At 36.4% G+C, this 60,948-nt stretch overlaps 5 protein-coding genes across 8 annotated transcripts; 2 read left to right on the top strand and 3 right to left on the bottom strand.

The window, feature by feature from the left end:
• Positions 1-3,631: 3,631 nt before the first annotated feature.
• On the bottom strand, positions 3,632-12,460 carry LOC113080364 (ubiquitin-associated domain-containing protein 1-like). The gene is made up of 10 exons (XM_026252533.1): positions 11,823-12,460; positions 10,868-10,988; positions 10,120-10,193; positions 9,900-10,007; positions 9,702-9,804; positions 9,260-9,368; positions 8,205-8,463; positions 7,586-7,672; positions 7,268-7,406; positions 3,632-6,249 (listed from the first exon to the last, which is right to left on the bottom strand). Exons 1-10 carry the CDS (start codon positions 11,958-11,960, stop codon positions 6,134-6,136), a joined length of 1,254 nt encoding a protein of 417 aa, XP_026108318.1. The 5' UTR covers positions 11,961-12,460; the 3' UTR covers positions 3,632-6,133.
• A 1,267-nt stretch (positions 12,461-13,727) lies between these two features.
• Positions 13,728-26,415, top strand: LOC113080357 (snRNA-activating protein complex subunit 4-like). The gene is made up of 24 exons (XM_026252523.1): positions 13,728-13,890; positions 14,454-14,594; positions 14,945-14,985; positions 15,106-15,193; positions 15,365-15,387; positions 15,486-15,632; positions 15,755-15,880; positions 15,971-16,049; positions 16,417-16,498; positions 16,794-16,895; positions 17,385-17,457; positions 17,567-17,731; positions 17,889-18,039; positions 18,359-18,465; positions 18,633-18,727; positions 20,335-20,429; positions 21,475-21,557; positions 21,650-22,144; positions 22,260-22,346; positions 22,580-22,727; positions 23,692-23,762; positions 23,845-23,910; positions 24,044-24,074; positions 24,208-26,415. The coding sequence occupies exons 2-24, from the start codon at positions 14,471-14,473 to the stop codon at positions 26,052-26,054; spliced, it is 4,326 nt and encodes a 1,441-aa protein (XP_026108308.1). The 5' UTR covers positions 13,728-13,890; positions 14,454-14,470; the 3' UTR covers positions 26,055-26,415.
• A 645-nt stretch (positions 26,416-27,060) lies between these two features.
• On the top strand, positions 27,061-32,230 carry LOC113080339 (caspase recruitment domain-containing protein 9-like). Of its 3 annotated transcripts, none has more exons than XR_003281844.1 (12): positions 27,061-27,362; positions 27,541-27,678; positions 28,104-28,429; positions 29,362-29,541; positions 29,618-29,761; positions 30,256-30,381; positions 30,590-30,778; positions 31,048-31,083; positions 31,246-31,294; positions 31,385-31,417; positions 31,505-31,584; positions 31,711-32,230. XR_003281844.1 is itself a non-coding variant. In XM_026252508.1 (12 exons), the coding sequence occupies exons 1-12, from the start codon at positions 27,161-27,163 to the stop codon at positions 31,802-31,804; spliced, it is 1,608 nt and encodes a 535-aa protein (XP_026108293.1). In that variant the 5' UTR covers positions 27,061-27,160; the 3' UTR covers positions 31,805-32,230. The 3 variants fall into 3 exon arrangements, 1 of the variants encoding a protein (XP_026108293.1); XM_026252508.1 differs by having other exon boundaries at positions 31,385-31,428; XR_003281845.1 differs by lacking the exon at positions 31,385-31,417.
• Positions 32,231-37,173: 4,943 nt separating this feature from the next.
• Positions 37,174-48,181, bottom strand: LOC113080327 (protein-O-mannosyltransferase 1). Its single transcript, XM_026252500.1, has 20 exons — positions 47,920-48,181; positions 47,657-47,780; positions 47,441-47,547; positions 47,293-47,343; positions 46,675-46,821; positions 45,016-45,121; positions 44,825-44,884; positions 44,599-44,692; positions 44,371-44,526; positions 44,003-44,133; positions 43,805-43,900; positions 41,710-41,802; positions 41,415-41,511; positions 41,230-41,322; positions 40,890-41,010; positions 40,716-40,813; positions 38,787-38,900; positions 38,554-38,680; positions 38,277-38,454; positions 37,174-38,004 (listed from the first exon to the last, which is right to left on the bottom strand). The coding sequence occupies exons 2-20, from the start codon at positions 47,773-47,775 to the stop codon at positions 37,827-37,829; spliced, it is 2,166 nt and encodes a 721-aa protein (XP_026108285.1). The 5' UTR covers positions 47,776-47,780; positions 47,920-48,181; the 3' UTR covers positions 37,174-37,826.
• An 8,913-nt stretch (positions 48,182-57,094) lies between these two features.
• Positions 57,095-59,786, bottom strand: LOC113080302 (beta-1,3-galactosyl-O-glycosyl-glycoprotein beta-1,6-N-acetylglucosaminyltransferase 4-like). Of its 2 annotated transcripts, XM_026252498.1 has the most exons (3): positions 59,400-59,778; positions 59,024-59,077; positions 57,095-58,895 (listed from the first exon to the last, which is right to left on the bottom strand). In XM_026252498.1, the coding sequence occupies exon 3, from the start codon at positions 58,892-58,894 to the stop codon at positions 57,590-57,592; it is 1,305 nt and encodes a 434-aa protein (XP_026108283.1). In that variant the 5' UTR covers position 58,895; positions 59,024-59,077; positions 59,400-59,778; the 3' UTR covers positions 57,095-57,589. The 2 variants fall into 2 exon arrangements, with proteins under 2 accessions (XP_026108283.1, XP_026108284.1); XM_026252499.1 differs by lacking the exon at positions 59,024-59,077 and having other exon boundaries at positions 59,400-59,786.
• Between the last annotated feature and the right edge of the window lie 1,162 nt (positions 59,787-60,948).

Genomic DNA, 60,948 nt, shown 5'->3' with positions numbered 1-60,948 from the left:
GCTACACCTGAAGTTAGGACTCCAGTCTCTTTAAGCATTGCCTCAAAGATTTCCCTTTGATAGCAAGCAGTGTAGGCAACAAACTTTGCTACCGTTTAAGAAGTATGTTATATGCAGAATGAATGAAATCTGGACACACTACACACTACTTGCTGGGTAGATTACTGCTTACAAATAGTAATCCATTTACATTACATGACAAAAATTATAGACAGATAGGTTTGTAATGCATTACATTACACATTTAGGTAATATAATCAGACAACTAGCTGTTTTCAGATGTGTTTCAGAAGAAACTTTGGATGGTCTGATCACCAGGGTGAACAAATATAACCCTGATTTGTCAAAGAAATGTTACCTGTGATTCCAAACGATAACAATCACAAGGAGAGGAAGAAAACAAGAACTGACGAGTGAGTATTCAGCATGTGGTTTGCATGTATTTTTTCTGCTCTCAGCCAACTGACTCATCCTACACGCAACAACACTAGAGAGTGTATAAAGAGCTGTCTGAAGAAAAGATTATATAGACATGTTCATCAGTTTAAAGTTCTGCCAATATGACAGTCAATGTGCTTCTGACTGCTTTGGAAATGTGAAAATGTGAATTTGTCTTAATTGGACAAATTTTACTCCAGTCCTATGGGAAATCCAAGGATAACAAAGTAACACATTTGTTCCTATTGGTCTAAGACTTTATCGAGGAGAAATGTGTTTGGGTCAGCCAACATAAGCTGTTAAGCGGTCTCAGATGTACACATAGCCCTGCTGGGTTTTGGGATGATTTTTGCAGGATTCTTCTTTGCAGGTTGCTCTAACTCCAACAAGTGCTGGGACTAGATACCATAGCATCACAAGAAAATCCCCAGGTCTAACCTTAAGAATTTTGTTTTACAGCACAACAATATGATCCTGTATCAGTGAAAAGCTGTATCCAGCACTTTATAAGCACTAGCACCAGCTCAGCCTTTATGATTTCCATCCATTCTACTTTGCTATGTTGAGCAACCTTTCTACATGTGGCCACAGGCATTGAAACAATTTCTGTCTGGAACTTTAAAGGAAGTTTGAATTAAACTAAAAGCCTTGAAGCATTTAATCATGTTGCTAAAGCGGAAACATACGTATGAAGGACCAAAACATGTATTATTTTAAATGTTTGAATGTTCCCATAGCAGGCAATGAAACATGATGTCAGTTATTATAGTCTTTTACTGACATCTAGTGGTGACTGTCAACAATTGCTAGTCACTTTGAGCTGCAAAGCATAATAGCATGATACATCGAAATTATTTGAGAGCATCGATGAGACAGCAAATATGTTTTCTGCCATACGAGAGGGTTTTTTTAATTATGAGGTGGCATAATAAAGTGATCTTAAAATAGTATTTTTGTATTAAGTTGGCAAGGAAGTTATTTAGTTCTTTAGGGGATGATATATAATTAGGAGTACAACCTCCAAACACTCTCTGTAGGCACAGTTTAGAAGAATGCTTACATTTTAAGGAAAAAAAAAATGAAGAACAGATAAAAAAAATCAGACAATAAAATTAGTTCAAGTAAATGCATCAGTTACATGGCTAGTATTTTCTACCATGTTCACTAAATTATAATAGTGCTGAATCTGTTGATTCTTTCAGTTACCTGATTAATTGGATAAAACATTATTTTCTGAAAAAGAAAAGTATTCAATAAAATCTGTTCATCTTTTCCTTCAAACAATGTGCACACTGAAGGACAATGGCATAGGGATTGGATCTATGTAGTCCACACTTTGCATCCTTCTATCCTATCCATTATGTGCAACAAATTTTAAAAAAAAGCTTAACATCATCAAAAACTTTTTCAGTTGTTTTGATGCAGAAAAGCAGTTTAAATGTATATTTTTGTACACAAACTAATTATTTAATGTCAATACAATAAAGGTAGTTGACCCCAAAATTAAAACTTTCTTTGAATTACTGTTCTATATATGTATTTTTAATTAATTAAATCTGTTCATCACATAAAATGATTGTGATTTGGATTAAAGTGCACAATTCATATGGAAAATTTTTGTTACAGTAGAAACTTTTTGTAGGCCTTTCATTGAGAGGACAGTTTTGATGAAGAATGATTAAGGATAAAAAGACTGGGTTTAAAAAAAAAAGTGTAATGGAAGTATTTTGAGGAATAATAATGATGGATAATGATTTTCAGTGAGTATCTTTTTTAGATTTTACTCAGATTCTGCTTTATGGTTTAAAATATGCTTATGTGCAAACAGTAATGTTGAAATATCCTGTGAAAGTTCTGGAAAGGCCAATAATTAGACAAATGGCAGCCCTAACAGGGAGGCTGCTTAAACAAATGCATGTTATCTGATCTCCATGTACTGTTCCTATAGAGGAGTGTATATGGTCTTGGTTCTTCTGAACTGTTTTTGACCACAGTATTCTTAGCAAACTAACTAAAGAAAAACTCCTGAAAACAGAAAAAGTAAAAACAGCAGCAGCTACAATGGCTGTTCTGAAAAAAAAAAAAAAAAACAGAACAACATCAACGACATTCCTCCATCAGATAACCTCTTCTAAAAGAGCACAGGTTTAAAATTCAATCGGTGTTGCTTTGAAACAGCAAACGCTTTGTGCAAGAGATGCATATTTAACTTGAAATGTTGACATGACAGCATACTATGAGAGGAGGGCAGATTATTTCCAGAGTAAGCAAGCTGTGTCTGTCCTGCATGTAAAGTCTTCTTTTCTTTCTTCTTTTTTTACTTTCTTTCTTTCACTTTCTTCTTTTCTTTCTTTCTTTTCACTTTCTTTTCTTTCACTTCCTTTTTTCTTTTCTTTCTTTCACTTTCACTCACTTTCTTTCTTTCTTTCACCTTTCTTCTGCCCTCGAGCCGTCCGTCTGGGCATTTGATCCCATGCTGGTCAGTTGGTTGAGATTTATTGCACACTTGTAAAGAATCTGCTGATAGTTATCTGAGTGCTGGACCTCTTGAAGGATTTGGATGCAAGCACACTTTTGGCACTTGTATACATTTTACAGTATTAACTGATTATTTACATCTGGCCCACAGCAAAAAGACTTGAATGAAAATGAAATGTTGCCTTAGCACCCAGTTAAAGTACTAAAATACTAAAACAGAAATCAATTATTGAAATATAAAATACACTTTAATTCAAAATGTTAAATAAACACTATAACGTGTGTGTGTGTGTGCATTATTCTGTTGGGATTTGTCTCTACTAAATTTGCACATGTAAACTTTGTAATATTTGCTCTTGCACCCTTCTTTGCAGCGCTGCTTGAGTTCAGTTCAATTTGATGGTAAGTGTTTGTGGACTGCAGTCTTCAGGTCACTCCACAGATCTTCAGTACATACAGTCTGACAAGTGCAATACTTAAGGATGCACAGTGCGAGTCAGGCTTTTTTGTTGTCTGACATGTTGGTGTTATCTTTTACTTGGATGTTACTTGGAGCTAGATAAAAAAAAACAGTTTGTCTTCATTTCAGCCTGCAAAGCAACAACGTGATTATTTTAAAGAGGAGTGATACTTTTCAGCGTAGAAATAAGCTGGGAAAGATTTGAATTCTCCACAAGTGCTCATACGGAGAATAAAAACATTAATTAGAGAAAACTGGATTTTTAAAAAACTTTTTTATTATGTCTCATGAAAGGCTTTTCAACAAATGGAGAAAAGTTACATTTCAGCTCGGAGACTGTAGGGTCTCTATGTGAAACTGACCTTGTAGACAAACCAAGGACACAAAAGTAAAATGGAAACAAGAGCAACAAACCTTCACAATATTTCATCATAATTTCTGTTACCTGATAACCTTTTTGAAAAGAAGGATACAAAATCTGTAACCTAGCATTTGATCACTGATCATTTTAAGGTTTTCAGCACACTGGTGTTAGGAAAATGAAACTTCAACCATATAAGCAGTACCATAAATTAATGAACACCAAACTTTTTAAAATACTGAAATAACTTTCAACTTTACAGAGCTTACCCATGATGAAACCAAAATTTGATTCCAGATCAAAAATAATATATGATATGAAAGTGCACATCAATTACTCAATACTACAAATGCAGCATGATACTGAAACCTGTTGTTTTTCTGTTGAGGCAACAAAAAAAATGAATTGCATAGAAGCCTGTTCTCTCTAGTCCCCCAAAACAATACAAGCTACATTTCTTCAGACCAAAAACTTGTTCTCAAGACAATGAAGGAGATGGTCTGGATTCAAATGCTGAATGTGTTAAACATAACCCTTAAGTACATCTGAAGCCACTCAGACAGTGAAATGAACATGACATACCATTTAATATGCTCGGTCTTCTAAAATGATATTATAATGACATAATCTCTCAAGGGATGATTTCATGATTGATTATATTTGGCCTGAAAATAAATATCACACGAGGATAGTAAGTTTTTGTTTGAAGCTTTCAGATATATTCATAGTGTTCTCTGATAATGCAATCACTAATCTACTGTTATTTGCATTGATAAAGTAGGCATTAGCAGATATTTGCCCAATATGGCTAAGAAACCCCTGAGCACATACTTCACACCAACACGATTCAAATATTGAATGGAAACACTCCACGCTTGGCCAAAAAAAACAACAACAACACCACCACATATTTCATCCTCTACTTTACACAATTATCAATGGATCTACAATTAGTGTTTGCTATGACCACATTCTTTATAATATATCTATCTGATACAAATAAAAAAAAAAAAATATCGAAACCATACAAATAACGTTATTCAACTTAAGTCTTACTGAAAACGTACTAATTTCTTCCTGAAATCCCAGCACAGGTATTTGAAACAGAGCATACAAATATAGGTCTCTACAGCAAACATGCTTCAATTTCAATCCAAGCATTTCAAATAAAAGAGTACATGTTGTGTGCAATGAATGCTGTCTAAATTTCCCATGCAAACTACTAAGTGCATTGTAAAAAGTGACATAAGATAACTGTGATGACACTGACAGCACATTTATTTCATCATTATTATTAAACACAACCAACTTGAGCAAACATACCGTGTAAAAGAACCAGTCCATAAAAGAAAAGTCATTTTATTTGAGTTGGTACAAACTAAAGTCTGTCCAGCCTCCTGTAAGCCTCACATTACACGTGTGCAGGGATGCGAGCGAGATCATGATAATAGTGGACAAATGTACTGTAATACTTGAAAACCCCTGATGCAGGACCTACTGGAAAAAAAACAGTACTCGATTATACCATCTTTGTTCTAAACTGACTTGTGTCTATTTGAACAGATTATATCTGAATAGATCAGAAGAATGAAAGAGATGAGGGGATCAGGTTCGATTTCAATATCCGTCACTTATCTATGTCTGTAAGGGGCTGCAGATTGCTATTGTGTCATCACATCATCACAGAAATGTCTGTAGTGTTAATGAAACCACAAAGCTTGAATAATCTTCAAATGAGGAGTTGCCAAAAACTGCTGGTGCTTGCATGGCTTTCCCTAAATTTTACGTAGGTTCACTGGATGTTTTTGGAAGAAACTTATAATCGAATACATAAAAAGATTTCATTTTTGAACCGATAATAAAAATAACTGAACACACACTGTCCATCTCCCTGTAGAAACAATATGACAAATGTACCATTTGAAGTGTTAAATAATTAATCAGGTTGTAATTTGATCTTTGAGCACACCAAATAAAAAAAAAAAAACTGAACATTTTTTTTTTTTTTTAGATGTCCAATTGAACAAATATATAGAGAAATTATATAAAATAATGTGCTTACTATAATTAAAAACAGATCTTATTAAAACATAAAAAAAACAAATAATGAAGTTATCTATTTATCATTAAGCTACTGCTTACATTGTATTTGTACAAGTGTTGTGTAGTTATAGATAAATAGATATTTTGCTCTGTATAACATGATGTGAAAATGTCCTCATCGTATGTTTACATTCATCTTCAGGACTTCTCCACTTAAAACAGTTAGTTATGCCAGATACACGCGCACATGCACACACATAACCTACACACACACACACATACACACACACACTGATTGACCTTTTTCTCTAAGCTAGACTGTGGTTCTGGCCGCTCCACAGGTGAGGTGTGCTTTACGTGCGGTTGAGTGTCTGGAAGATTCTGGAGATCTGGAGCATGACGGGGCCTGTCTCAGGATCATTCATCCACTGCGTGCTGTTCAGCGGGTTCTCCAGCATGTCCTCAAACGCTGTAATGCCAAGAAAAACATGTCTCAGCCACATTAGACCAGCAACTGACACACACTGGACTGAAAATACAGTTCATACAAAATCTACTTGCAAATACAGTTTAGTCTGTTTCAACAGTGGTCTTGAACTCCAATGCAAAACATATTTAATAACCCTAAAAAACGCACACATTAAATATGATAACAAATAAAATAAGAAATATTTACGAGTCCTGGTTATTGCACATGGTTATTGGTTCTATTCCCAGAACACATACTGATAATAATTGCATGCTTGGCTTGAGAGAAGTCACTTATGCTCACCAAGGTCGCATTTATTCAACATTTTTCAAAACTTTCAGCCATTAGTGTAAATAAAATAATAATTATATATATTAAATACAACATCCCACCAGTTGTGTGTGGTAATGGAGGTAAAAAAAAAAGAAAGAAAATATATTAAAATATTACATTATCAATAAGCGAATTATTACACAGTGTAGTAGACACTTTAAAGTTCAAGTCAGCTTAGCAAATGGGGCAACCAGATAAAATGTGAAAATTTACATTTGAAAATTAGACTTCCAAGATTAAATCCTTTTTGTAACCCTGGCTAGAAGGAAGGCAACTTCCAAGCAAGTCCAAGATAATTCTGGATATTGTGAAAACCCTGGTGACAGAAGATGAAAGGCTTTGGGAGTAACTGCTGTGGTCTGATGAAGTGAAGATTGAGCTCTATGGCCTGAAAGCAAAGTTTTGTATTTATCACAAACCACACAGAGCCCAACACCCAGATAAGGTCAAGCATGGTGCTGGCTGCATCATTAATCTGGGTTACTGTTCAACTGGAAGTGGAAAACTCACAGGCATAACAGGCCAAATGATAGAATCAAATAAACACTTGAAAACCTTGAAATAACATATTTTGCTCAGCCAGAAATGTACTTTTCCAACAGAAAAGTAGAAAAAACAGCAGAAACAATCATATATTTGACTGTTTTTAAGGACCCTTGAGTATACAGGGGGGAGAAAAACTCACCAAGAAGAGTCTTGGGGTTTGTGAGACCAAGCTGTACGACGGGATTCTCCAAGATGGCCTGAAACAGGGGACTGCTGGTATCAATGCCCTTGTCCAGATCCTCAGGGGTGGGCTTTCTGTCACCCAGCAGCCATTCACACTGTTTGGGAATAGAAGTTACAAAACAAGGATATGGAATAAAAATCTGATCTTAATAAATGCTGTTTAACTCAACAAAACAAAAATATCTTACAGAACACCAAAAAGCTCATTTAATCTTAATCGATTGTTGAAATAACTCAATATACATGATTTATGATCCTGTGAATGTTTACATACAGCTGCACCCTGTTGATTATTATTGACGCGGAGGGCATCAATCACCTCCTTCTCATCGAAGCCCATCTCCATCAGAGCAAGCACTGCCTGCACACAAACAGAGATACGAGATGATGCATCTAAAAAGATTCCACAGCAAGACAGAAGTAGCTATTTTATGTGAATTACTGCAGGATTTTACGACAAAAATAAATTTTATAGTGGCATTTGCCTGTGGAAAAAGTCACTTTTCATGAGTGATTTAATGGTTTTTAGCTTGTTGCTATCAGTCATTGTAAAACGTAAAAAAAAGTTTTTGTAAATTAAAAAAAAAAAAGATAAATAAATTAAAATATAAATACATGAATACTGTAAAAAAAAAAAGGTTTATGGCATCAAGCTGATGGTCATTTCTATGGTAAATTAACCAAACTGAAGAAATGGATCTGTTTTCATTCAAATTGTATTGTCCTACATAGTTTTGGGCAAAATAAAATAAAAAACAGCAGAAACGCATTTATTCAATCTGAATCTGGCTAAACCACTGAAGCTATTATCACAGTATGTCAGTGTCATCATGTTTGAGTTTAAAAATGAGCTCTTCTTCTCCTGTTTCTCCCGACACCCACATGACACTGACCTGTGAGTCAGGCCTGAACTCTCTTTTCCTTCTGATCCGTTTGAAGATCTCCGTCAGTTCATCTTGTTTGGCCTCTTCTAGGCTAGCCTGGGATGACAGACGGGCCCGGGCTCCTGAAGCAGAGGCAGAGGGAGCTGGGGCAGGAGCAGGGGCCGCAGCGGCCGGCACCCCTGGGCTGTCCTGTCCAGGGAGAGGCGTGTCAACCATGGGGTCATCCACATGCTCAATCAGCCATTCCATAGCCTGGGTCACAGACATGCTGCAGAAAGAGTGATTAGTTATTAATGACCTTTATTTAATCAAGTGTGAGTTGGGTCACTTACATTAATAATGCACCAAAACATCATGTCTGCTCATTTGATTATTCTTATTTAGAAATATTTTACCATATGTTCATGTAACAACTGAATTGACACTTAAAGGGTGTACGAAGTAAATTTGTTTGTTTACAGTATGTTCCACAGACCAATAGTCTTGGACTGTACACTGCCACCCAGAAATGCACTATTCACAGCCACATTTGTTAACTATGAACTGACCAGGAACCCTACAGTTCAAAATTTGCGATCAGTAAGATTTAAGACACTGAAGACTGGAGTAATAAAAAAAAACAATTATTTTAAATTGTACTAATATAATCACAATGTTACTGTTTTACTGCAGTTTTCATCAAATAAACGCAGCCTTTGTGAGCATTAGAGACTTCTTTCAAAAACATGACCTCAAACATTTAAACAGTGTTGCAGTCAACAACTGAAAGTGTCTATTAATGAGAATATCACAAAAACAATATAGAAGTTACATACAGCTGGTCAACCTCATATAGAATAACATTACTTTTGGAAAAAATAATGTTACTTTTTGTTTTACCTTTAAAGGAGTAGTTCACTTCCAGGATGAAAATTCTGTCATCTTTTACTAATTTTAATATCTTATTCTTGTGTTCAATAGAAGAAAGAAACTCATACAGCTTTGGAACAAGTGGAGGTGAGTAAAAAATGACTGAATTTTCATCCACTTTTGATTATTTAAGAAAAAAAAGTGAGAGTACTCACTGGTTTAAGCGTAGAGCCTTCACAGCACGACTCTCAGGGAAACCCATCTCAGTCAGCTGCTGCAGGGCCGCTTCATCCACACCATCCTCCTCATCCTCATCCAGCATGGCTGCCAGAGAGGGAAAACACCAAGAATAACCATTCACCATCATTTGCTAAGAGAGCAAAATCATATTTACACCTGCACACTGACCAGTCAGACATGTCCTGTGAGAACGGTACTGAGTGGTTATCAGAGATCAAAAATAAAGCAGCTTAATAATTATCTCTTAAGAAAATTACTGTGGCTGTACTATTGTACAGCAATATTACTCTATGGTACTTTAATAAGAAGTCAGATTAATTAATAATATGTCAGAAAAACCTATGGTAGATGGTAATTAATTGTTTCACCAAGGCTTAAATTGATTTAAATCCATTCTGGTCTCTATCCATAGCTTACCATTGGCCTTTTTGAAGAGCTCAACAGCATCTGGATTCATAGCCAGCAGCTTCTGAGCCACCTCAATAAGTGAGACCAGAATCTTCCTCAGCTCTGTTTGAAACTGAAGGAGACAAAAGAAATTAGGAAAATGGAAACATTATATTCTGAACCACTGCAATGCAGAAAGGTCTAACTGTATGAACTGCAAGCACCCACATCTCTGATACTGTGTTGAGTTACAGTGCGGTCAGTGTTGCGAGTGGTCAGGTTTGCTGTGGCTTTGAGGATGGCGTCCTTATCTGGCGCTTTGCTCTCTTGCTTCTTCTGCCAACAAGCACAGACACTGTTCAGTTTTGCAGAATCACAGAGCTTAGAGGTGTAATGCATAGCATTAATTAAGAAGAGTTCACCCAAAAAGAAAACGGTCACCAGATACCTTCTCTTCAGAAGATATGTCAGTCATTTTTGGCGGAGCCTGCGGAGGTCTTTTCTTTATCAATAATAAGCAGTCTAGAAAATAAACAAAAATGAATGAGGATTCATGTCTGTCAGAATCTGATTTTAAATACAAAGAAAATATGCAAACCATGACTACACTCTAGATCAGTGGTCCTTAACCAGGAATGGGACTGAATAGAGGGCCTTAGCAAAAAAAAAAAAAAAAAGGGCCCTCAAGATGACTTAAATGATTAAAATTCAGCATGAAAGGAAATTGCGTTCATCTTTTTCTTTATTGTGATGTATATATCTGAGAGGAATGGCTTCTCAAACAACAAAAAAGTTAATGTATTTGATTAAAGATTACAAGATCACACACACACACACACAAAAATGTGAATGGATAAATAAATAATAAACACTTAAAAAGAAGAAAATTGTCCATTTTAATTTAATGGTGAATGGAGACAAAAAAAGTATTTAAGAACAACTAAAACAATAAAAAATATATATATATATTTCTTAGTTCAATTCACTCCCTCAACAAAATGTATTTTTAAAATATTCAATCTGGTAGATATTGCGAGAACAAACAATTAAAAAAATATACTTATCCTTAATCCTTACCCAGTAAAGTAACAAACTGGAAAAAATCATGGGGGCCTTTTTGAATATTGTCATGAAAAACGCAGGGCCTTAGAGTCAAAAATGTTTAAACCACCAGATGAACCAGAAAGTTTGAATACCTTTGTCTTTAAGATTTTCCTCAGCAACAGTTTTGGATTCGGTGAGAATTCTTTCAGTGGCAGCATGAATGAGTTTGTGATGTGTAAGAGTTTTAGGATCCTCTAGACTTCCATGGACACACTGTAAGAGAAGAAGAACACAAATTAAGTGTATTTAACTACTATGTACTGACGTTTAATTATATAATAAATTTTTACGCACATACATGTACCGATATTTGAAAAATACCAGCATGTAGAAACACATACTACAGAAATACACTGTCGCCCCTACACTTACACCACAACCCACCTTTAACCCTAACTAAATCCCACCTCAGCAGCAGCTAAATTTACAGTGGAGTCCAGTACTGTGGTAGTACTATGGTACACTTGGCAATGATTGCTACCATGTAACCTGGTACTGCATAATTAATGTATGCTGCTCTTTACATGATACTCTCCGAGGCACTTCGAAGAACACCACGGTATTGTCATTATAGAAGTCCATAAAACTTGATAGAATTGTGACATTATGTCATCAAGCACAGGGTAATGCCATGGTACTTTTCAGCCTGAATTGCACCTTTTAGCTAGAACATGTCTTGACTTACAGTCAAGTGATTGCAAACACATTCACAACCTTAAAGCCATTAAGTGTGCAAAACAAATCCTCACAGAAAACATGAATGGGTGTCAAGGTGAGTTGAGCTGCACGGATCTGAGTACCTGACAGATATATTGTGAACAGAAAAAGGCTGTCAACAAGTTAATGTCAGTTCTACACTGTAAACCAAGCAGGGTAGTTACAGTACAGCCACAGAGTTGGAGGTGACTGTCCAGCTTGCTAAATTATAAATAGCACCGTCGACTCGTCTGCTAGTTACTAAAAATACTTGGCAATGACTCTGAGAATCCAGCGGGCCTGTCCTGTCCGGGTCGGCTAACAATGCCAGCTAACCGATGGCAGACCTACATGCTTTAAGCACTTCTCCTTGAGTTTCTCTATAGTGGTGTCTTCCGTGACTTCCTCCAGCCACTCGGTACCCTCCATTGTACAGACATGGACTTTCAAGACTTTGCCTACAAAGATCTTCTCTTCCTGAACAAACATTGTAGCAGCAACAGTGACGGCGGCGGCAGGACCGCAGCGCTCCCCGCTGAAGACGCTCCGCGAGCCCGCTGTCTACAGTCAGGAAAGCCGCCCTTTTCCCCGCTTAAACCTGCCCGGACAACAGATACGAGCTCATTCGATCATTTTCAGGCCGGACGATCTGTTCTGCGCGCCCGCTCAGTAGCACTGATATATTTTCGACGGGACGGATAGATTTCCTCACTCGCAGCTGCAGCAGGGACTCTGGCTCTGTTGACACCTGCGGTGCGAGAGCGAGAGCGACGGTACGGTGCAGCGGTGCGCATGCGTGAGGTCGCGGACTGTGATTGGCGGAAGTACGCATACAGTCAGACGCGTCGTCCTGCAAACTCTCAAAACAGCCTCGGATGGGAGCGGCGATGCCTAAAGCTGGAGCACAGCTCTGCTGTTGAAAACAACAGTACTTTAAGAAAAGCATACCAAAAATTCAGATTCCTGTAAAACTTTCTGTCGCCCAGCCGCTTCCAGTTATCTACCGACCTACAGGACGCTTAAAAAAAGTGTGATACCCGTATAATACTACAATTTAAGTAAATGTCAAATTGTGATTATAAACCACATATAAGAAAACTGACTGTAACTGACACAGACAATAATTTAGAAAGAAAGAAAGAAAGAAAGAAAGTGAATAATGTAAACGTTAATGTAACTCCTAATTTTTTTCCAAAAAGTTGTAAAATAAATGTTCTTGTTTACTTGAGTGTATGCTTTACGCTTATACATGTGAAGTTTCATAAGTTAATCAATATTATTTGCATTCAGGTAAAATAATAATTAAAGAGTCCGTTTTTAATGCTGCATTATTTGTGTATTTAGGTTTGCAAATTTCGTTAATTCGTGTTGAATTTACATAACAATGTAAAATGTCGACAAGGTCATTAAAATTACATTATTAGTTATTATTTAAAAAGCATTTCCAATAACTAAACACCAGCCATCAGGGGCGTAGCACCAAATTTTGGGCCCTGGTACAAACCATCTTGCTGGGCCCCCTTACCAAATACCATAGTGATACCAATGGGTGGGATATTTTGAAGAAAGTCGGTAACCAAACGACTGATGGACCCCATTGACTTCCATAGTAGGAAAAAAAAATACTATGGAAGTCAATGAGGACCAGCAACTGTTTAATTGCCAACCTTCTTTAAATTATCTTCTTTTGTGTTTAGCAGGAGAAAGGAAACCATACAGGTTTGGAACAACTTGAGGGAGAGTAAATGATGACAGAATTTTCATTTTTGGGTGAACTGCCCCTTTAAAGTTTAAATGTGTACAATAACAATGTACCCATTTTGCTTATTTCCTCTTAACACTTAATTACTAATTACCAAGTGTTAAAACAGGCAATTCCGCTAAAAGCTCACCTTGTCTCACTGTCACATCCACCTCACTGTCACTGCTTTCACCTGGCCATGATGAGGGGCCTGCTTCTGCAGGGTCTGAAACTGAAATATATGGCTTCAAATGGTTGCTAAAATATCCTTTATTGTCATAATACCTTTTTTGATGATAGATGAAAAAACTATTTTATTTATCTATTTTTTAACATACACAGTAACTATGCTAAACATTAAAGTAATATGTATAAATGTAATGTTAATTTACTAACGTAGTAATGAACATATTAAAACCTAATTCTTTGATAGCTGAGAAGCACTGGGACTTTTATTATGAAGTGTGAGTGAAGATGACGCTCTATTTCCGCGCCTTTCACGTGTGTAACTACGGTTTGTACACACATGACGTTGCATGAGCGTAGAGTAGTTTCACCAGGGAGGAATTATTCTTGACAGTTAAAGTACGGTTTATGTAAATATTTGTTTGCAGACAGCCATCAAAAGAACGACTTTAGTTTATCGTGCAATACTTGTAAATCTAGTTAGCAAAGTCCGTAAGTGTACTCTTTGTAAACTTGCTGCTGTCAAGGGAAATTTGAATGGGTCAAAAGTGCATATATATATATATATATATATATATATATATATATATATATATATATATATATATAATAAACTATTACATTTCATTGGACTTAAGAACTGTATGTAAAATGAAATCAAGAGACATTGTAAACCAACCTTTTACATTTTCTCAGTGTTTTAAATATGTAACCAACACCTTTTATGTAACTTTTTTTAACATTTTAAATTCAGCGGTAGTCTGTCTTTGGTGAAAACATTGCTGTAGATTCAAAATGATGCATGATCAAATGACAGAGGTTTCATTGATTGTTTTATGGAAAGTAAAACTAAAATTGACAGGAGAATAAAGCAGACTTTGTTGTGTAGTTAAAGGAACCTCTTAAGACCAGTGAGATATGCCAAAAATAATATTAATAAAATATATTAATATAATAATATCTTAATAATAATATTTATGCACTTTACACGCCTGCAAATGAGTAAGATCGCATTGGCAAAGTGTACAGTGTTGTAACCTGTCAAATGTTTTCAGATCGCTCCTGGTCTTACATGGAATCGAATGAGTTACTTGAGAAAAGGGATAAAATCCAGAGGGAGATTTTGGCTCTTGAGAGTACTCTGGGTGCAGACAGCAGCATCACAGACCTTCTGTCATCTGACAGCAGCAGTAATGGTGAGAGAGAGAGATATATATATAATCTAACTGTGAGAGAGAGGCCCGTCTCTCCTCTGTCTTTTGGGCATCCCATTGCACTAATTTACCAGTGAGTGAATTAAGTGAATCATGAATCAACTTAATCATAAATGAATAATTATTTTAGATCAAATGTGTTCACAAAATTTTCTGAATGATTCAGTAGTGATCTAAAAATAAATTGATGAAATCTTTACTCACCATTCCCAAATGACTGGAATGGTGATGGAAAAGTTACAGAATTGCTTTGGCCAAAAAGTGTAGGAGCCTTGTTTTTGACTTGTGCTCTGTGCTTTACATTAAAGTAATATATAATGTTTCTGTGACAGATGGTGAATCTGATAACAGTGGACCTGAAGTTGAAGGAGGGGTAAGAATCTAAAAAGCCAAATGGTCACTATAGAAATGAAGCACACTATAGAAATAAAATGTAATAATCTTCTTGCAATGTTTTTTTTTTCATTGTTATATTGCTTGTAATTGCCTCTAGGAGCGTGGTGACTTGGAGGCAGAGCGCCTGCGGATACAGAAGGAGATTGAAGAGTTAGAGAATACACTTGGTGCTAGTGTATTGGAAGGTAAATAATATCTTATTGTCTATATCAATTTTCAACAGCCTGAAAAACGTACTTTTAAATATATGATGCATAATCTGAAAAGTCAGTTGCAATTTATTATTGGGTGTTGGGTCTGCTGTTTCAGCTATACAAATAATTAATATTATATGTATTTTATTTTTTGCAAAACAGAGAGTGAACATGACAATGATTCTGTGAGTTACCACTTTGTTCCTTTGATACATGCTTTAATTATATTTTCCCATTATTGTTTTAAAATGCTTATAATACAGTAATGTTCTGCTCTTATTAGAGTTATGAAGACAGTGATGATGATGATGGTTTGGATCTTCCTCAAAATGTGGAGACTTGCCTGCAAATGAATTTGGTCTATCAGGAGGTGTTGAAAGAGAAGCTAGCTTTCCTGGAACAAGTCCTCAGTGAGAATCATCAGCAGCAGGTGAACAACAAACATCAGGGCTGTAGTTCACTGAAACGGAGTCTTCATGCCTTCATGATTGCATGAGTTTAATTACAGCAGAAGTATTTTAAAACTTTTGATTTTAAACTGTGCCTCCAAAGAAAGAGATTGAGGCCCAGATCTCTGCCTCAAGCTCTTCTAGCTGCTCCTTACCAGGAGTTCCCCCTCAGAAACAATTTCTTGGATACTTCATGAAGCCTTACTTCAAAGACAAACTCACCGGTCTGGTATGTTACGATCTTGCATCCCAGAATTATCATTGTTAAGATTTGTTTATTTATTTGTATATCATTTTTTTCCCTTTGTTTGCTTTCTAGGGCCCTCCAGCAAATGAAGAAACCAAAGCAAAGCTGAGTCATGGTACCAGACCCATTGAGGAGCTGAAAATAAAAAGATGTATGTTTTGTGACAGCATGGTTTTATATATATATATATATATATATATATATATATATATATATATATATATATATATATATATATATATATATAAATTTGTATCTTAGTGATTTTATATATATAAATATATATATATATATAAATATATATATATATATATATATATATATATATATATATATATATATATATATATATATATATATATATATATTATATATATATATATATATATATATATATAAAATCACTAAGATACAAATTTATATATATATATATATATATATATATATATATATATATATATATAACTTGTATCTAAGTGATTTTTGTATAAAAATTAAATGCTGGTTATTTCTTTCAGGGGATGGTTGGCAGAAAACGTTGCTGACCAATGCAGTTGCCAAAGACACTATGAAACGGATGCTACAGCCCAAATTATCCAAGTGAGTTCTGGACAACAGAAAACCATACCTAAACATCTTCCCTGTCTGTTCTATTTGGGCACAAAGAAGTTATTTAGATATGCAAGTTTGCTTTCTCAGTAAATGTAAGCGTTATTATTATTACCTTTATTTAACCAGAATAAAACTCATTGAGATTAAAAATCTCTTTTCCAAAAGCGTCCTGGCCATGACGTGTATATTTTATAAGTTATGTGTATGGGTTATGTGTGTATTTTTGTCGAAAATGGCTGTTTTTAGAAATGTTGAGTTTGAGATGTTTCATTTGTATTCATAGGCTGGACTATCTGAGTGCCAAGATGTCTCAAGCTGATGATGAGAGAAAAGAAGAACTGAAAAAACAAATGGATTTAATTGAGAAAGAAATTGTAGAAATAAGGTAACCATAGTTTAAGCACCTTAAGATTGAGTTATTTGTGTATTTACTGAAATAATTATATGCAGTTATAATCTAATAAAAGATTTCGAATTCAAATAAATGATGTTCTTTTGAAATTCCTATTTGTCAAAGGATCCTAAAAAAAAGGCATATTAAACTGTTTACAACATTGATAATTATCAGAAATGTTTCTTGAACATCGAATCAGCATATTGGATTTCTAAAGGATCGTGTGACACTGTATACTAGAGTAATAGTTGCTGAAAATTCAGCTTGGCCATCACTGGAATAAATCAGATTTAAAAATATATTCACATCGAAATCAGTTGAATTATAATAGTATTTCTCAGTATTACTGTTTTAATAGCCTTGGGGAGCATAAGAGACTTCTTTCAAAAGCATTAAAAACCTCACAGACCCCCAAACCTTTGAATGGTTGTGTAATTGGTGTGCAATAAAATGTGTAATCAGACTTTATAATATCATCAGTGCCCTGAAAGACGATCAGCTATTGGGTAATCGCCATGACGATCATGACTGGGAGAAAATATCAAATATTGACGTAAGTGATGTCGTTATTTTATTAAGATGCATCCATATAAATCTTGTTTTGTCTTATAACGTCAGTTTTCAATTTCAAAAGCATGAGAGAACTTGTTTGTGTCTGATAGTTTGAAGGTTTGCGACAGGCTGAGGATTTGAAAAGGTTCTGGCAGAACTATTTACACCCCTCCATTGACAAGTCAGTGTGGAAACAGGACGAGATTGACAAACTGAAAGGAATTGTAGAAAAGTACAATTGCTGCCGTTGGGACAAAATCGCAGAGGCTCTTGGGGTAAGGGAAGAGAAATTCAAGCACTTTCAAAACAGATGCTGATGTTAACATGGTTAACAACAGGTTTTTAATATGTTTAACAATACTGCCTTCACCTCGTGTGTATATGTATACTTTTTACATATATATATGTAATGTTTTGTTTTTGTTTTTCCAGACAAACAGAACGGCTTTCATGTGCTTCCAGACTTACCAGCGCTACATTTCAAAGACCTTCAGAAGGAGAGAGTGGACAAAAGAGGAAGATGAGATCCTCAGAAAACTGGTTGAAAAAATGAGATTTGGCAACTACATTCCCTACATACAGAGTGAGACATATGGGTCTTCTTGAGCTCTTGTGCTGAATGTTGCACATTTGTTTCTGAAATCGATGTTTCAGACTCTGCAATCAGCTTGGATAAGCCAAATTAATATATAATAGCTGATATATAATATAGTTAGAAACAAAATCAAGGGAACAGCAAGATATTGATCACACAAAATGTGTACTTGCATCTGACTGCACTTTTAAATGCTTTAAATGCAAGAATATGTCCTTTATGACAGGTTTCATTTACTTCAGTTGTGCTTTGGAAATAAGTATGTATCATAGGGGCTATTTATTTGTATTATTTATTATCTCCACAGTGTCATACTTCATGGAGGGCCGTGATGGATCACAGCTGGCATATCGCTGGACGTCCGTTTTGAATCCTTCTATAAAGAAAGGCCCCTGGTCCAAAGAGGAGGACCAAGTATGGAGCTGACTTAATTATTGATATTGTAATCTCTTACAATAAATGTGAAACTGATTTAATGCATTGCCTTTTTTTTGTCAGTGAAGACACAATGTTTTCAAATCTGTTGCATGCCAAATTTGACTAATCAGTTTCACTAATTTGACGAACTGCTTTCATATCAGTTGTTGCGGAATGCTGTCGCAAAATATGGCATCAAAGAATGGGGGAAAGTCAGACTGGAAGTGCCGGGCAGGATTGACAGTGCTTGTCGTGACAGGTAAAGTATGACGCATTTTAAGAAAAGTAAATGTACAGGTGCTTCTCAATAAATTAGAATGTCGAGGAAAAGTTCATTTATTTCAGTAGTTTAACTTGTGTATTAAATAAATTCAATGCACACAGACTGAAGTAGTTTAAGTCTTTGGTTCTTTTAATTGTGATGATTTTGGCTCACATTCAACAAAAACCCACCAATTAACGGTCAACAAATTAGAATACTTCATAAGACCAAAAAAAAACATTTAGTGAATTGTTGGCCTTCTGGGAAGTATGTTCATTTACTGTACATGTACTCAATACTTGGTAGGGGCTCCTTTTGCTTTAACTACTGCCTCAATTCGGCATGACATGGAGGTGATCAGTTTTTGGCACTGCTGCGGTTGTATGGAAGCTCAGGTTTCTTTGATAGTGTCCTTCAGCTCATCTGCATTTTCTGGTCTCTTGTTTCTCATCTTCCTCTTGGCAATAATCCATAGATTCTCTGTGGGGTTTATGTCTGGTTAGTTTGCTGGCCAGTCAAGCACATCAACACCATGGTCATTTAACCAACTTTTGGTGCTTTTGGCAGTGTGGGCAGGTGCCAAATCCTGCTGGAAAAAAGCTGTTCAGTAGAAGGAAGCACGAAGTGCTCCAAGATTTTTTGGTAAACGGGTGCAGTGACTTTCAAAAAACACAATGGACCAACACCAGCAGATGACATTGCACCCCAAATCATCACAGACTGTGGAAACTTAACACTGGACTTCAAGCAACTTTTGCTTTGAGTTTCTCCACCCTTCGTCCAGACTTGCTTTCCAAATGAAAAACAAAACTTGTTCTCATCTGAAAAAAGGACTTTGGACCAATGGCAACAGTCCATTTCTTCTTATCCTTAACCCAGGTAAGATGCTTCTGACATTATCTGTGGTACAGGAGTGGCTTAACAAGAGGAAAACGACAACCATAGCCAAATCTCTTGACACGTCTGTGTGTGGTGGCTCTTGATGCCTTGACCCCACCCTCGTTCCATTCCTTGTGAAGGACACTCAAATTCTTGAACCCATTTTGCTTGACAATCTTCATAAGGCTGCGATTCTCTCAGTTGGTTGTGCATATTTTTATCCCACACTTTTTCGTTCCACTCAACTTTCTGTTAACATGCTTGGATACAGCACTCAGTGAACAGCCAGCTTGTTGGCAATGCATTTTTGTTACTTACACTCCTTGTGAAGGGCGTCAATGATTGTCAGAGACCATTTTGAAGTCTCAGGAAACCTTTGCAGGTTTTTTGAGTTGATTAGCTGATTGGCTTCTAATATTTTAATTTGTTGAGATAGTAAATTGGTAGCTTTTGTGAAATGTGAGCCAAATCATCACAATTAAAAGAAAAAAAGACTTGATCTACTTCAGTCTGTGTGAATTGAATTTATGTAATACATGAGTTTCACAATTTGAGCTGAATTACTGAAATAACTTTTCCTCGACATTCTAATTTATTAAAAAGCACCTGTATGCTCTGCAACTAATCTTTCATAATAACATCCCTGAAATAATTTGAACACCCAAATCAATCTGGCTGGATCGACTAGTGCTAGATACGTAAATATAAACAATTTTGCATCTTAGGTATTTGGATTGTCTTCAGGAACATGTGAAAAAGGGGCCTTGGAGCGAAGACGAGGTGGAACTACTAAAAGAAAAGGTTAAGAAATATGGTGTTGGTAAGTGAAATCTCAAATTAGCATTAATAAGTCTTAAAATAGGCAGAAACAATATCTAGTATGCATTTAAATTTGGGGCTGCACAATTAATCAAATTTCCAATCATAATTATGATTACAGATACCACAATTATGTAAAAAATAGAAAAAAAAAGTCCATGTTTATTTTCTTTCTACAGGTTATCCTAAGGGTTTATCCATTGTTTAAATTTTTGTTTTAGAATAAAATTATAATAACATGCATATTTTCTTTTTTAATTTAAAGAAGAAAACAAAACCATGTATAGCTGACATTTGAGTCTTAATGCCATAGAAAAGCAATACTTTTTTTTCAGGAAGAGTGTTTTCAAAATGCTTATTTACATATAAATTAATATAGCACATAGTTGCTTCAAACTATGATATAAAGCTATTCAAGCGTTCAGTTGTGATAATCATAATTTATCATCACAGTTTCAGAACAATCAAATAAAAATATTTTATAAAACTGTTTTACTGTATTTTATCAAATACTGTATATACAGCCTGGGTGAGCATAAGAGACTTTAAAAACATGAATAATTCTAAATAACACTCTTTTAAGTGGTAGTGTATTTAAATAACTAATGACCATTATGTCAAGGCCAACTCATGATGTTACTTTAGAGAGGAGATAGTTCATCATGAAACATTGAAATAATTTTTGTTATATATATATATATATATATATATATATATATATATATATATATATATATATATATATATATATATATGGAGAAAATCTAACAAAAGGAATAGTTTCACTGTTCAACTTCTTGAAATGACGTACAAAAATTCTTAAACCAACAGATTTTATTTTCATTTTACTTTTACTCAGAGCTCATAGTTTCATGGTAAGTATAATATACTATAATATAGTATAGTATAATAACATAATTTACATTTTTGATGCATTATTTAAATTATTTTACATTTTACTTTTTTTGGCCATTGGTCCTCAGTCAAGTTAGATTTTTGGCCCTTCGTATTAAAATGTTTGGGCACATCTGCTCATTAATTTCCAGGCAAGTGGAGTAAGATTGCCTCTGAGATCCCAACCCGGATTGACTGTCAGTGCCTAAGCAAGTGGAAATTACTAACACAAGCTGTAAGTTCATTCTTCAGTAAATCTTGCATCCTTCAAAAAGATTAAATGTCAAAAATAAACATAAACATTCTGTGGTTGTTGTTTTCCTTCAGAGTGAGAGTAAAGAGCATCGGAGTAAAGGCATAAAAAGAAAAAGGACAACAGTGCCACAAAAAAGTAAAAGACAAAAAGTATTGAAAAGAAACATTAAACAAGAGATTATCACCAGCTCCGAGGACGAAAACCAGATAATAAATAATATGGACAGTGATGTTGAATCAGATGTTCCCAAACATCTGGAAATACCTCAAAAACAGGAAATACCACGAAAGGACTACGTACAGCCAGATATGAAGGAATGGATACCTGTCAATGCAAACACAGCAGTTCATTCTCTAGGAACTGTCAGGACTGTGTGGGTCTGTCCTCCAACCATCGAGGATGAGCTAGATGAATCCTCTACAAAATCTGTCTTCGACCGCATTCGATCAGAGAAGAGCAAATGTCCAAAAGTCATGCTCAGTTTCGTGCGCAATACTGTCCTGAACCACTGTGGAAACCTGGAAAGAACTTACGTAGGTTTAAAACCTACTGTCCTGCAGAGTCAGGTAAGATGTTTTCTTTCTCTTTTTAGGTCAGACCCATTTTTAGTTATTTTTTTTATTTTATATATATGTTCTGCAATGCTTCTGTGTAAAAATGAATTTAATTTCATGCATGCAGACTGACGATGAGAATGCCATGCTCAAGGTGTCCCTGAGTGACATTAAACTCTTCCTACAGTGCAAGGGAGCCTCTGTTAGTAAGAAGGTACGGTTAACACAGATGATACTCGATGTAACATTTATAGTACATAACATAAGACCATTATTATTAAGTATGTTAGAAAATAGTTGCCACTTTCTAAGAGCTTATAAGATTTAAAACTATATTCTCTATAGACTATTAAGGCAGTATTGTCTTTATAATATCATGCTTGCTATATAATAATACACTTACTTTACATTGATTGTATGCATTTTTCCTTTCAAAATGACCTAAAGGAGAAAACGACAAGTCCAATGAATATAAAGAAAAAAAGGCCAGCTCGGAACATGGCTAGTCTTACTAATGACCTCCTTAAAGCCATCACCCCATGGATTGGTAATGTGATCCTGCCTGCTCCAGTGAATGAAAATACATTTTGCCAAGGTATAGACCCTTGTTTCACTTCAGACAAAACCCCTTAACATTTGTGGGTTCTTGTGGTACTGAAGCAATGTTTTAGCAACCTCACACATCAGACAGTTAATTACATGCCACTGTAAATGGCAATAGGACCACTGGGAGGAGCCAGAGGAGCTTGATTTTTTTCACAGATTATCTGTCTCATATTCTACTGTCAGGACATAATGACAGGTTTAACAAATATGTAAAAAATATATTTTTACAAATGTTCCCTACTGCAGCTTTAACTGAAGATACATTTACAAAATTAAGTTTATGCTTAAAACAAGAACAAATATCTGTCAACAGTATATATGAAGATTTCCATTTTAATAAAGTATATTTGTTCATGTTTAAAATCTAAATACATTTTACTGGTAACAAGTAAGTAGATGTATCATGATTAAAGACATGATTCCAGACATTTGCACTGGAACAAAAAGTTAACAAAGCTATTTCCATTCTAGTTCTAGTGTTTGGGAGGAGACATATTCAAGCCTTAAGCAATTATTGTTCTATATTTTATGTAAAATGAATTACAAAATAATGGAGATGCGCCCTCCAGAAACTTGTGTTCTGCAAGTTTGCAACCTCCCAATCTCAATTTGAATATCTGAGACTTTACTCATTTAAAAAAAAACATCTTAAGACTCATCTTTTTAACCAGCACTGGACCAACTAACACTAGCAATTACCTTTTCTTGTCTAAAAGCGTTTGCTAAATGATTAAATGTAAAAGACATTTTATCTAGAAAATATTGTTTTACATATTAAAACAATTTATAAAACCAGTAGAAACCCCATGGACGTAAAATTAGTTGCAACTACAATTCACACTGACTTTAAGCAATAGGTTCAGTTTATAGGACTCTAGTGTGCAGATATAATTCAAGTAAAAAATTCAAGGCATTATTTTTTTTTCAATAATTAATCAATTATCTTTTTACAGGTGATATTGTTGGAATGAAAGCAGCAGACATCACTCTTCCAAAAACATCAGTGTTGTCATTTTTCCTCAAAGTAAGCCTACTAACTTTGTGAACCCTTACGATTAAATAAAATAAATAAAGATGTTTCACGTGGTTGTGTTTTCTTAACACAGGCTTTTCAAATAGATATCAAGGGTTGCAGGAATGTCTTTGAAATTCAGCAAAAGTTCAACATTAAGGTATTTTTCAATCCAGCATCATAAGTTATTTAGCCTAGTCATCATAATTTGTTGCAGATGTGCATATGAGTATGCAGTATTTCTTAAAAGAAAGTAATACTCCTAAGATTAGTGTTGTCTTGTCTTTTTTCAGAAGCCAATCGCTCAATCAAAACCGAGAACAGGTATGTCAGTTTATATTTATCCATTTTAAATTCTTGAAATGCAACAAATAATGCACTTATCTGATTCTTTCTGCCATAATATGCTTAATGTGAATGTTTCCTTTCTATGGTTATTTGGCTCTTCCTCAAAAAGTGTCAGCAATTATTAAAGAGGCAAACCAGAAAGCAGAGTACGAGAAACCTGCAGAACCTCCTCAACGTCCACCTCCCCTGCAGCCGGTGGTTTTTAACCCTCCCCAGCAGCCAGTCAGGCAGATGACAACCCCTGCTTTGATTCATCCCAGAACTCTTGTCATTACACAGCCATACAAACAGAGGACAGTACTACCACAGTCACCACCACAAGCTGTATCACAGATTCCTCTACCACTAATACAGCAGACAACACCTGCCCAACCAGTTATGGCCTCAACCCCCAAATCACCAAGTGTAGAGGCCTCAAACCGCATTGAATCTACAAAACAAATCCACAAACCTACTGAGAAAGTCCAAGCCCTAAAGGAAGAGTCGCTGAAACGAAACCAAAGCAAACCGAATGTTGTTTTTCAGACCATCACATTGCAGACGCAGCCAGTAAACTGGATTCTTGCCCCCACCAATTTGGTACAAGTAACCGGTCCGCTTTCTGCTAATATCCCAAGCAACCAGACACTAACTGTGCCAAACATTTCCCCCGTGAATAACCGTATTCGTCCATGCATCTCAACCAGTCTATACCCATCATCATCTACCTTTGTTGTTGCTGCTTCCTCTGACAATCCTGCCCTTATATATTCTCCAGTCTCTAATGCCTCCAGAGATACCCTGAAGACTTCCTCCTCTGTGAACATTAGCCCCAAAGGCATCCAGGTGCCTCTTTCACCTACTTCGACCTTAGTACAGAGCAAAAGTGTGCTACATAGTGTTCAGATGTTATCTCCAACACCTAAAGAGGACCAGAAAAGTGCACACATTGAAGCTATGAAGAACTCCTCAGACTCCTCTTCTGATGAATCCATTGTAAAGCAATATCAGACCTCTACACCAACTGGTTCCAGAGTATCTCCTGCTGTTTTCAGCATTCTTCCAGTTCCCTTGACTGTGGCACCTCCGGCTAATCCACCAGTCCCATCCAAGCCAACAAATAATTCTGCAGTGGCAAAGTCTCCTGGTGTTAATGAAAATGGCTACGTTCCTGTAAGAACTATTCAGCTGCCAACCTTCATCCAACAGAAATGTTCACCCCACACAATATTGAGCCCCCTTTCTACTTCTAGAAGACTGCTCCAACCAATTGCTCCTTCACCTCAGTTTATAGCTCAATATCCTCATATTGTGGCTCCATTAGCTCAGATTATGGCTCCATCACCTCAGATAGGGGCTCCACCAGCTCACATTGTTGCTCCATCAACTCAGTTTGTTGATCCATTACCTTGGATTGTGGCTTCATCACCTCAGATTGCGGCTCCATTAGAAGTACCTCAAATCATAACATCAAGTGAACCATTGCTCCCTTTTCCTGATATTCCCTCTGATGTTGTTAGCTTTAATCCTCACTTGATATTCCCTGAGCAGTCATCTGAAGTAGATGACTGGATGAATGGAAAAGGTGGAATTACTCTACCTCATCTGGAGCTGTCTTTGCCTTACCTTCCACCGTCTGCCGCCAGCATCAAAACACTGACTTCTTTGCTCAAAGTTAAACAATCTCTGCTTGCAGCTGCAGTGAATATCCTGCCAGATGAATATCAAAATCACAGAGAGGAAGAAGACCAAGTCGCTGCCATCTGCAAAATGATTGCTGAAAGGTTTGCCTCAAATCCAGCATACCAGCTTTTGAAGGCTCGTTTCTTGTCATGCTTCACCCTACCAGCCCTTTTGGCCTCTATAAACCCTTCTGAGAAATGTCAGTCGCCTACAGATGACAATAGTGATGATGCTGAGGTCTTGTATTTACAAAAGAGAGAGAAAAGGATTCAGCCACCAGCTACAGTAAGTTGAAATGAAAATGAAGCAGCAGCAAAACATTTTTCAGGAATCGGGACAAAAAGGCAAACGAGTCGCTGTTGAGTTACATAAGATTCATCAGCTGAATGAATGCCAGCAGCTTCAGATTTTGTATAGTTCAAGATGAATGTAGACAAGTGTACCACTACAAAAAATTCAATATTAGAGTTCAAGGGACCAATCTGATATTAATTGCACTCATTTATTTTACTCGATCCATATGCTTTAAGAACATTTAGTGTGTCCTAACAAGTTTCTTGAAAAATAAAAAATAAAGACTTTTGCACTGAATTATTATGTACTTTAATTTTGTTAATGTTACTGCTTTTTGAATAAATTGTTCTGTTGAATTGTGAAATGTTGTCATTTTTTGGGTTCTTTGTGTTTTTATATTATAAGCATTTACATTTTGTATGCTTTTATGTTACATAATCATGATGTGCAACCCACACCTGAATCAAAAAGTTTGTGAAATAAAAATAAAAAAATCATACATTTATAAATTATTTTATATATTCAATACCACTTGGTAAAAGTAAGGAATTTCCTGGGTTTTTAAACTAAACTAATTTCACGTGAGATTAGAAGATTAGTATCTTATTAGTAGCTGTTGTATTTTACATGAAGCTGGAAGCCTAACAAGGAATGCCAAGTTGTGATCACAGAGACACCCTATTAATAATTAGATTAGATTCAACTTTATTGTCTTTGAACATGTAAGGTACAAGGCAATTAAATGCAGTTAGCATCTAACCAGAAGTGCAATAAGCAGTAAGCACAGAATATACAAGGTCTATTGTATATGATGGTTGACTATACATTTTCTTCAGAAAATGTAAAAAAAAAAGAAAAGAAAAAAATTGTATGTACTCATTCTGCGACCAAATACCGCCGAAAGTGCATTGCATCTCAAAATTTTTGTTGTGAAATAGAGGGAAATAAAAAAATAAAAAAACTGCAATGACACCTGGAAAAAGGGAACTCCGTGAACTTCATTTCCTTTTTCAGTTTACAGACCAGCTGAATGTGTAACGCACGCTTAGGCTTAAAACCTGCCATCAAACAACTATTTTCAAGCCAACATAGAGCTAGTGTCAGTCATGTCCGACGGTCCAGGGGGTTTTGAGATGGAGGAGGATGATGAGTGCTGGGCACGGCTGGAAGACTACAGAATGCTGCTTATCAAGACCATTGAGCCCTCAAGGATAACACCTTATCTGAGACAGTGTAAAGTGCTGAGCAGCGAGGATGAAGAACAGATCTATAACGACCCCAGTCTGGTTATCAGACGCCGAAAAGTTGGTAAGTGTCTTTCTAGACCACCTAAAGTTTAACTGTTTTAAAACATTAATTATGCAGCAAATATTGTTGAAAGAAATAGTTACTGTATAATGTGAAGCGTTCTATCTTATTTTCTAAGTATGTTTATATGAAGTGGTATCTAGATGTGGTTCAGAAATGACTTTTTATCCACTTATAGGGGTGCTGCTGGACATATTACAAAGAACTGGCATCAAAGGATATGAGGCCTTTCTAGAGAGTTTGGAGCTAGACTACCCAGATGTATACCGCAAAATCACCGGCAAAGAGCCTGCTAGGGTCTTCTCCGTACTTATTGGTAAGCTGTAGGCCAACAGCAGTTGATTTGTATACCTTAAAAAAATATAAAATAAATGTTAAGCATAAAATACCTTAGTCACAACTTTTAAGTGAATAAAAATCATAATTGCTCTAAAAACTGCTATCATCATAGGCTAAAGGAGAACAGACGTTAAATATGGCCACAGGATTTTTGACCAGGTGGCCGTAAGGGTAGGCTACTAAAAAGGGTCCTTAGAGAGGATATATTAATAAACTGTACTAATATTAAGCTAATATTTAAAATGATAGTATAATAATAAGTTATTATATTGTGTTAGAGAAACAATTTTTGCTTTTTATGAGAGTCCAGAAGCATAGCTAGAAATGCTGAGCCTATTGACAGTATTGTGCCATGGGTCTGTATGCAAACTGGTTTCTAGAAGTCTCTGTCTGTTCACCCAGACACTGCCGGTGAGTGTGGCCTCACTCAGTTCCTCATGAGCGAGGTCGCTCGCCTACAGAAGCTCGCACAGGACGAACGGAGGAAGCGACTCGAAGTGTCTGCGCAGGCGGCGGAGCAGCTGGACGCCATCCGCCAGCTGCAGCTGTGTGAGAGCGAGCTGCACAAACAGCAGGACCGCGTGCAGCGCATCCGAGAGGAGCGCGAGCGCACGTGCGAGGAAGCGCGCAAACTGAGAGACGAGAATTACCGATTGATGCACGACTTGACCCGATTAAGCGAGGAGAAGAACTGCGCGCTCATGTGTAACAGAGACCTCCAGCTCGAGGTGATCAGTCAGTCCACCAGGAAAACATGTCCTGGTCATAGTTCACAACTACGTCCAAAGATAGAAATAAGAAATTAAATGCATTTATTTGTTTGCAGTTATGGTAATAATTGTAATGGAGTACTGCAGTGATTGTTTTTTTTTTCTCGTATAGACCAACCTAGAAGTTACATCTCCCTGGTGCCCTCAACGAGATCTATATAAGATTATTTATTTACTTTTGAATTGTTGCTGAAAATAAGCTTTGTGACCTGCAACAAACAAAAGTGTATGATTCTTATGTGTTTTATCATACTCTTCAGAAATGAACTACATTTTTATGAATTTTGAAGTTTAAATGGAAGCTAGCAAAACGTAGGCTTTAAACAATACAACACAGTCGCATTACGTAAACGAGAGTCTCGAGACCATCAGTTCCGGCAGCTCTTTTAGTGTTTATTTAAAAACATTTTCTCTGAAAGTCTGAGTAAGAATAGTTTGCATGAACGTAATTCTGAACATAATGAGGCTGTAAAGAATTTGATAAAAGAAGACAGCGAGTAACGCTAGATGAGTTTTTCTGTTTGCCGTGAAGACTTTTAATTTCCCTGACAACCTCTGCAGTCCCAATTAGCCACATCTTAACCAAAACCCTTTTTCAAGAAAAGTAAATGCTTTATAAAATATTTTCATAAAATAAATTGGGCTTATGCTTGCATGCTTTATTTTAGGCAGTTAGCCAAATGCCCGAAAAAAACTATTGATGTAAGAACCGTAAGTCCTATAATTGCTAATTCTTTCTGAGTTTTGGCCTACAGAAATACGTCATGCCCGTTACATGTCTATGAATGCCACACGTCAAATATTGTTAATATTAAACGTTTTTCTCTTTAAATTTGATCTTTTCTCTTTGTGTATTTTCTTTTCCCCATATTTTTGTTCCTTTCTATAAGATTGAGAAATTGAAACACAGCTTAATGAATGCAGAAAGTGACTCAAAGATCCAACGGAAAAAGACAATAACCTTGAAAAATGCCATGGAGCAGAGGCCAAGTCCAGAGCTGATCTGGCAGATGCAGAGAGAAAAGGACATCCTTACAGCTCGTATACAAGAGCTCGAGAGTGCTTGCAAGGTAAATCAGTCTCACTTAGACTACACTAATCAAAATATGAACAAGAATGCCTAATACTCACAATTCATTGACACAGGTCCAAACTCTGGAGCACGAAAAGCTTGATTCACAGTCATTAGAGGAATTCAAGCAACAAATTCAGGCACAACACCAAGAACTGGTGAATGATCTCTACAATCTAAGGAGAGACCTACATGGCACAGAAAAGTTGCGTGATAAGGTAACCTGCATGTGTTTAATTATACATGTAAACTGGATGCAAAGTTAATTTTACTTTGTTTTTTATTATGCATATCATACTGCGAGAAAAACAAACAAAGCTATTTGACTTTCAGCTGTGATGAGCTGTGGTCATTTTGATTTGCTCAGCAAAAGAGTTTTCCTGGAGCATTTCAGTCCTTGGTAGGCCATTAAAAATCCCATGATGTCCTTTGAAAAAGGGTAGGGGTGAAACCCTGGAATCTTAGCTAAATTCTCTAATTGGCCTCCTAATCATCCCCCATATACTGATTGACTACTTCACTCCGTCTCCTCTACACCAGCGCAATATTGCTGCCATAACATCATCCAGGTGGATGCTGCATATTGGTGGTGGCTGAGGAGATTCCCCCCTTCCATTTAAAGTTCTTTGAGAACCCAGAAAAGGGCTAAATGTAACAAATTATTAATTTTTATTATTATTATTATATATATAATTTTGGTTTTATATTTAAGTATCGAGAGGAGAAGGATGAGTTGGAACTGAAGTGCGCAATGCTAAAAAAGGACTCCAAAATGTACCGTGACCGAATGGAAGACATTCTGAAGCAGCTGGAAGAGGTCATCAAAGAAAGAGACAAGGTATCACATTTTCATAGTTGAATATAATGCAACATTTACTTTTGGTCCATGGCCCTAAATCTAGCTTGATTTTTACACTTAATAGTAAAAAGATTGGACATGTCTATATTAGATGAAGAAAGGCCAATCTCTACTCAAATATATTCAATGTATTTGTTGTATGCATCACATTAACCACAGCAGTTGTATGGCACTGCCCTATTGATAGGCTATTTGTACAAGAGAGGAGTATCATTTGGAGAACTCCAAAAATCTCCAAGACAAAGACCAGTACCGCAAACAGATCCGGGAGATGGGCGAGCGTTATGATGAACTTCAAGTCCAGTTGTTTCGAACTCAAGGAGAAGTTCTTGCTCTCCATTCAAAGCTTCGCAAACAGAAAACCCCAATTCAAGTGGTATGTACACTTGAAACTTCTGCTACACAGAGTGAGCGTGACGTGTGAATGAAACATTAGTGATGAATCATTAGTCAGTTCAAAGGGTTAGGCTTCCTGTTATGTCAATCTGATGTAAGCACGTTATCTTTAGATACATAATGTATCATATATATATATATATATATATATATATATATATATATATATATATATATATATATATATATATATATATATATATATATATATAAAATAGTATGTTTATTATGATTTGTTTTATTCCTCAGAACTCAGAAGAATGCTCCTTGCTGAGTTCATTTGAGGTAATTTTAATAGATGCTCTATTAATCATTTAAATGCAAACACTATTAAGAAATAAGATATTTCTGTAATGTCTTTTTCATTTTAAAGTGACATTGTCCTCCACAGCATTTGGTTTGTATTCTTTTTAGTCATTAACAGGGTTGCTTACATTTTGTCCACAGATGAAAAGTCAGACTAGCGAGGAGGAGTCCAGGGAAATGTGTGAAAAGGGTAACACTCAATGTTTTTCTCCACCAGATCTCATGCTCGTAAAACAGACTGTTCTTGTTTTTTAAACCTTGTTCCTGTTTTCTCACAAAGATATGAGCGAAGAGTCTCAGAGCCAAACATCTGGCGAGTACAATGTTGGTATCTTTGGTGTGGATGTTTATGCATGCAGTTATAGTCGCTTCATTTTTTATGCATATTTCATATTTGCAGTATTCCGAGAGGATGTTCTCTGAGGAGGAGAAATCAGCTAACTGCAGACTTAAAGGAAAATGCAACTTTTATTATAGGAGGTTGGTTTTATTGTATTCTTTCATAACTACAATTTAACCATTGAAGCAGAGCTACTACTATATTTCAGATTTTAATTAAACCGACTGATTGGTTTCTAAGCAAACTCCTAATGTGGTCTTGAACAGGAAACGTGCTTTAAGAACCAAAAAAATCACAGACAAAGAGAGTGCGCAGTGCATCCTGGACAACACTTCTGGGAGTGATACAGACGGGATGTGACATACAGCTTTGCACAAGGAGATGAAATGTGGCCTTCTTTGACACTATATTAAAATACAATTTAATGACAATCCAACATGTTTTGCATCCAGTGACCCATAAAACCTGATTAACATTATATCAATGTAATCGTGTTCACTGTCAAAGTATGTCCAGTCAATCACTTATGTTATCATGAGTCTGATCTGCCACATTTCCTGTTATCTATTAATATACATACAACTTTTCATGTAAATCTTGTTCTCTTTTTTTGTTACAGAAACTGATGTTTAAAAATAAACACACCCAAAACATATTCACTGAACTTACTGTATAAGTCTGACATTGATCCCTTTCTAATGGGGGCATGAATTATACTATATGAACCTTTGTGAATGGGATATTCAAATTTTATTTTATTTTATTTTTTTGTTGTTGAAATTGAATTGTAAAATAAAAGTGGCTGAATATATTTGATCAAAAATACAATAAAACATAAAACAAGTGTAATTTGTTTCTGTGATGACAAAGCACTTCTTCAGTGTCTTCAGTGTCACATAAATCTTTGTTATGCATATCCTAGTTCAACAACAGACAAGCATATCTTAATATACATTTTTGCAATCAATTTAGCTGCGTAATATTTTTGTGGAAAACATTTTTTTTCAAGATTGTTAGATGAATAGAAAGTTCAAAAGAACAGCATTTAGATTATCATTTAAAATATTTTGTTACATTAATGAATGTCTTTACTGTCACTGTGTCCTTGCTACTTGAAAATATTATTAATAAAAACCTAATAATTAAAAAGAATCTTACTGTCCCCAAAATTTTGAATGGTAATGTATGTAAAAACACAAACATTTGTTCAAACAGCATTTGTTAATTTTCAGTCAAAGAAACAATAAAGAAACTCAAAAAGACAAAGAAATGCTTTGGCCAAACTGTGTTTAAATTTGATGGAGAAACATTTGCAGATTTCCAAAAGCTGAGATGGGAGGAAGAGCTCCAAAATTGGACAATAATAAAACTTAACAATGCAGTTACCCAGTTCAAGTGTGTGTGTGTGTGTGTGTGTGTATATATATATATATATATATATATATATATATATATATATATATATATATATATATATATATATTTTTTTTTTTTTTTTTTTTTTTTTTTTTTTTTTTTTTAAACTGTGAAAATTCCCTTGCCATAAAAGTAATGCCATGTTGTTTACCAACAAAGTGCATGATTTGTCAGATGACTGTAGCTGCATGGTAATGAAAGTTTTGAAGGTTCTGGCAGGGCCAGCATAATATTATACAGGGGACTTACCTAAAATACACATACTTATTTTCTTCCTGCAGTGACATTATGAACAGGCCTCACATTCAGAGTCCTAAAAACATTCAAGATACTCTGAGCATTTTGAAGTCAGATCAGAAAACACAGAGTGAGAAACCCATCCATCTTATTCAAGATTATGTGTGGGGCAGCTCAGTGGGAGATCCACTACGCAGGCTTGTTGAACAGAAAACAGCAGCTATAAAATTCACTGGAGTCCCTCAGTCAAGTCCATGACCAAGAGAACCAGGCACAATTGTGTTAATTGTTTTATGCAATACCTTTGAAAGACATTTCTCATAAATAATGCTTTAATACTAAACCTTTTTTGGCTATATTTTGTAACATTTCACACCTTGGTATGTGTGCTGAACATGGATATAAGCTGTCAAATGTTTTCAACAATCAAGGAAGCTTAACATTCAGCTCATCCAGTGCAGTGGTAATGACACATACACTTGCCCCTTTTATTCTGTGTCTGCTTAAATATTGAATTTCCTCTTTATTCGTAGGATGATCAAGATTTTAAGGCATTCGAATTTTCAGTTTCTCAAACCAGAGAGACTCTCACTACTGTAAAAGGCCATGTGTACAACTGCTAAGGGTTTCACACTACCCATGAAGAGGAACTGGAGACAGACCTTAAGAAAACCAAGCTGGTTTTGTACCCAAAGGCTCTCATTGTTGAATTTCTGAAACAGTATGTGAACAGCAGAAATGATAGGATGGAATAATGCTTTGGTTATTCATGGTGATGTCTGCCTTCTGTTCTTCCACTATTTATTCATAGTACAAGAAAACAGCATAAGTGAAGGAATTTGAATTGGAAATGAAAACTGTGCAATAAAAAACTCCATCTTCTCTTTTCTATGAGTTATTCATTTACTTCTGCTTGCAGTTCTTTCGGTTTACGACAAAACAAACATACACAAACATCTTTGAGACACCCCACAGAGAGGAGGTGCAGGAAACACCTCTCACATATGTTATCAGTTCTTTCTCATCCCCTTCCTCACCCATCCTCCCTCCACTGGGTTAATGCAAATTCCAATAGTTTGTCCATGCCTCCATTTGGGGCATGTTTTATCTTGGTTTTGAATTTAAAAGACTGCAGCAAAATTACATTGATTTTATTTTGTTTTAGTCTGTAATTATTGTGTAGATTATGTTGTATCCTTGTTAGGGACATGAGCACCCAAATGAATGAGTAAGCTACATATAAAATAAAGAGTTTAACTAGAATATTCAAATGTCAGAAGAATACTATTTGGAAACAGACGTACAACCAATTTGCATTCCAACCTAAATTCGAGGTCATAATAAAATGGAGTCAGATTAAATAATAAAATGGAGTCATATTTGAGTTTAACTAAACTGAATAACTCTACGCACTGAAAAGACCGAACACGCAGGAGACCTTCAGCCAGCACCGGATACCTTCCTTGGACCGAGTGCACGGACCTTACAGAACATAACAATGTAAATTAATATTAAAAAACCTCTGTCGTGTTGCTCCATTGCTTAGTGTAAGAGAAACATTTTTTTAGCCATCTGGAAGAGAGGATTCATATAACTCCACTATGACTGTTGTGGAAGCCAAAAAGGAGAAACTGAAAGCTGAGCTGGAACTTCACCTGCAGCTCCACCAACCTCTGCAAGAATAGAGATGGACATTCACACTGTCAGAGCAGGTTTGTCCCCTCGTCACACCCCAAAACCACTTATTTGCAGCAGTGTAACAGCCCTTGCTTTAGCAAATTTATAAAAAGAGTATTTATTACAGGAATAATACATTTTTAAATAATAAATGACTTAATGTAATGTTTTCAGACATTTAATCTTTTTTGACATAAGTAGGATATTTTAGGTACATTTCCATTATTTAATTTATATTATTAGAAAAGGTTTAAAAATATATATATATTTATGTACCTTAAGGATTGAAGTATAATACAAGTGCACATTCAATTCAATTAAGTGTTATTCTTTTTCACAAGATAGAACTAAATTGTTCAATCTGGTTTTACCTTTGCCACTAATTCTGAAAAGTTAATAAATGCAAATAAACTATGTTTAGTGGTAATTACAGTCTACTTATTTTGCCCATTTCTATTCACAGGATAAATAAACTTTGTATTTTGCTTCAAATCAGTGCATCAGTATCATCCAGACTTTACAAAGAGACTTCAGACAGAAGACAGTTTCTTGAGATACTCGAGATCTTTCAAGTATGTCACTGATATTTCCTGAATAAATAATTATCAGTGTTGTGTTTTGCAGTGAATTTGATACACAAAATTTGAATATGGTAGTAATCATTGTTGTCTTTTTCACAAGATTGTTACACCCCAAGAAACTGAAGTCTTTCACTCACATCTGGAAAAAATGGACAAGCGCACTGATTCTGAAGAGTGGGCCATAATACACGACATGGAAGAAAGAGAAACAGGTGTCTGGAGCAGGTTGAGATTTTCAGCTCATAAATCGATCACTGTGATCACACATTAATGATTTATTTTTTTTAAAGGAAGTAACAGTAAGAATTTCCTCAGGCCAAAGACAAACTTTTACCAACACGAGAGTGAACAAAAGAGGGTATGTAAACAAATGCAGAACAATGGTGAGAGCAGAGGAAATTATCCTATACTTTCAAGTTCCTCCCATGTAGTCACTCTGAGGAAGATGCCATTAAACTGTCACAATGCAAGAGTAATGTTATCTACTCTAGATATATGCTAAATATTGCTATTCATAAAGAGTAGAGTAGCGCATTAAACTTCCTAATTACGGGAAGGAGGAGGCGGGAACCGGTGGACAATCAAAATGACTTTAATAATAAAATAAACAAAAACAGCGCGACAGCCCCTCACGGACGACTGCCGTGCACAAACAAAACCTAAACATAAACTAAAATCCAGGCCTGGTCCTCTCTCGTCCTTCACTGTCATCGCTCCGTGGGACTCGAGACCGGTGGGTCGAGCAGGTGTCGCTCATTTCCAATCACTCCACCGGCCTCGCCTCGTTCCCACGGCTCTCGGCCCCGCCCCACTCGCCACAAGTAGTAACTAGGGTTTGTGCTGTTTTGTGGCCTTCTGTCATCCGGCCTGTGAGACAGAACTGAAACACCTGGTGCTGGCTGAGGAGAAGAGACAAGCCATCCAGAATACCAGACAGGAAGCTCAGGTTACAGATTTACCAATTCAAACTTTCACTCAATAATAGCTTTTATTGCTTTTTTTATCACAAAAGTTTAACTAGGTCTTCTTGTTTCTGGACAGACCTGCTCTCAAAAATACAGAAGAATTTGTCACTGCTCTTGCCTGGTTGGTGGAGGCCTTACTCTTCCAGTTCGACAACCTTATAACCATTCAAGTGGGATGTAAAGTTATGAATTAATGTATGTAAATGTAGATGGTGCTACAGCACAGGTTTGATAGGCTCATGATCAGTGTTGATCTATTATAAGCAATATAAATATAGGCAATAGGTAATCAGATTAATCAGATAATCAGATGAAAGTATTTGTTAAAACAAGTGTATATATATATAATATTATTATACTAGTGTATATATTTATTGCATTGATAATCATTGATTTACTGACTCAAACCTGAACGTCTTTTGGAAAAGCAGATGCTGAACAAAAGAAAGCAATTACTACACTCATCTGCCAGAAACAAACTGACCTCCTGCTGCAAGACAAGAGCAATACTCTGATGCAGAAAGGCAGCAGGTGTGGAAACAGAAATGTCTTTTAAGCACCTCTTTTTTACTGTTATTATGAAGGTTAAATTATTTTTAGAACATGGTCAGGCATTTGTTATTTCGGATACACTGATGACAGCTCATTTCACAAACAATGTCAGGAAACAGCCACCATCACAACTGCTAAAACCGCACTAGGGCATCTTAAGACCATAGATGAGCGAGATGCCATGCATGAGGTAAGTTCATTTCGAATGAGTTGGCTATTTAAGATGCTCTTGTCTAAACCTACCTGATAAGAGAATGAAATAGAATTTTTGAAATCGTTCTGCTTGTGTGACTGTCTTCTTCCACCAGCATTATGGTCAGAGGGTTCAGGGGGAGCTGTTCAAAGCCCAGCAAGAGTGTGATGCTCAGGAAAGACAGCTGCAGCAGTGGCATGACCACTGGCAGAGTCAGCTAAAAAGCCTCGCTTCTCTCAACTCTGAATGACAGGGAGATATTTATGGACAACAATCTAAGCCAAGGTATTAAAAACCTTCAAAGAGAAGGAACACTACGTCTTAAAAGAACAACTGTGCTCACTCCACTCAACACTTGCATGCTTATCTATTCTATCTTGTTTTATTCATGTAAATAATGGCTGCTATGAATAGGCTAATACAAAGTTTGAGGATATAAAAAAAAGTTTATTCCATATTTTCAAGTTTCATTTTTTAAGTGTTGTGCAAGGGTTAAATAAAAACAAATTCAAATAAATGCAACCTATCTTATTAGTTTAACAAGTCCCTAAAACAATGCAATAAAATTGCCATGTGAACAGAATAATATGTAAACATAAAAGCATGATAAATGAAACACTAATTTGGTTTAGAGTTTTGAGATTGAGCAGCATGAGTTTTCCTTGTAGAGTTTCTCACATTTTTCACAGCTCTCTGAGGAGCCAACAGCACTGCCAGATGCCTTGGCTTTAGCATTCACATCATTGTGAACTTCTTGAAGCTCATGTTCGTTTTCGGAGGAGAATATCCCAACTCTCTCTCCAGCGCAGTGCAGCAAGTTCATCTGATGATAATGCTGGCTGTCCGTAGGTCAGAGGACTCAAGTTGTGGTAGGACACATATACTGAACAAAGGACTGCCAGAATAACACCACCAAATGCTTTCCTTTGAGCTGGGGATCTGAGAAAAGAGCATAAAATACAAATATGAGCACAGAGACTAGATTTACACTGGAGTGATACAATGATAAACACACCGTTCATATATGATACTTTTTTTTATTATTAATACAGTACAGTATATTAAAATACAAAATAGTTATTAATTATTTCTGTTTGCACTGTTTTAAAAAAAGCAGCCTTGGTGAGCATAAGACACTTCTTTCAAAACCATTACAAATCTTACAAATTGACACACACGGACTAATTTCAGAGAGAAATTAAAACTCTTACTTCAATACATGGATGTACATGTGCTCTACAACTATAGGTATCTGCAAGATCTTGAAGGTGAGCGCTGGAAGATAGTGATACAGAAACAGAGTCTTCTCCATTAGGAAGAATGGCAGGTAATTCACTGCCCAGCCTCCTAAGCAAACAACACCAGCCAAAACCAGCTGTTCCCAAGAGTCTAAGAGAGAAGAAAAAACAGGAAAGGAACAGTTAATGAATCGTGATGGTAAAGCCAACATCTCTGCTATTATTTCTCACAGAACCTCTAGACACATACCTTGAGGAATGTCTTCAACTTTTCTCCGTCGTCTTAGTAAGTAGGTTAGAAACATAAGACAGTAAACAACCAGTGAAAGGTTTGCAATGGTCCAATTAACAATATTTCCTATCAGTTGAATTTGTGCCTGTATTAAAAATAGAAAAGATTAAATTAGTCGCATTATCATTGTCAAATACAGATATAAAAGATAAAGATATAAAACAAAAACCAACAGAATGATGCTGACATACATTACTTGAAGGATGAAGCCAGTATGCAATGTTGGTGTCCATTGTTATCCATTCAAGAGGTGATGAACTATATTTGTGTTCGGACTCTTCATTCTTCACAGTCAGCATCTTCCACTGTTACTCAAACATACATTAAATGAGCCTCATTCATGAAACACAAGCAGAACTCATGTTTGAGTAAAAATAGTTCAGAAAGTCATTCGAAATTTAAACCTGCTCCCATCACACGTAAATGGTAAATAAAACATTCAAACATTCTGTATTCTTTTAGACAAACGTTTCAGTTTTTTACTCTTAACTTCAGCGAAATGCAGAGATTGTTACTGTCCTTTTACACAGCTGTCCAATCACAGTGGAGGAGGGGCAGGACAAACACTAAGACGACTAACCATCATATTTGTACAACACAACAATGAATGGAGAAGTTAATATTGCTGGTTACTACAATTTTATATTCAGTAATATTCTTCAAAATAAGATACTCATAACAAGTTACTGAGTATTTCAAATCATAGCAAATAAAGTGTCACTCCAGAAAAATGCAATGCCTCCAAGCACCAGCAGCTGGTCGTTTTCAGAAGTTAATTTATTCATTTAATGTTAGGCATATAACCTATTAGTCTTTTATGCATTCATGCCAAACCGAAAAACTGAGTCCAAAGAATTCCACACCATTCCTAGATACGTAATTTGCAAAGCTGTAATTCATAGGCAAGGAATATACTAAGTGTGCATGCGTGCCCCATTAACAAAAATTATTGGAATTCATTAACATACAAACATTTAACTATCAAATCTGACCTTTACAAAAAGTTTTTGATTAATCTTGAGGGGAGTTTTTAGGAAATTAAGTCAAAAAAAATTCACCCATCCATCATAAAAGTGCTCCACACTGTTACGTGGGGTTAATAATGGCTATCTGAAGTGAAGCGATGCATTTGTGTGAGAAAAATATCCATATTTACAATTTCATAAAACTTCATCTCTAGCTTTATGGCGGATCGCAGACTTTTATAAGTGCATCACCGTCACCTATCTCTCAAGTGGACCATTGACACTCCTAATTGAGATTGTAGATAGAGTGTCAATGGTCCATTTGAAATATAGGAGGCATCAATCCACATCAATCATAAGACTGACAGACTGCAACGGTTTGAGTTAAAAATATCTGTGTGTGTTCTACTGAAGAAACAAAGTCACCTACATATTGGATGCCCTGGGGGTAAGCAGATAAACATAAAATGTTCATGTTTTGGTGAACTAGCCCTTTAACACAGTTATTTCGGTGCCGCCCCCCTCTCAATACTGTTGTTTGCTTTTGCCCTGTTCTCAGCACAGCCTATGTTATCACCGGCCAGATATGCAAATTTAGTACACCTGGGTTTTAGACACTCATTGGCATATCTCTCCTTATCAGCTGAGAGCCCGCCTGCAAGCATCGCTATTGGTCATGGGAATTATGTGTGTGTTCTATCTTGCCGAGTTTGTAACTGTTTCAGGCTGTTTGTAGCCTCTCTCATAGCGGGACTGAATATTGTTCCCATAGCAGAGAAACCTCCGCAATGTCTCGTGTAATCTCGAAAGGAAACATCTCCGATAGTAACCAGGGACGTTTACCTTTGCTGTAAAAAAAACTTGTTTCTCGCGAGACTAGCATATTCTCAACGGTGCTCATGATACGCCTACGTCCTACATCATCCTCTGGACGACACTCTCTCGTGACCGCGACAGTTAATGGAAGCTAGGACTCCCATTATAAAGCATGAATTAGCCTGCCCTGGACATTATTTAAGATAACAACAATTTTATTCATCTGAAAGAATAATGTCATATACACCTAGGATGGCTTGAGGGTGAGTAAATCATGAGAAAATTTTCATATTTGGGTAAATTATCCCTTTAAGATCATGATTAATATTTAATAGTCACCTGCAGCTCAAGAAATTTGGCCATAAAAGTAAGGTTTCTCTTGATGTCACTGTGTGTAGGTGATTTCAGCTCCAACTCCCTTTCCTTCTGTTCCTGACCTGTACAGATGTGTGTTTAATCAAATGAAGAAGACATAAGCAATATGAAAACATCTAGAGATGTTATTTCTCATACTTCGGCCATAGCGGTGCTCCTCCACATTCCACATGCTGCTCTGCTGGTAACCTTTATAAATCTTATCCCCAACCACCTCCAGCTGTTTGAAACCCCACTCTGGCAGAGACACTCCACTGAGCTGCAAGACATTACAAAAGAGCTATAAATCACTTTCTTAAAGAGATACTCCACCCAAAAATTTCAATTCTGTCATCGAAAGTTCTGTCATAAAAGTATGTGACTTTGTCCATTTATTTCTACATACACCCAACTCAAATTTAATAGAGTTTACAAATTTTTTCTAAAACTGTATATTTAAGGCTATGTTTTTCTGTACAAATTGTACTACTATACAAACCTTTAAAACAGCTGAAGTGTTCACATGGACTAATTGCACCTCTGATAAAATCGTCTTCCAGATCTCTCTATCAGACTCCCTGTTCACTATGTCCTACAGTGCAATGAAAAGAAACCATCATTAAATATATTTTAAATAGAGTAAATGTGAACATGTATTATAAACCTACGGGTCTCAGATCTTACCACTCTCCATAGATTCTGAGCCGGCATAGACACATTAAAGTCAATGTAGCCAGACACTTCCTGTGAATGAGGACTCATGGGGGCTGCAACATCATGCCTTGAAAACAAAGCATAGCCAGGTAATTGCTACTATTCTATTAAATAGATTATGAAGAATATTAAAAACATTATTATTAATTCACAATGAAAATCTGAATAATTGAACAAAATGTATAATAATTTATATTAAATGTAAAAAAAAAAAAAATTACTATGAAATGTAACTAACAAATCTGATGTTGGTGGAATTAATTACGTGTTTAGGTAGCGAGAGGTCATTCCATGAAGCAGCTGAATAATATCGCCATGTCTGACAAGTCTGGGTGGGCTGCTGACCACGAGACTGTGTCTGGGGTTGGAAATTAATTACAATACAAAACACGTAAAATGTTTAGCTGCAGTCGACATATGGGTCATATGACTTCACAAAAATATTTTTAGTAATGCTATAATTATAAAATGGATAGTTCTCCCCAAAAATTTTATTAGCTGATAAATTACTTGCTCTCAGGCCATACAAAATATAGAGTAGGGTTTGTTTCTTATTGGTAAAAATTTAGCATTACATCACTTGATCCTCTGCAGTGAATGGGTGCTGTCTGAATGAGAGTCCAAACAGCTGATGAAAACATCAATAATTCACAATTAACTCCAGTCCATCAAGTAATGCGAAAAGCTGCATCTTCACCATAAATTCATCAGACGTTTTTAATTTGAAAACAATGTTTCCGGCAAAAAAAATGAAAAAGTCAGGATTTTATCAATAAGCCGGTGGATTGAGAGGACAACAAGGGATGGAGTTGTTCCCCGGAGGAGCGTTATTATGGATTATGGACTGTTTCTTCAGCCTGATGCGACAGTTTAAAGGGGGGGTGAAATGCTATTTCATGCATACTGAGTTTTTTACACTGTTAAAGAGTTGGATTCCCATGCTAAACATGGACAAAGTTTCAAAAATTAAGTTGTATGATTGAAGGAGTATTTCTGTTCCAAAAATACTACTTCCGGTTTGTCACAAGTTTCGGAAAGTTTTTTTCGAGTATGGCTCTGTGTGACGTTAGATGGAGCGGAATTTCCTTATATGGGTCCTGAGGGCGCGTCTGCCGGAAGAGCGCGCGCTCCCGTATAGCACAGCACTGAGAGCACAACAGACTTCACTGATCAGAGCGAGAGCGTCGCGAAATGTCACAAAAGGAGTGTGTTTTTGGTTGCCAGGGCAAGACAACCCTGCACAGATTACCTAAAGAGAAACAGCATTAAGGGACCAGTGGATGGAGTTTATTTTTACAGAGCATCAACGGAGTTGTGTAAGTGTTTGTGTTTGTTCCCCTGCATTTCGAAGATGCTTGTTTTACAAACAAGGCCCAGTTTGACGACGGATTTGCACATCGTTTATTTCTTAAGGATAATGCAGTCCCAACGAAAAAGGGTCACGATCGTGTGTTGGAACCGCATGCGGTGAGTAAGCTTCAAATATCTCTGTGTTGTTAACTTAGCTATCGGCGCGTAAGCACATCAAGTAAACAACATGCGATGTCGTCATCAAACTGCATGAGTAAAACTGCTTCAAATATCTCTTTGTTGTTAACTTAGCTATCAGCCCGTAAGCACATCAAGTAAACAACATGCGATGTTGTCATCAAACTGCACTTTCCACATGTACAGCTTGAAAAAAAACAAACAAAAAAAACGACAAAGTGGAAAATAATAATTTTCCAAAACCGCTAAGCAAATATATATACAGTTTCAGTACATACCACATAGAGCCGCTGTTGTTGCTGCTGCTCTTGTTAAATTTCAGCCTCTGGATCATAAATATACGCTGAATCTGACTGTTAGCAATGGTTTGTTTTTGGTTGGTTTTGTCCTCAAGCTTCCAAACGCTATCAGCGCAAAAGCCTACTGGCTCTCGTGATTATTTAGCTCCGCCCACACGTCACGCCTACAGACGCTCGTGTTTTTCCGGAAAAAATCGGTACAGACTATATTTCTCTTATGAATATAATAAAACTAAAGACTTTTTGGAGTTATGAAGGATGCAGTACTACTCTATAGGTACTCAAGATTAACAGGAGATTGAGTGAAAACGAGCATTTCACCCCCCCTTTAAAGGTAAAATGTCTTGATGGCTTTCTTATAAACACACAGTGTGTCACTTTAAAAGATGTTACCTAGTGGACTGGTGATGTTTTTATCAGCTGAAGTACTCCGATTCTGTCGGCACCCATTCACTGCTGAGGGACTACTGGTGAGCAAGTGACCTACTGCTTAATTTCCCTGCCCTGAGAGTCAGTGAATGTTCAGCCATTTTCTTTAATTTTTTGGTGATCTATTCTTTCAAATGTACATACCGCCCAGGGTCTTTAATAATCCACCAGTTGTTGACATCTTTGAAAGGATAGCAGGTCACCTGCTGCTGGTGGGAGCTGCCACGGCCATTTTCATATCTTTAAGCATAAATCATTATTAAAGATCAGCATGAAAATGTGGTTGTTTAGGATTACGTCACCTGGAACCCACAGCTTTGAGACAGAGTCCCAACGTCTCACCTGATTGGATAGTTAACCTTGTGGGAGTGAAGCCAACATGGAACAGGTTTACTGGACACAGTGCGAAGAGTGACCTGCGAGCCGAACGCGACATCCAAGGGCTGCCCCTGAGTGATCCGCGCTAGACCACCCTTTATAGGAGAAACGGGAAAAATATAGGAGATGTTGACCGCTTAGATAGGTGATGATTACACTGTGTGTGTATTCCACAAAATCTGTTTTAATTCTTTATGCACACTACACCATTCAAAATTTTGGGTCAGTAATTTTAACTTTTATTCGGCAAGGATGCTTGAAGTTATTCAAAGTGACAGTCTTGGTGAGCATTAAACATTAAAGGATCCCACCAACTCTAAACTTTTTAATACCTCTAGACTTGCTTGAAAAGCACTGCTCATCATCTGGTCATGTGGTCCACTGCGATACAGCAGGGTAAGATGGACGTAGAAAAATCCAATGTACATGATGACAGGCAACACCACAAGAGCCAGGAAGCGACCCAGTACCTGGACCACTACTTTGCCCTGTTCACACAGATCACAAGATCACTGTAAAGCTCTGTAAAACCAATGGATATTTTCTTAACTGCTACTCACATGGCTTAAGGTTCGATCTCCAATAAGTTGCCAGGTGTGTACAGCTGTCAGGCCTAGCAGTAAAAAGTACGTGAAGATACCCATGTATTTTACCCTGTAAAATAAGACAAACCTAACTACTTGGAACTACTTCAATTTCATTTGCAGAGCAAGTGAAACTAGATTTTTACACATTCTGAAGGGAATTCCAAATGCCAAAAATAGTTATTTTTATGATCGTACATACCCAATTCCACATGCACAACTGACCCCACAGATCACGAGCCAAAACCACCTAAAGGATGAACTGAAAGAAGAGAAAGTGCATTACACATACACAGCCATGCAATTGGGCAAATATCATTACAGTCACAGAAGGTTGACTAGACAATGCAGATTTTAATCTGATAAAACGGTTATTAGCCAAAAAATTCTTACTTGCTCGCTTTGTGGAAGTGAAGGTAAGACAATACTGCTAACAGCAGGAAAAAGATTAAAACGGACTCCAGCAACATAAAGCGTGATTGCACAATCAAGGAGTTTTCTGTAAAAATGAAACGAAAAGTATTTAACTGACAGTAACGGTCAGGAAAAACCACCATCAGGCAATGACTTGAAAACGATATGCTACAGTGAAGATTTTTTTTATTTGATCCCCTCCTGATTTTGTAAGTTTCCCCACTTACAAAGAAATGAAGGGTCTGTAATTTTTATTCTAGGTCTATTTTAACATATGGAGACAGAATACCAACCCAAAAAATCCAGAAAAAAAAAAAATACATAACGGTTCAAATTTGATTTCTATTTCAGTGTGAGTTAAATAAGTATTTGATCCCCAAGCAAAACATGACTTAGTACTTGGTGCAGAAACCATTGTTGGTAAGCACAGAGGCAAGACGTTTCTTGTAGTTGGTCACCAGGTTTGCACACATCTCAGGAGGGATTTTGATCCACTCCTCTTTACAGATCCTCTCTAAATCCTTAAGGTTTCTTGGCTGTCGTTTGGCAACTCAAAGTTTCAGCTCCCTCCACAGATTTTCTATAGGATTGAGGACTGGCTAGACCACTCCATGACCTTGATGTGCTTCTTGTTGAGCCGCTTCTTTAATGTCTTGGCAGTATGTTTCTGGTCATTGCCATGCTGGAAGACCCATCTTCAGTGATCTGGCTGAGGGAAGATTTTACAGTACATGGCCCTGTTCATTTTCCCCTCAATGTGGTGAAGTCAACCTGTACCCTTAGCATCCTGTCTCCCTTCAGACACAGCAAGTCAAGTTAATGCCAAAGAGCTCAATATTGGTCTCATCGGACCACAGCACTTTCTCCCAAGTCTCCTCTGAATCATTTCAATGTTCTTTGGCCTTTACATGTGCCTTCTCGAGCAGGGGACCTTGCTGGTGCTGCATGATTTCAGTCCATTGTGGCGTAGTTATCAATGTTTTTCTTGGTGACTGTGGTCCCAGCTGCCTTAAGATCATGAACAAGCTCCTCCCGTGTAGTTTGGGGCAGATGCCTCACCTTTCACACGATCATCCTTACCCCGAGAGGGATCTTGCACAGAGCTCCAGACCAAGGCCGATTGAGGATTGTTTTGTTTATCTTCCATTTCTGAATAATCTCACCAACAGCTGTCTTCTCACCAAGCTTCTGGCTGATGGTCCTGTAGCCCATTCAAGCCTTGTGCACAATCTTGTCTCTGACATCTTTTGACAGCTCTTTAGTCTTGCTCATGTGGTGGGAGAGGTTGGAATGGAAGCTACAGATTGTGTGGAAAGGTGTCTTTTATTTACCTAACAAGCGGATACTAAGAGTAACTTCAAGACTAATCTGTTCCACATGGGCACATTACCAATCCGTCAGATCCAGAACACTTGCTGGTTGATAGGGGACCAAATACTTATTTCACTCACTTGAAAAGCAAATACATTTCTAACCTTTATATAATTTTTTTTTTCTGGATTTTTCGTTGATTTTCTGTCTTTCCATTAAAATAAAGCTACCATAAAAATTACAGAACCTTCATTTCTTTGCAAGCGGGCAAACTTACGAAATCAGAAGGGGATCAAATAAATATTTTCCCCCACTGTAAGTACTTACCTATGAGGAGGAGCAGACAGGCCCCCAATGCTGAGAAATGGGAATATCCAAGCTCCACCACCAGAAGATAAGCAAGTGGTATACAAAAGGAGCCAGCGAGGGCCGGTATTACCCGAAGACTCCAAACAGGAACATTACTGGTGTACTCTACAATGGACCCAAGTAAAAATCAATAAGACTAATGCAATTACTAACGCATGTTTTATGTAAACTAAAAGGAAAGTAATATAAGTGTGTCATGTATCTTGATGCAATGTAGACAATGTTTATGGGTCACTAAGGCATTCTGACTGGTTGCTAGGACATTGCAAACTTCAAAGCAGTAATTTTTAGAACCATGATTCTGATCTTAAAAAAAATAAAAATAAAAATAAATACAGTCAGAACAGCCTGAGAGACTGTGGCGAAATAGTCTGTGTGAGTGATTCTCAACCTTCGCAAACTACCAAGGGGCGACAAGATTTAAAACCATTTAATTATATTATTTAATTCTAAAAATGCTAATAACACAGAGACAAACATTTTGAACTTTAAAAATTGAAATCATATATATTTCCCCCCCGTACATGAACAGTCTTTGTCAACCCAACATAAACCCAGCATGTGTGAGATGATCACCTGCTCCAATTCTATTCCAGACAAAGTTGCCATCAAATCCTCCTAAATATGCTACACAGAAAAATATTATCCATAAGTAAATATACATAAATATAATTTCATTTATAATTTTTTTTTTTTAAACAATGAATAAAAAAAATCTTCTCACCTCCTAAAGCTAGTACCATGTGGCCAAAAGGTGGCCCACTCTCATCAATGAAAAACACTTGCTTCATGTACAGAGACAAAAACTGTCCATAATAAACTTCATCAAACCTGTAGTGGTATGCAGACATAATATATTCATATGTGCATTTCTTTATAATTCAAAAAAAAAATAATAATAATAATAATGTCTACATATGATAATCAAACGAATACTTACACTACAGCTCTAGGAAAGTGAATGCCACACAGTCTGGTGAGGAGCGCTAAAGCAGTGACTGCCAGCAGCAGCAGATTGATCTCCACTCTCACACTGATGGGCACCTTCACACACTGCATGCCGCCTGCGTTCATTCATTAAGGCAAAACATATCGTTATTACTACATACATATTCAGTTATTTTGCATATACAACGCGCAGGAACAAGTATGGAAAATGCATTTCGCATGTTATGTAAATGTATGTATCGTTAGCTTATTTACCTTTGTACTGTTAGACTTAGTTGTGAATTTCTCAGGAGTTTCGCAATCGTATGTCAACACTGCTGATGTCGCGACTACATGTGCTGTCTTTTCGCAAAAAAATAAAATAAATAAATACCGACCTTCGCTAAAACTTGCCTTTGTTAAAATTATTCAGCCGTGTCTCTGGTGTAAGCGACAGCTTTAGTCTTCACCTTAAAAACACTCCCAATTTGTAAATAAACCAACGGTATGTAGCTGTACTCTTGTGTTTCCGGTCAGTATTGCCCTTATTTCAAAATAAAAGTTCAAACATCCCTACACTGATGTAAAAAAAAAAAAACCTTGGCACAGGAAAAAATTATAAGGGTGTCAAATTTATAGATATTATAGTTAGATATTTATCCGCTAAATGTTATAACATGCTTAATTTACCAGTAAATCCTAAATTCAAGAAACACCTGTTTTAAAAATCCCAAATATTTCAGAAAAACAAAATACTAAATATAGTTTACATTATTTTGCATGTGAAAATGTAATAGAAAATGTATATAATCGGTTGGTCCCTTAAGTAATGCATAGGATGCTTGTACTATAACACAAGAGCCACAAATCTGCTAAACAATTCTTGCTTTATCGTGGCATTTTGATTTGCATGCTGGTGTTGAGTCACTTAGAGTATGGCTTTTCTTTTTCTTTGATGCATCTGTTTTATATTTCTGATTCAGAATCTTCCTTAGTTTGCTCTTTGGATTCATGCATTTGTAGCCTCGTTGATTTTTGTCTGGTAGTTGAGCTATTCTAATGAACAGACTTTTCTCATCATCTCAGATATTTTCTTTACATTTTTTCACACAGAGGATAAAGACCAAACCTGGAAACAATCAGGTTGGAATCAATGAACAAAGATGAACATCACTTTCTTACCAGTAGGTCCTCTGCAGTAAATGGGTGCCGTCAGAATGAGTCTGTAAAAACATCACAATAATCCACAAGTAATTCTCACAACTCAAGTCCATCAATTAACACTTTATGAAGTGAAAAGCTTTGTTTTGTAGGAAACAAATCCATCTTGAATGCAATTTAACTTTAAACTGTCACTTCTGGTCAAAATAAAAGTCCATACGTAATAAAGCTTCGTTAAGTGAAAAAGCCCATCATCAATTGTCTCTCACATCAAAGTCCACCAACATATTTGTTTTGAAGTGTTTTGGACTGTTTTAGCTTGTAAACAATGCTTGATTTGTGCATATTTATCTCCTGATTCAGGCAAGATGTCTCTTTCATTTAAGAAAGCACTATCATGGACAGAGCACTCATATTTTAGCCAGAAACATCTGTGTGAAGTGCGATTAAATAGAGTTTAAAATGTGTTAACAACTAGGCTGAGATATATAAGAATTTTAATGACTGCAGAAATAATTTAATTTCAATAAACACATTATCCCACTGGTCACAATTGTGGGATTGACTTTAACTGTCAACAGGGCCTTAGGTTAGACATCATACTGAATTTAAAACAGATGGAAATAAGACTGTGAGGGATAGACTTCCAGTCATACGTTGGCACATTCATAATTCAAAACTTTTAAAACTGTTTTTATTGTTTTTTTTTTTTTTGTCTTCTGAAAGTTTTTAGGAAAAACCATTATCTGAAAATCAGCTGAACAATTCCCAAGTTGTTATATAGTAAAATTCAAACACCGCACTTTTATCCCTCACAACCTTGTTTTCATTCATTTCAAAAGTTGAATAATGCATTACCATGATTAAGTTCTATTGTCTTATCTGTGCCTGATATGAATTATGAGAGAAATTATAAATTATGAAAGATCAACCTAGAGCCATATAAATTTTTCCTGCCACACACCCTTTACTCCATTATGATTGATATCAGAAAACAATAGTCTCGATAAGATTTTCTAATTAAAATAAGATATATGTGAAATTATTTGAATAAGTTGCATTATATCCTTGTTCCTGTCATTTTAAATGTTGTTGTTGTTTTTTATTAAAAATATGTTGTATGTGATTTATCACTTCAACATTTGGAGACTCTATAAATGTTTAAAGTTGTTTCTTGATTCCTTTTTTTTTTCAGTGAACAAAATATTTTTTCTTTAAAGTAAAAATCGTTCCATTTTATCTTTTTTTGGTAAGAAATGCATTTTATGCTCACTAGGTGGCGTGTAATATTCGTTTTAGATCATGTTCTAACATGGGTGAACCTTTCAGTTGTGTATCAGTCTGGCTTCACTGTGTTCACAAGATGAATAGCTTTAGCCATATAGCCAGTCTTGAAATTTTGATGTTTGAAACTCATAAAAAAAACATGTGACAAATCAGCCACGAAATACCCTATACATATACACACACAAGGACAAAACGTGGATTTAAAAAATAAAATGCAGCTGTGAGTCGCTCGGGGAGGACTAGTTCTGATTTGTCTTTAACTTGTGGTTGGCAAAATTGAACAAAGCAGACAACATTGTGTCTAAAATAACACAATATTGACTGCTTAATGAACTGTTGTATAAGACGAGTATCACATTTATACAAGTGTGATAATGCATTATGCATTATGATATTTCTTAACTATGTGATGTAAATATGAGGCTCAAATTTTTCTCCATAATTAATATAATTAACATGTTAAAATTACCAGCCCTAATATATATATATATATATATATATATATATATATATATATATATATATATATATATATATATATATATATATATATATATAACCTTACAACAGCACGATGCCAGGTTTAATTCAAAATAAAAGGTAAAAAAAAAAAAAGTATATTAACACAGAAAGCCAATGCAAAAAAAATCAGCATACCAAACGAAATGCAAAGTTCAAGGTCCTTTGAATAAAAGTTTATTCCTGAAGATTTACAGGTGACAAAAAAGCTAAAGTGCACAAACAAACAAGTGACTGTGCACATACACACATAAATACATACAAAAAAGCAAACCTTTCAGTCCTGGCTGGACTATCTTCCGTGCTAAAGATTACAACAGGTTAACAAACATTTAAGGAGATCAAGGCACAAAACAGAGACATAAGTGTGTCAAATTGAATCAGCTGGACAACTAACTGAAGATGCAATAGGTAATTACCAATCACCTCGATTCATTCATACTGATCAAAGATTAGCCCACTACAATGTGTAAGGCGTTGGATTTTGCAATTTAGAACTGAGCAACCTTTTGGTCCTAATGAAACTTTAAATCTTTCTTGCTTTCTTTTAGAGGTTTTTTTTCTCTCCATCACTGTCCAGTGGACAGTGTTCGGTTAAACCCACCCATTTAGGCAGTGATTGTTAATTAACTATCGCATTAGTCAGTTAATTGTCCAGTTATTCAACCCTACCCTCCTTTAAAGTCTTTGATCTCCACGTGACCACATCCTCTCCATTACTTCTCTGTTCTTTCTCTTTACACACTTCTTGTAGCTCACCGTGGAGTGCAGGAAGGCCCTCACACCGCAGGTAATCTGTCTGTTCTTCTCCCCCACTGACTATCACCCTCTGTGGAGTCAGTGACCTGTAACCACCTGGGCAGAAGAAGAGTCAGGATACATAAGACTTCATATCAATAATTAAAAGAAACTCTGCCCCCTCGTTTTAATTTATTGATAAGCCCCCCTCACAATATTCCTTAATTACTCTGCCACCTGCACGCCCACCCTATAGAATGCAGTGGGAGGGCAGAAAATGATCCACTGCATCAACAATTGTATCTTTGTGTGGCTTAGACGGAGAGTTAGGTGTTGGGTTACATTAGTGCCCTCATGTTGATCATGATAATGCACATTTCTTTGAAACTTATTGGCATTGCCAAAACAAAGGACCTTCACAAGCTGTCATGCCGCAATAACTGCGAGGCACTTCTAGTGTGTCCATCACAGCTATTTCAAGAATTTGTACAGTTTTGTTCAAGAGCTGTGGACAATTCACTGAGGACATACCATAAACCAAATTGAGAATAGGCTTTTCCTGATGTTTCAAAGAAACTGGGGCACAAACCAAAAGTTGACAAGCCAGTCTTCATCATTTTTGTTTAACTGTTTTTAACAAGCTTTGTTCAGTGGACTTAATTCAGCCGTACAATCCCATGAGATGACTGATAGGAATCTCTTTAACGTAAACAGGTTTGGCAAAAAATTTGGTAAATATGACTGTGTTCTTGTCTGACTTGATGTCAGACAAAATACTTGCAAGGACATGAGAGATATTATGTTGGTTAGACTGGCTACTTTCTGAACATATCCTATAGACAGGATCCGCATTCCAAAGAAGAATGACTTGCATTTAAAAATACAATAGAACAATACTGGTCACACTTGAATTTCCAGAGTCACAGATGATATGTCAATACACTGTGTGTTCATAATAAGTCAAAAAAATCATAATGTGTGTGAATATTTACCCAGGCTTCCCAGATTCCACAAAATGAAGATGTCATTGACTCACATAAGGCACATACATTATTGCTCAATATAATTGAATGCGTATGACTTTTTATCCAAGCTTATTTAAGTAGTTCATATTATGACTAGCATAAAATGCTGGTAACACTTAAATTCCCAGTTTCACAGATGATACACTTCCAGGTTTTTGCAAAATGAAGACATCATTGACTCACATAATGCATGTCCACCGAAAGTCCGAATAATCAATGGCATATGAATAATTCCGCAAGCTCACTTAAGTAAATCTGTATTTAAATCTGAATTTCATAATGCATGTAAAAGTCAACTTTACCTAATGCATAACAATATTTACACAAGCTTACTTTTATAGACATTTTAATCCTGTTTAGGCCTACCTCATGCTGAATATTACTCACTCACAAGTACTCACTCACCATCCAGATGCTAGCTTCGTAGTATATTTGCTGGTACAAACTGAGGACTGCTCAGTGGCATACTTGGATTTTGATGACTCTGATTAGATAATATTATAAGGCATGTCCTCTTTTTTTGGCCATGTCCTTGAGGCACACAAGCTTAGCCTTGAGGTCTGTCGAGTGCTGCCAGTGGGAAAGAAGAATAAAAGGGCTCTTTGTTGCAGTTCGGTTGGTTTGCCTGGCTGACTCCGGGTAAATGCTGAGTGACGGGGCTTGTCTTGCTAGCTCTTGCGGTCAGCGTACCTCTGCCCATCTGTCATGGACCCCGGGGCCTCCATCACCAGGCCCACAGTGGGTGTGATTATAGCCATGATTATGGTTATGATGACGGTGTTCAGAGTAGGTCAAAGAGCACAGACTCATAACTCTTGTTCATTGAAAGAATTTTCGACAGGACTTTCAGGTTTATTGATTTTGTCAATGCTCTAGAATTGTATACGCATTAGTCAGTGAAAGATACAATGAAAATTCATATTGTGTGTCACTTCTGTCTTTCAGAGAGGGCAAGGCCAATTGTTGTCTAATTAACATATTTACATTGTAAACGAAGCCAAGCTGCAATCACCATACCTATTAGTTCGACTTCACAAAAGCTGGCATGGTAAGATTTCTGTGCTACAAAAGTGTTTACGTGACATTTTAAAAAGACCAGTTATTGTTTTAGTCTTTCTGAAAATGAACATGAAAAAGCACAGAGTACACAGTGTATTTAAACACTTTAAAAATAACTTTTTCCCTTAACAGCCACTTTATTAACTCTTTGCATCCAAAAACTAAAATAATAACAGTTTAAAGCTCCTATATATTTAAGTAAAGATTGTTTTGTGGAGCTTTAGGGGACTGTAGAGAGTACAGCAGACAGTGTAAATGAAACTTCACACTAGTTTCTTACTGGCAGAGGGGACACCTACACAAGGTTGTGCTAATAATGTCACATCCTTAAATAGCACTTGCATGAATAACACAGAGATGTGGTCTGCAAATCAGTACAATAGAGGACCCCTCACTTTACTAACCTCGGGTTCTAACGTCTGTAGCTTTATTACTTATTATATAAAACACTAAACCCCAGTTTCTGAACCAAATTCTCAGCTGCTTAAAACAATTTGTCGAATAAAGTACTCTTTCTGCTGAACCTTTAACAAGTTTAGGCAGTTAGGCTCTATTTGCAAACCTCCTGCACTTGTTTTGCAAACCTCTTAACGCATTCTCATTCAGTTAAACACTTATCACACTGTGATGCATTTGTGCTGCAAAATGTTAAACACACGCGACAAAAGTTAAACAAAATCATTGTGTCATCGTTTACACACAACGGTTCAAAATTGTGCACTCTTGTTTCAGACCAGAAGGGTTTTCTCTTTGTCTAGCAAAAAAGAGAACATAGCTTGTGATATGGACAAAGTCCTCAGTCTGGACTCATGCACAAACACACGATGCAGAGACAGAATAAATCTCTCATTTTACAACTGCACAACTTACAGCATTTGAGTGTACTGTAACAAACTATTCTTTTAGGGTTTTATTTGACCTTTTTGGCCTTTGCAGTATTTCTGTAGTATCCAAGTGTTGAATATATACAAACATTCAGTACCATACAGTATTCAGCATAATACTATTCTTGCAGTACATAGATCTATACAATATATTCACCTGACTCAGTTGCTTTTATTTTTTATTTTAATTTTTTTTTCTGTAATGTTCTGGATGCTGTGTTTTCCATTTTTCTCTGTAGTGTCTAATGAATGGTCTGTAGTGTTTATTTTATTGACTATTTTATTGTATGTGTGATCTGAGAGCACCGTTTGATTTTGAGTGCAAGTCAACTGGTTTTGCAGAAATTGTTTGATTTTGAGTCAGATTTAGAGGTTTGGGAAATTTAGTTTGAGTGTTTGGATTGATGTTTAAGGTTTTGAGAAAATAAGTGATGCTTTCAAGAAATGTTTTAGCAATTCAGAAAAACTGTAATTAAACTGTAACCTAAGTAAGCTATACTCTCTGTCTGTCTTTTTTGGTATTATCCACAAAGGCTGATGAGATTTACTCTGTGGTGATGTAAACTCTTCGAGAGTGGAAACTACCAGCTAATTAAACCACGTCATGGAAAGGAAATGGGTTTCCTCTGTCAATGTTTTAATGATTCAGAACAGTGCTCTTTTATTCATGATTGCAATACATTTGAATAGGTCAGATTTAAAATACACATTAAATTTAGATTGTTTGCATACAGTGATCAAAAACCATCACAAATCAGTCACAAAAAATACTTTTAAGGCTGGTAAACACTAGATGACTCTTAAAATTAAAATACTTACCGACTTGGCTACAGAGAAAAACTGGTTATCATACATTAAACAGCTCAGAACACCACCAACTGAAAATGAAATGAAAACAATATGTGCTATAAAGTTATCTCAAATTATCTAAAATGTCTGATGTCCTGATAGATTCAGCGTCATAGAAGGTAAAAATCTGAGCCTGCATGTGCCCATCATAAATTGTGTGATTTTCTGTCAAATTGGTCAACTCTGACTCTCCAGTAACTGCAGACTGGCTATGACTTCATGTAACTAGCATGGACTTACCCACTCAAAAATATGTCAGAACTCATGTGGTTTTTTGCAACTTTACAGAGAAAACAAGAAACATTTATACACAGTAAACACACCACCCATATTTCAACAAGTTCTATATATGCACACATTTGTGAGGAAGTAGCGTGACAGTTTCTGCTTTTTTCAGTTCTCCCAATTTCACATCCAGAATAAAAATAATGGGCAAACTAACTTGTTTTCTTAAGAATAAAGTAAATGCTTTTCGGTTACAACGCCCTACTATAAATATAAGTTGACTATATGTTACCATGCAAATGACATTTTACTTTCACAACGAATCCACAAAACCTATATGAAAGTTTATTATCGTTCAGTATATATGTGTTTTAGTCATGCCGTGGCAGAACTAAGAGTGCAAAACCTGATAAGGAATAAAGTAGGTTAATAGTGCATGTTTTCAAAGCAGATTTCCACGTTGATCAGCAGATATGGTCAGTTATCTTAGCCTTCTGGCATTTTTAGTACTTATCTCTGAGGACACTGCTGCCTGTTTCCTGTTTTGAACCAGTCAAGCACTTACTTTCCGTTTTTCTTTTCCCCTCTTAAACCATAGGCGAATGTATTAGTAGAAACACACTGTAACATTAATTGGTCCCTATTTCTTGTCTGAGAATGTGGCAGACTTTTTGTGAAGCAAATGTACGTGCACTTTTTCTGGATGCATGAACTGGTTATTCATATTCAAACCATTGATTGCAGAGCAGAAACTGATATTAAATAAATAAAACTTGCACAGAGGGCTCTCTGTACTATTTGCATCAGTGTGAGGTGTGAGACATAAAAAAACCTAAGAGGGCCAAAGAGGTTTTAATGGCAGGCGTCTACATTCCAGGGTGCTTTAACTTACACTGCCAACACTACAACGGAGTCGCATGTGCTGGTCAAGCTGTATTTAGATTGAGGAAACTGAGCACCACTGGCTACCTTAGAGGTCAAACATGCTGTACAATTCCGTCTTTAGAGTAAAAACCTTTCAGAAAAGTAGGTTCAAGATCTGTTTCCAGTCCTCTGGTAATGAACAGAGACAGACTGGCACAAGCCAAACTCAGGACACTGGCACTAACTGCATTGAGAATCAAACCTTCTGTTATAGTATTCAACATTCATTCAGTTTCCAAACAAGGCAAACATATTGTCCTCCACAAGCAAACTTTAAATATGTCTGTTTTTAAAATGTCTCAAGGGACATATCGGTTACAAAAAGTGGCTTTTGGGAATTCACTCGGTGTATACGCTTCGGTTTCTTGTTGCAGTGAAAGTTTAGGAGCCTTTGTCCAGCCATTGAGGTGTTGAGTCAAGAAAAGAAGGCTTTCTAATTGGTCTTGCATCTTCACTTTGAAGACTGCTATGGGTGAAAAACTGGAATCTGACAGAATTACCCGGAAAATACCCAGAATTCCTTGCATGACACTTCACATTTGATTTTTTTGTTAATTGAATTTTTTTTTTTTTTTTAAGTGTATGGCTGTATAAGTATTATTTTATATTATCTAGAATTTAGCTTCTATCAACGCTTATGAAGAACCACTCAGCAAGTGAAATTTAGAGACTGGGACATCCTATTGCTTGACATTTTCACCAGTGACAAACCGCAAATATACTGTGACATCTGACACATTGAGTGTGACTCTTTCCCTGTTATAAGAGGAAGCAAAAGACTCGAGAGCTAAAGCTTTATTTGAAACAATATTGTATGTACAGTAGAGAATGTCAGTTATTCTATAAACAAGTAAAAAATGATAGCATCTCCCTGGTGTTGATACACACATTGTTTTAAGATGACGATTCGAAATTACAAATGCAATACTTGTAAAGTTAGAAATATTGGTAAATATTGATAGAATTTCACTACACTGCATATTCTTCCAGCTGCATTTTTTTTTTATGACAAAAGAAAAACACAACTCCTACTGCTGAAGCCCTACAAACGTTTCCTTATTGATTCAGTAAAAAACAGAATTAAATTAAATTAAAACATATAAATACTTCATAGCGCCTATAAATACATATGAAGGCAAGCTTATTGACATACTCGCCTAGCATATAGTGGATGGGAATCTGTTGAAATATAAATGTTCGGAAATACAATTAGCTATTGCTTTAAAGCAACATAAGTGCAGCAGCAAACATATTTCATACATTTTCATACATATTTCAACCAAAACATCGCCCTAAGGCCACTCTTGGTCTCAGGCACTCTTGATGCTGCTTCTCCTCAAGTTTCTCTTCAAGACATTTAATAACAACAGGGTCAATTTTGGGATCAAACTTGTTTGCAAACCAGTGGCCATCCTCCAGAAGCCAGCGGAGCTCCGCCGCACCAAAGATGCAGACACTTCGTCTGTGCGTGCCGGTGCACTGTGGATACAGTTGGCCTTCAAGATAGTTCCATTTAACCAAACGTGTCCTACTCTCCAGGTCTGTCACATCAGGCTCAGATCTACCCATCTCTCCAGGAACTCCAGGTACTCTGGCCATTGTTGCCCAAAAGTGCTCATCAGGAGAATATGTGTCAGCTGTCCACTGCAGAAAGTCCTTTGCCAGTTGATTGTTCATAATATATGACACAAAATCACGGGTCAAGACAAAGTAAGCGCTCCCGACAAACATCTCGATGTCATGCGGTGGTGGGTCTTTAGCAATGGATGTTTTGACTGGCATTTTGAGGTATTCATACGACATGTCTTTCAATTCATACTGAAACTGAAATCGCTGTTTTTTCAGTTCGCTGGGCCTGCTTGATTCGAGCATGTTTGCACCATTTAGTTTCTTGAGCTCAGTCACCAGCTCATAATTGGACTTGAGTGGGAAGTCTTGGCCACACAAATTTATAACATATTTCCATTTGACCTCTGAACTCAGCAGGTCTGAAAGGCAGTTGAGATCTGCATTAAGTCTTGTAATGTGTGCATACTGAACGGACTCGATTTTGGAGGCTACGAAGACATTTGGAAAGCATTTCTCCAAATTCATCATCGCCGCAATAAAATCTTTCGAAGACTTTTGGTCATAATGAATGCAGTAAATATTGTTGGGTGTGTAGATGGCTCGAAGAATCCTTTCCACCATAGCACTGTTCTTGTGCACCACTAGAGAGTATGCAATTGGAAAGCTGCATTCCTCATCTGTTATCATGACCTCATTATAGCCCCTTTGTTCAATGTAGTTTTTGCAGTCTGCAGTGAAGGAAACGATACTCCCATCACCAGCTTCCACAATGTTTTTGCGTCTTAACTCCAACGACTTGCCAATTTCCACCGGTTCCAGATCATAAACGGCTGTGCAGTTAATGCCATCCAGAGGCTGAGCTCTGAGTGATCTTTGTGTAGCTCCATAGGGTTCAATGTAAATACTGTTGTCCATTGAAATCTTGATGTACACCAGCACGAAAAACAATGACAAGACAAACACATAGAACTTGTATCTTATCCAGTGTAAGACAGCACACCTCCTTTTCATTCTGTTGGCAAAGTAAAACAGTAGTTCAAAAGAATGCTGACATACACACACAAATCCTCTGACAAAACTATTCAGCCAGGAAACTGTATCATATTCAGTCGTATCGTATCATAAAGTGGACTTGCCTACCTTGCAAGCTGCCGGTTTTCTGTTTTGTGTTTCTCAACATTACAATATATGAACCTTTGTGACAAAGAAAAAAATAAACTGTAAAACCCGCTGTTCTGAAAGGAATTCATTCGCTGATTTTGCTGAAGTTGCCGCACAATTTGAAAACCGCAGAGCCACAGAGATTAGACAGATTTAGATTAGGTTACTAGATAAATATCCCGTCAAAACCCAAGAAAACAGTTTACTAAATATATGTTCAAAACGACGTAGTATAGAATTAAGAAAACTGGCAGCAGATTGCACTTGTGATGTACAAACTTACATGTGATGGAGATACTTATTAATGTTTTACCGATCTCTAAATGATCCATCGAGTTCAGTAGGCTATACTTACACCCAGCTGTCTTTAGGATTGCGTGGATTGAGTCGTCCCGTCACTCCGCTCGACAGGAGCAAGTTTTTGGACTGCTGACTTCACTTGTGCAGTCTGTATCAGGAGAAGCAGGATGAGGCGTGAACATTAGGAAAGTCCTGTCCGCCCACTCGTGTATTTGTCTCATCTACATATCAGCGTTTCCTTTCCTCAGAAGCGAGTGTTCAAACTCAGTCAAAACGCGCTTAGCAGCTGGGATCATTAACGGTTAGTTATTAAGGTAAAAAACATAGGCTACATAAATGGAAGGTTAAAAAACACGTTTCAAATATATTCATATTTTCAAGCCAACAATGAAAAACAACACCTTTGCACTTTAGAAAAGTCATAACATTAAAGTTTATACAACTGAAACGGTTTTCTCTCGATGCTCGGACAGACACTTGCTACAGAAACAACTTTCCTAAGTTTCAAAGGTTCAGTCCTCACTCTGGGCGAAGAAATCCCGGTTATCTGTTCATCATGTGGCTTGGAGAAAAAAAATCCTTATTGCTGACCAAGTTAATTGATCTGATGTTCATGAAAACGTCATTGTTGCGTGGCTCTGTTGAACAAAATGAATAAATGAATGAATTATTAAACAAAATAGTATTAACTACACGATAAACTTTCAAGTTTATAAAGCATCTGTGGCATGCAGTCGATTGCCACATCAGTACGAAGGACATGCATTGTTTTCATAGGATACTCCACACAATAAAAAAAAAAAAACATCACGTCACAGGTTCTGCTTTTGTTTTGGAAACACTTTGTTTTAACATTGTGTTTAAGTCTCATGGATAATATCTGCTTTTACGTGAGACTGGGATTTATGTAACTGAAAATATGATCTTAAATCTGTATGACATTTGTCATACCATTAGAAATAGTAGTAAGGTTGGTCCTATACTACTATCTATCAATATGACTATAGCAGGTTTTTGATAGACTGTTGTTGAATTGTTAGTAATGGGGAAGTACTGATCCCAGGTGTTTTTGGATTTAAACAACTTGAAACATGATTCCACTGTGACTTGGATTGATATGTAACCTGACAGAAAAATAAATAATAATAAAATAAACAAGAGGTGGTTTCAAGGTCAACACTAATCCATAAAGGTATTTATTTCACATGTCAGTGTTTTTGTCTCATGATTACTTTTAAAAGTTTAGCCATGTTTCAGGAAAACAGCGGATAATATCTTAACATTCCACATTTATCTTGTACCCTTTTCAAGACAAAATCAGAGTTTCATCCCATTGTTCTGGAAAGAGGAAGACTACCGCTGACATCTCTGACAAATCCATTTTCCAATAGAGAGGCTATAAACCCTATGTAAAACATCAAGCTAACTTTGAAATGGTCTAATGTCTTGATCAGCACCTGACAAATGATTTATTAAGTACCTTAAGTCTCATTTCTAAATTATCATCCCCAGGTTGAATGACTCAATTTCAAAGCAGCTCAACTTCCTATTTCCACTAAAATCTTTGTTACTGTTGACTGAAAACACTGATCTGTTGAGAATAA

The sequence above is a fragment of the Carassius auratus genome, chromosome 5 (genome assembly GCF_003368295.1).
Source record: "Carassius auratus strain Wakin chromosome 5, ASM336829v1, whole genome shotgun sequence".
Lineage (NCBI taxonomy): Eukaryota > Metazoa > Chordata > Actinopteri > Cypriniformes > Cyprinidae > Carassius > Carassius auratus.
This window is presented reverse-complemented; position numbering and strand designations above follow the sequence as displayed.

Excerpts from the sequence above, each read along its gene's own strand:
- LOC113080364 (XM_026252533.1), bottom strand. The coding sequence starts at position 11,960 with ATGTTTGTTCAGGAAGAGAAGATCTTTGTAGGCAAAGTCTTGAAAGTC. Across the intron at positions 10,194-10,867 it reads GGAAAATCTTAAAGACAAAG|ACTGCTTATTATTGATAAAG; the intron begins GTATTCAAACTT and ends TTTATTTTCTAG. Across the intron at positions 9,805-9,899 it reads CTCAACACAGTATCAGAGAT|TTTCAAACAGAGCTGAGGAA; the intron begins GTGGGTGCTTGC and ends TGTCTCCTTCAG.
- LOC113080357 (XM_026252523.1), top strand. The coding sequence starts at position 14,471 with ATGGAATCGAATGAGTTACTTGAGAAAAGGGATAAAATCCAGAGGGAG. Across the intron at positions 21,558-21,649 it reads GGAAATTACTAACACAAGCT|AGTGAGAGTAAAGAGCATCG; the intron begins GTAAGTTCATTC and ends GTTTTCCTTCAG. Across the intron at positions 23,911-24,043 it reads AGCAAAAGTTCAACATTAAG|AAGCCAATCGCTCAATCAAA; the intron begins GTATTTTTCAAT and ends GTCTTTTTTCAG.
- LOC113080339 (XM_026252508.1), top strand. The coding sequence starts at position 27,161 with ATGTCCGACGGTCCAGGGGGTTTTGAGATGGAGGAGGATGATGAGTGC. Across the intron at positions 29,762-30,255 it reads CAGAAAAGTTGCGTGATAAG|TATCGAGAGGAGAAGGATGA; the intron begins GTAACCTGCATG and ends TTTATATTTAAG. Across the intron at positions 30,779-31,047 it reads AGAAAACCCCAATTCAAGTG|AACTCAGAAGAATGCTCCTT; the intron begins GTATGTACACTT and ends TTTATTCCTCAG.
- LOC113080327 (XM_026252500.1), bottom strand. The coding sequence starts at position 47,775 with ATGCAGTGTGTGAAGGTGCCCATCAGTGTGAGAGTGGAGATCAATCTG. Across the intron at positions 44,885-45,015 it reads CACTTCCACAAAGCGAGCAA|TTCATCCTTTAGGTGGTTTT; the intron begins GTAAGAATTTTT and ends CTCTTCTTTCAG. Across the intron at positions 41,323-41,414 it reads CTCAGAATCTATGGAGAGTG|GACATAGTGAACAGGGAGTC; the intron begins GTAAGATCTGAG and ends ATTGCACTGTAG.
- LOC113080302 (XM_026252499.1), bottom strand. The coding sequence starts at position 58,894 with ATGAAAAGGAGGTGTGCTGTCTTACACTGGATAAGATACAAGTTCTAT.